The sequence below is a fragment of the Hordeum vulgare genome, chromosome 5H (assembly GCF_904849725.1).
Source record: "Hordeum vulgare subsp. vulgare chromosome 5H, MorexV3_pseudomolecules_assembly, whole genome shotgun sequence".
Taxonomy (NCBI): Eukaryota; Viridiplantae; Streptophyta; class Magnoliopsida; order Poales; family Poaceae; genus Hordeum; species Hordeum vulgare.
Window position 1 is genome coordinate 429159508 of NC_058522.1, and position 71670 is coordinate 429231177.

The following is a 71670-nucleotide window of genomic DNA, read 5'->3' on the forward strand; positions in this document are numbered from 1 at the left end:
ACTTATTTTGATCAGTTGTCCTCGACTCTATTGAAAACTATGTTATTTTTATGGTAGAGCAGATGCACGTTGCATGGTATTTCATCTTTCAAGTGAACAACAGTGACAAAATAGACGATCCACCTGTCTCCAGTTTGACTTCTAATTTCAGGGAGTGGGTCGCTCAGTGCCAAAAACCATCATTTTCATAAAAGTTTGCTGAAAACACCGATTTTGAGTAATTGTTTGCTCAAGGCACTAAATGCTCGACTGAGAGCCGTTTGATGCGAAATATGACAGGCGGGACCCACTTTCAGGGCTGATGTGGCACCAAGAGTTAACGACGTTTGGAGAAACGTCAAGTCGACAAGAGTGCATTTCATCGAGCACCTTATTTGCAGCGACCGGCCACAGCTCGCCCCACCATCACGCCGCGGCAGCACCGTCCGACAACGACCACCGGCGAGCCGGGCGAAACCAGCCCCCGCCTCTAGAGCATCTCTCCCTCCCCCCACCCCCTCCGAAAAAGGGTCCCCCCCCCCCCCCCCCCCCCCGCTTTGTATTACAAAGCAACCAACCGAACCATTCAGGGATAGGTGTTGGGGCGGAAGCAGCACAATCACGCCCAAAAGAAACGACAGAGAAAGAGCAAAAGAAATAAATGCCGACAACGGCGGAGCAACAAAAACGAAGAAGCCTCGCGACCGCTGCGCCCACCGGGGATCCTCCACTAGGATCCAAGACTCCGAAGCGCCGGCACCAATCAACACCTCCAAGAAGGATGACGACGCTGCTGCCAAGGGTTTCCCCCGGTACACGACGAGGCGAGAGGAAGGGTAGCCCTCGATGCCCTCCCGGAAGGTCAGGTGGCACCCACAGGCGCCACCGCGCCAGTGTCGGCCATGCCGACAGGGGTTTCCCCCGATCCCAACCCGCACCTCGGGCAGTCCGGAGCCTGCCACCAAACCAACCACCACCATGCACCAACGCGGTCTTGAGGCCCCCACCCCCTTCCCCCGCCCTGAGCTCCACCATCGTCGCGCCCGACGCACGCCATGGCCGGGAAGCCGTCATGGTCTCCGGCCAAGACATCCCTGCCAGCCGCCGGCGCTGGTGGTGGTGGTTTGGAGAGGCAGAGCATGGCGTCGGGCTAGGAGGCTCCCGCGGCAGAGGACACGCCGAAGTTGACGCGTGGCGGTGCACCATGGGTGGGACCTTGGGAGGGCGCTAGGGGGAGCAGGCGTGAGTAGACATGGTCGGGATCTTGTCCAATGGGTGTGGGGCGTCGTGGAGGAGGTCGATGGTGTAGTGGCGTCTCGGCCGTTTCCTTGCTCTGCTCATGCCCTGGCTCGCCGACCGGCGGGGTTCCGGCTGGTGTGGCTGCCGACCCTCCCGTGCGTGGCGGCGGATCGAGGCGCCGGCCTGAGATAAGAGAGCATTTTTTATTTTATTCTTTCTTCCTATGACAGGTGGACCCCCCATGGCAGCAACATTGACCGTCTCACCCAAACGTTATCCCATGCCACGTGGCTATGACCGATGGGCCCCGCTGTCAGTTTTTGTGTCAAAACATGGTCAAACGTCGTTTTTAGTGCTTTCTGCAAACAATTACTCAAAATCGGTGTTTTCAGCAAACTTTTATGAAAACGGTGGTTTTCGTCACTGAGTGACGCAATTGTGGTGGTTTTTGGCAATTTACTCTATTTCATCTTTCAAGTGAACAACAGTGACAAAATAGACGATCCACCTGTCTCCAGTTTGACTTCTAATTTCAGGGAGTGGGTGTCATCCAGCTAGTAGTGATTGACGAAAAATTGCATAGGATTCAGCTGATCATTGAGTCTCGCGATGAAGCTATTTGGATGCTGCTTATATTTATCTTTTGTGTTCTGTTAACCCCTCATTTTGTCCTAAATATTTTGTAATAAGTTTCATCTCCTGTTCTATTTATATTGTGCTTATTATCTTACAGTGTGTTTGTTGCATCGTCTTATATGAAAAGTTTGTTAGATTCACATGTTACAATGTTTCCATTTATAGGGATTCCAGTATCAACTCGGTGATTTTTGCTTGAGGATTGGAAAATGTGTTCCTAACAATACTGAAACACTGAGAGGAATCATGATGGAGGTATTGCTATTATTTTCTTCTTTTTTCCATTCTCTGTTCATACCCTGTTGGACTTAATCGTATGGACTCATTAATTATCTATATTTCTTAGTTTTTTTTTAGGGAATCGATATTTCTTAGTTAAAAAAAGAGACTCAGACCAAATGCATTGGATCACTTTTGTAGTTTAGTTTGAGTAAGTACGAAGTACTGTTAATTAATAATGGGGTTTTGCTGCTTAGATTCTCAGCCTAATTCTCTATTGATAAGTACAAATCCACAGCCTACTTCCTTTTTTTATGCTTTATTGTTAGTTAGATAAATCTACCCATGTCGAGCTTGATGAACTTAGCAGATGCAGATGATGATCTGTGGCACCTACATGATTTTGTTTTTGAAGTACACCTTATGAGCTTTAAATTTGTAAGGCTCTTGATATCCTTTCTATCAAAAGTTCATAAGACCATCCATTATTTGGACATATTCATTAACCTGTAAACATATGTTATAATCTACACCTTTGTCTGTGTAATTAGCTCAATTTTTCCATTGGAAGAAGGGGAAAACTAGATGAGTTCTAGTAGATTTTGTTATATGGACCTGTCTGTAACTCTTCTATTTGGGAAGCATCAGTGCCTTTCCCTTTTCACGGTTGCTCGAGTTAGCAGGGAAACAAATCTCGTTAACAAAATTTTCTGGCCCCTACCAGTATTTTTTGTAACAAGAAATTTCGAAACTAGCGCTCGAAGTTGTTGAATCTAATATGTTGACCAGGGACAAAAATCTCACCTTAGGCCCAAACCTGCAAAACCTCCCACCAAAGCAGATGAACATTTCTGTGGCATGGATATGGAGGATACTTTAAATATTACACTTACGGTTCTATTTTAAAAATAAGTTCCACTGGTTCACACAAATTTTAGAACCCCCCAAGAAATCCAGTTTTTTTTGTCAGAGATAATTTCCGCGTTTAAGGCTGACATGAAGGTTTATGTTGCTTTCGTGCAGGTAGAGTATTACCCCCTATCTTCCATCGAAAAGTCCAGGGCCATTATGGTAGACTTCTTTGACATATGGCAGGAAACGCTTGCAAAGAAGTCGCTGCCTGGTCGATTCATCCATGTGGAATCTAATTTCTCAGAGTATGGTCTTTCGGATCACTACTCTTTCCAGCACACCGCAGTTCAGTACGCTACGTGCTTGCAGCAACTCATGGCAGCTGTGAGGGCCTAAGATCCGCGGATGGAACTTTGAGAATATCATGATGTTTAACTTGTTCCCAAGATCCTGATAACATCGACATAGGGCAGGACATGCATCTTATCTGCTGAAATGTAATCAGTTTGTATGTTGTTCGCGGCTAAGTATCCCTTCCTCTACCATGTTTCAGATGTTAACCTGATTTATTTGCAAGGAAAATCAAGTTGTAATGGTCATCTGAGCAACCGAGTAGCTGTTGTTTGTGTTCTCATTAGCTCCCAGTAGATAATGCTGGGTAATGTCGCTGTACAATTTTTTTGAACATGAACATCTGATGCTGTCGTAACTATCATGGATGGGATATATTGGCTATATCTTACATTTTTTGACAGAGTTTTGCTCTTTTTGTTGTCAGAGACTATATTTTACATGCGATTCCTTAGGGGATATTTTACATGTGGATGAGAACTTTTTGGTTGAGATCAGCATGTTTTTTTAGTTTTTTGAAATCAACATTTTTTTAAGGAAATTTTGTGATCAACATGCTTTTGTTTTAGAAGAGTCAACATACTTTTATTTGGGAGTGGAGTATTTGAGCCCAAGCTCAAATGCACCCGCATGAACAGTAAAATCGAAAAAAATTCAAAAACATTTCAAAAAATTCTGATTTTTTTTTTTGTGATGAACATTGACAAAAGTTCTAAGTGCTTGCAAAGTTTCAACATTAGATCACATTCGAGTAAGGCGTGACAAAAAAAACAAAATGATGCTCTGAAAATGATTGAATTTTTTTCGATTTTACTGTTCATGCGGGTGCATTTGAGCTCGGGTTCAGAAAGGCACTTCCCCTTTTATTTTAGATAACATGTGTGTGAGAACTGCATAGAATAAAATGACCCCGTTCCTAAATGGGCCGGAGGGGCAACAAAGCGTTCATAGTGGGCTGACGGCCACTCGGGACTTACGCTTGCCAAAAAAAAAAACTTACGCGACGGCGGCGCCACAGCCCTACTGCCCGCAATGTACTAGATTTAGCTTCATTTTTTGTTGCGATTCAATGAGCTTTATTGATCAATCATCTGAACTGCAATCTTGCCGAAGAGTATCAGCATGGAAAGGAGGGATGTAATTGAGCCATAAGCACCTACGCCTTTTTACACAAAGATGGGCTGCAACATCTGCATCCCTCTCAATAAAACTCAAACGGAAACGAGAGAAATTCTGCACTAAATCCTGATTTTCCTGCAGAATACTTCCTACTTCCCGTGATATCTTTGCGGTGTGCTTCCGCCTTTGACGAAGTCTTGTCTCTTTTGTCTGCCTCGTCGGCGATTGGTTGATCTGTTTCCTTATGAAATGGACCAAATGCTGGAATGAAGGAAATGTTGATTCAAACTATAGCAATGGGTTGTCAACACATTTGATTTGGATAATCGTTGGTACAGACTAATGGGTGACCAACTTTTAATCTGAATCGTTAGATCTTTCCAGCTAAACACCACGCAATAGCTGGTGTGTTTGACGGAGTTTCTTTCAATGTAAACAGCTGAGATTTTTTCCATCTTAATGGGCTGTTTATTTTCTTCTGCGTTAAGACGAACCATGTGTGTAGAGTGCAGACTCGAGATGTTTTGTTTCCTCCACGTGATTGTGCGTGATAAGCAAAACATAGATGTAACTGAGTTGCCCCCTTCTCTCTACTTTGACCAAATTTGTTGATAAAAGGAAAGCATTGCTGTTATGAGAACACTTGATGCCGTTATGTAAGAACATAGTAGTCCATCATACTCCCTCCTTGAACTAAAACTACGACACTTATTTTAAAATGGAGGAAGTACTGTTTATTTGTTGCATTTGAAACACAAAAAATTGCTACACTTTACAATAGCTTCTTGCAAATGCACACAACAATTTTTTGTATCTTATCTACTTATGCATATTGGCTTGTAACATCAACAAAGTTGACACACACAGGGCGTATAGCCCAAATCTTTGCATCAGCTGCATATCAATATGAATAGGCAGGATGGTCGTCTTCATCATCATATGACATAAGAGACTTCAGAACTTCATCCATTGTCGGCCTCTTGCTTCTGTCTCCAAGGCATGAAACAGCTATTCTCACCATTGCACTAGCCTGCTCTAGATCGAATTGCCCCTTCAATCTTGCATCCACAAGATCATTGATATTCTCGGTAGCCAGAATCTGTTTGGCCTCCTGGATGAAGTCTGGAAACTCCATTTGTCTTTCATTGGCAATTATGCCACTCGAAACCGTAGTTCCAATCACAATTTCCAGAAGCACAACTTCATAGCTGTAAACATGGACCTTCGCATTGATCGGCATATATGTTTAGTGCCCATTCTGGTGCCATGTGTGCGAGTTGCGGAAAACATCTTGCCTCGATGTGAGGGACGTGTTGCATGTTATATAGCAGGGGCACCGAAACCTGAATAGTCCATACATGTTTAAAGTACATCTTGAAGATCAAGGAATAGAGATAGAGTCTAATCTAGTTACAACCGAAAGTAGATAGAGAGGTTAAGGGTTTAAACTAGATTCTATCTTATCTCTACTAGACTCCTTGATGAACAAGTCATGTAGCCTGAACCGAAATCCTATTATGTTCGACACCCTCCCTTAATCACAACTACATCGAGTTGAGATTATGTTTGGAGGCTTCGAAGCTTCTGGTAGGCAAAGCTTTTGTGAACCCATCTGCTACTTGATCACTTGAATGGATGAACCGAACGTCCACCATTTTATTAGCCACTCTTTCTCTGACAAAATGAAAATTTTCAATATGTTTTGTCCTGGCATGAAAAACTGGATTACCAGACAAGTAAGTTGCACCAAGATTGTCACACCATAAGCAGGGAGCTTTAGAGCTCTTTATACCCAACTCCTTTAACATAGGTTGCACCCATATAATTTCAGTTGTTGCATTGGCCAATGCCTTATATTCTGCCTGAGTACTTGATCTAGAGAGAGTCGCTTGTTTTCTGGCACACCAAGATATAAGGTTAGGACCAAAAAAGACTGCAAAACCACCTGTTGAGCGTCTGTCATCTAGATATCCTGCCCAATCTGAGTCTAAGAAGGCACTGATAAGAGTGGAAGGTGACTTGCTGAAATTCAAACCAATGCTCAAAGTATGTTTCACATATCCGATTATACGCTTTGCAGCAGTTAGGTGAACTGTGGTAGGAACATGCAGAAATTGACAGACTTTGTTGACAACAAAGGAAATATCAGGTCTTGTAAGTGACAAATACTAAAGAGCACCTACTAGACTTCTATATTTTGTACTATCATCTGCACTGAGAAGTTCTCCTTCCATAAGTGACAATTTCTCTATACTAGACAATGGAGTGGGTGTAGGTTTACAACCTTGTAGTCCCGCCTTTCTTACCAAATCTGTAGCATATTTTTCCTGGGAAAGATAAAGTCCACCATTGTGTTTCTTCACTTCAATTCCTAGGAAATAATGGAGTTCACCTAGATCCTTAAGAGCAAACTCAACACTTAGATCTTTTAGTAATCCTGAAATTGCCTCATCAGAAGAGCTTGTGAAATGATATCATCAACATAGATGAGGACAAATATGGAGGTACTGAACTTTGTATAGATGAACAAAGAGGTGTCTGATTTTGATGGAACAAAATCAAGTGTTTGCATCTTTTTACTAAGTCTAGAATACCATGCTCTTGGAGCTTGCTTCAGCCCGTATAGTGCCTTATCAAGCTTGCATACCAGATGAGGTGAATTTTTATTTTCAAACCCAGGAGGTTGCTTCATATATACTTCCTCTTCTAGAACACCATGGAGAAACACATTCTGTACATCTAGTTGTTGAAGGCTCCATCCTCTGGAAACAGCAATGAACAAAACCAAACGAATGGTAGCAGCTTTAACAACTGGACTAAAAGTATCCTCATAATCTATTCCATACCGTTGTTTGAAGCCCTTTGCCACAAGCCTTGCTTTATAGCGATCAATGGTTCCATCAAATTTTCTCTTAATTCTGAAGACCCATTTACAATCAATAAGATTTTTACCTTGACGTGGAGGGACCAGGTGCCATGTTTTATTTCTTTGCAGGGCCTGGTATTCTTCACACATTGCCTTTTTCCATTTTTCATCAACAAGTGCTTCTTCAAGTGTAGCAGGCTCCTTTGATTCACCTGTAGAGCAAACTAGGCCATGTTTGGTCATGTGTTTATAATTAATAGGCTGTATTACCCCTTTTTGCAACCGTGTACGGCGAGGAGTAGAATCAGAGTCATGTACGTGCACGGAAGATCCACCAGCTCCTGCAGCAGCCGATCCCGAGGCGGATCCTGTCGCCGCAAACGGTTGATCGCGGCTCGGATCCTGTGTGGCAGATCTCCGAGGTGGTGGTGAAGCAGCGACCGCAGAAGATCCGTGGTGGTTGAGCGGCTCGTTATTAGCCAATGATGGCGTGGGTCCGCCCGCCCACGTGTCTGTGTCCACACGCGCCGAGCGGCTGGAGGAGCGCCACTTGTAACACCGCGGTTGGCCCGAGAGGCGCCCGGTCGGAGGCTGGCGTGGGTCTGGCACTCCTATCGAGGGCCCTGTCGCCTGAAGCGGATCCCGAGATGCCGTTGTCTCCTGGAACCGGCCCCGAGGCCGATTCGCTGCACTGCTGCATGGCGAATCCTGAGGGGGATATCCTCCCTGGACCGCGGCACATGCGATATAGCTCGTTTGAGCTTGTATATTTCTCCTTTTCGTTTGCAAACTGTATCAATTTTGTGTGGTTTATGGTGTGCTGAACCTTTGAACATTTATGATCTCTTTTTTATTTATATACAAATAATATATGTCCCTTCGTTTGCACTGCTCCTTGATTCTAGAGATGCATCCAGGTTCAGTCCTGATATTATCCTCGCTCTCTCTTTGTCCAATTTTTCAGAGTGCTAAGATGCCGAAGATAATTCTGTCACTAGTAGAAAAAGGGCATTCAGCTCCGGTTCGTTTGGGCTATTAGTCCCGGTTCAAAAAACGGGACTAATTATCCGGGACTAATGCTAGCCCCGGTTCGGCCCCAAACCGGGGCTAATGGCCCTCCACGTGGCGGGGCTGAGAGCGAGGGGGGGAGGACCTTTAGTCCCGGGACTAACGGATCCGTCTATTTATTTTATTTGTTTGATCCGAAAACGTAGTTTTTTTAACTTTTATTTTTAAATATTTTTTGATTTGTTTTTATGTTTTATTCCAATTTTCAAATCTTTGAATTATTTGACAATTTAATCTCTAATCATCCATCTTCACTGCTCTAGCGTGGATCACTCATTCCAAATTGTCTAACTTCTTGGCCGATCACCCATACTCTCACTGCTTCAGCCCGAGCACGCTTAACTTTTTGGTTCTATCGTCCCTAGTTGCCAAGTGTGCACTTGTTGTTTTCCTGACAATAGTAAGCTATCAATCCTAAACAACCTGGTGTCTTGATGTCATGTCACATGATTTAATTTTTTGAATTCAAACAATTATTAAAATAAACTATCTAAGTAATAATAATAGTGAATTTCAATGAAAACAACCTAATATTTTTAAATAAAATTATTTTTTCTTATTTTCCTCGAAAAAACTTCTTTTTGAAATAATTTTTTTTACATTTGGAATTTTAAGCATCTGAGAAAACTTCACCGGGCAAGCCCGGGTGAAATCGAGTCCCAATTTTTCTCTAGTTTTTTTTTATATATTAAACTTTTTTTTCGACGTCGTATGCAAAAGTTATGGCTGTTTTTTTTCTTTTTTGGAAAAACGGTCAAAATTCATATATCAAAATTTGTATACCAACTAGGCACTAAAACCTAACTACATCTCAAATAATTTTGTTTTTTGAAGATTTTATCATTCGAGAGTCACAGCTAAAGTTAACCAAGCGAGAGTTAACCCTTTCTAAATTTATTTGCTATGTTGACGCAAAAGACCCTGAAATTGAAAAGCCCAACAAATGAACTCTGAAAAGGTTGAAACTTGGCATGATATCATCATTTCACCCACATAGCATATGCTAAAAAGTTGAGAGGGTTACGATAAAAATAGGATGCACTTCGTGTATAAAATGGACAATCTCTTTCGGAGTATCAAAGTTTCGAAAGGGATTTTATTTTTTTGATATAATTTGAACTCCATGCTTTTTGTGTGTTCAAAATACACCATTTAAAGCCACATCATAAATTTTCAATATTTTCTGACTTCATTTGATATTTTTCATGCATTTACTTATTTTTTTGAGCTAATTGACCCTGAAATTGAAAAGCACTACAAATGAACTATGAAAAGGTTGAAACTTGGCATAGTATCATCATTTTACCCACATGACATGTGCTAAAAAGTTGAGAGGGTTACGGCAAAAAGTGGATGCACTTCGTGTACAAACTGGATCATCCTTCGAAGTATCAAGGTTTCAGACGAAAACTCATCTCCTACAAAGGCATTTTATTAAAATTATTTTAACTCCGGACTTTTTATGCATTTAATATGCACCATACTATAACATGTTAAAATCTACAGAAAAAACTAACTAAAAATTAAAAAAAACATCAATTAAATGACTAAAACAACTATATAAGCAAAACAATATTGTTTTAATTAAAATCCTAATTTAAATTATTCTAAAATAACCAAATAAATCTTATTGTAAGAACAATCTAACAGATGACTAGGAAAAAAGAATTAAATTAAAAACTATTTGTAAACTCAAGTTATTCACAATTTGGGTTTGAAGCAAATTTGAAAAAATTCAAATTTAAACCATTCAAATTCGAAAACTAATTGCACAAACAGAAACTAGACAAAATTTTGAATCTAATGCAAAAAAGAATCACTCCAAAACATTAAATATCCTAAAAGATATAACCATTTAAAACAAAAACTACAAACAGAAAATAAATTTAAAAACAAAATAAATAAATTCACAACCCCTTTAGTCCCGGTTCGTGTCTCGAACCGGGACTAAGGGTGTGTTTGGTTGCTGTCATGTGCTGGAATGTCACGGGTCGGACCCGTTCCTAGTCCTGTTCGTGCGTTTGGTTTACCAAATGGAACAGAACCCACTCATTCCACTTTAGGGAATATTCCACTCAGATCCGGAACGTGCTAGTACCACGAAATTGACGGAATCACACGGAATGGCTCGTCTCGCGCAACTCGTCTCCTCCTTCCCCAGCTGTGCCGCCGGTCCCCTCCCTCTCTGCTGCCGCGCTGCGCCGCTGTCGGCCCTCTCCCTCTCTCCTGTCGCGCTGCGCCGCCGTCGGCCCTCTCCCTCTGTGCTGCCGCGCTGCGCCGCCGCCGGCCCTCTCCCTCTCTACCGCCCCTCCGCGCCGCCGGCCCTCTCCCTCTCTGCTGCCCCTCCGCGCCGCCGGCCCTCTCCCTCTCTGCTGCCGCGCTGCGCCGCCACCGACCCTCTCCCTCTCGGTCGCCCCTCCGCGCCGCCGGCCCTCTCCCTCTCTGCTGCCGCGCTGCGCCGCCACCGACCCTCTCCCTCTCTGCCGCCCCTCCGCGCCGTCGGCCCTCTCCCTCTCTGTCGCCCCTCCGCCGCTGCCGGCCCCCTCCCTCTCTGCTGCCACGCTGCGCCACCGCCGGCCCTCTCCCTCTCTGCCGCCCCTCCGCGCCGCCGGCCCCCTCCCTCTCTGCCGCCCCTCCGCGCCGCCGGCCCTCTGCCTTCCTCTCTGCTGCGTCGCCGCCGGCCCTCTCCCTTCCATTTTTCATTCTATGCCTCCCAACCAAACACTCGATCGGAACCATCCCGTTCCACTTTTTTGCTCGTACCAAACACAGGAACGGAACCGACCCGTTCCTCTGGAATGGAACCATTCCATTCCATGACAGTTGGTTCTCCAACCAAACACACCCTAAAGGTAGCCTCCAAAACCCTTTAGTCCCGCTTCGAGACACGAACCGGGACTAAAGGTCCCATTTGAACTGGGACTAATGACCGACCGGCACCCTTGCCGCTCGAACCGGGACTAATGTTAACATTAGTCCTGGTTCATGTTGGAACCGGGACTAATGTGTAAATTGAGCTGGGACGGAAGCCCCTTTTTCTACTAGTGTGTGCACCTTTCACAACTTGAAGAGTTTGAAGTTGTGTATGCACTTTTGTGAGCAACCCCCTATTATGTTAGCGTTTTGTTTACTAAAGAGTGCCCCAAATCTTGAAAAGCTTAAAATAGAGGTAATCCTGATTTATGAAGGTTCCCATTCATATTTTCATATTAACATTGTTTGAAGGTCATTTTGACGCTTCAGGTTAATTCTCCTTTTTACTTTTATATGTGAAGATCTATGATAAGGAGGAGCAGAAATTTGAGGGAAATGGAGAGTTTCAAAATGCATTATGGACTGATGGCATGTGTCCCAACCTTTAGGTTGTGCAGATGACCGGTATTAATTGGCGTCAAAATGAAATGACTTTTATAGAGCTTTTTTTTGAGAATCACGGGGGGGGGGGGGGGGGGTTTCCCCCACCTGAATATATTACTCAAAGGTAATGCAGCCATAGCTGATTACGAGTTTCAGAATTACATGGGGACGCATGCGCGTGAGGATAGGAGTAGCCGCCACGAGAAAGCGGCTTCCTTTTCAGAGTTCTTACATAGTCTATGTGACCAGAGGTCTAGGTCATCGATCATTAGTCTAATAGAAGTAGCAGAGTGACGGTCGATAGCGCGGAATGTCTTGGCATTTCTGGCATCCCAGATCTTCCAGAGAATAAGAAGCAGGATGAATGGCCAGATAGGCCTCATGGGGGATACTGGGTCTCGAATGTCCCATAGCTCATGGACGTTGCCTGGCGGGGTGATTCCAAGGCGCTGCCATAGTCTGTTGGCCAGAGGGCACTCGATGAAGATATGCTCGGTGTCCTCGTGATCATGGTTGCAGCGCGGGCAAAGGGAGTTGGGGGGAATGTATTTGCGATGTAGGTTGGCCTTGCAATTTAGTCGTGATCGGAAGAGTAGCCAAGCAAACACTTTGACTTTGGATGGAACCCCAGATGACCATATTGACGAAGCGTGGGGGTCTTCATGCGGCTCCATGGAGAGTAGCTTGTATGTCGTTTTGGTAGTAAATGGTAGGCCACCATGTAGGAGTCGCTCATCGTCCTCCGTGGATGGAGTGTAGTCCTGCAGCAACAACAACAGAGAACCCATTTCTTGCGAGGCCGCCACTGATAGGCGATTCCGCAGGTTAGAAACTAAACCGTCACGAAGAATAGATGCCACCCGGGCGTATTGCTGCGTAGAGTGAGTGAATAAGTTGGGGAAGGCGGTGGCTAGGGGGCATTGAGCAAGCCAAGTGTCAAGCCAAAAATAGGTTTGGCATCCATTTTTAGTACGTACAAACGAAATATGTTGTAGGGTTGGTAGGTGTGTGGTTATAGTCTTGCAGAGGAAGGAGGTGTGGGTGGTGGGTTTTAGGAAAACGTTTGGGTGGTGAATTGTGACCCAGTCGGACCAAGGGGAGTATTTGTTTGATAGAGCCCTGGCAGCGAACTTCATGAGGAGGCAAATGTTTTGTTGACGCAATTTTTTCAAGCCTAGACCACCAAATTTTTTCGGTTTGCAAACGTTTTTCCAAGCAACTAGACATTGAGAACCGGTACAAGTTTCCTCAGCAGCCCAGAAGAATGCCCTGCGAAACGCATCTAGGGATTTTAGAACTTTCTTAGGGATAAGGAAGACTATCATGAAATAGGTAGCTAGCGAGTCTAGGACAGCAGACAGCAGAATTACCCGGTCCCCCTTATTAAGCAGTTTTGCCTTCCAGCCCGGGAGGTGCCGTTTACAGTTTTGGAGTATGGGAAGGAACGCATTGTGAGGTAGTCTAGTGGGGGAGAGCGGTAGGCCAAGGTATATCTACGGGAAGGAGGATGTGTCACATTGTAGTATTGCAGCGATAGCGTTGGCTTGATCCGAAGGAACATGAAGGGGGACGAAAGTTGTTTTAGAGAAGTTTATTGAAAGCCCCGTCGCAAGGGCAAAGTCATGGAGGATTGATTTGAGTGCATAGGCGGCTTGGGTGGAGGCTTCAGCGATGATTAACGTGTCGTTGGCGTACTGAAGAGTGGTAGGGGGTAGATTTGTGTAGATAGGGTGGTGAAGGTCTAGTGGGGTGTTATTTTGACGTATAAGTTGTTGAAGGAGGTCGGCAACAATGATGAACAGGTAGGGGGACATTGGGTCGCCTTGACGTAGGCCATTTTTACAGTTGATCCAATCCACGGGAACTCCGTTTAGCACGATTGCAGATTTGCTGGTGGCAAGAATGGTTTTAATCCAGGAGCAGCAGGGTGCAGGGAAGCCCCGTGTTAATAGGATGGCGGAAAGGGCTTCCGAGGAGATGGAGTCGAAAGCTTTGCGGAAGTCCAGTTTAATGACCATAGTTGGTTTCTTTCAAAGGTGGCACGAGCTGATGATGTCTGTTGCGTAGACGAAGTTTTCCGCAATGTTTCGACCCGAGATGAAGCCGGTTTGGTCGGAATGGACGAGCTCTGAGATGAAAGGTTTGACTCGGTTCGTGAGCACTTTGGCGACTGCCTTGATGGGGCAGTTCTGCAGGGAGATCGGCCGGTAGGAGTCAGGTGTCCCTGCCGAGTCCTTTTTCGGGAGCAGGATTATGTGAGCTTGGTTTAGCCTTGCAGGCTGCGCTTGGTTGTGGAAGAAGTCCGAGAAAAAGTTTAGGATGGCTGGTTTAATTAGGGGCCAGAATTTTCTGTAGAAGGTTGGGCCGAAGCCGTCGGGTCCCGGACTAGCTAGGGGGTTCATTTGAAAGAAGGCTAGCTTGATCTCATCTTCGGAGAAGGGGGCGTATATTGAAGTTAGTTGGGGGACATGATTAGGGTATAGACGGGCGATGTCAAAGTTCCAAGCAGTAATAGGGACGCGACCTAAGATCTGAGTGAAGTAAGATTTTAGCAATGAGGCTTTTTGGTTGTGCGAGTAGAAGGTTTGACCATCATGAGTTAGGGAGACGATAGAATTTTTGCGGAGTCGCTGGGATGCAGACACGTGAAAGAACTTCGTATTTTCACCGCCGTTGATGGTGGCTCTAATTTTGGCGCGAAGATGCCAGTAGGCAGCAATTTCCCGAATGGTCCGTTGGAGGACAACGATAGACACTGAGCGTAGAGCACGCTCGGCTTTGGATAGAGGACGCAGCTCCTCCTTGAGGTCCAGCAGTGGATGATCTTTTTGCAGTTGCCTTCACGCACATGCGGTGGGTCTCTTGATTTAGCCCAAAGCTTGAGCCGTTGTCTAGTGGCTTTCAAAGCTCTAATTAGATTACTGGAGGCGTTTGAGGAGGCCCCTGGGTTAACAGCAGCCGGCAGGGTCCAGCATTGTTGGACGATCCTATGGCACTCCGAGGACATCGTCCAACCAGATTCGAAGCGAAAGTGTCTGTACCGAGGAAGGGCGATGTTAATATGAACGAGTAGAGGGACGTGGTCGGAGACGAAACGGGTGAGGGAGGACAGGGTTGTGTTGGGAAATGTATCGCTCCAGGCTAAGTTAATAAACGCCCGGTCGAGACGTTCAAGAGTTGGTTCATTCCGCCCGCTAGACCAGGTGAAACGTCTATTGAGAAGGGGGAGCTCGATGAGGGAGAGGGAATCAATAGCTGCGTTGAAGGCATTTGCATCGTGCCGGTGGAAGGAGGCTTTGTTTTTTTCCTCTGAGAAGCGGATGAGGTTGAAGTCGCCGAGAATAAGCCATGGCGTATCGGATGGCAGTTGGATAGACACTAGTTCATCGAGGAAGGCCTGTTTCTAGGCGCGGACAGATGGGGCGTAGACATTGGTAACGATCAGCGGAATTGGGAGGGCAGGGGATGTGATCGTGGCGGAAGAGGTGTATGCTATGTTTTGGTGGGAGGTGATTGAGAGCAATCTAGAGTTAGCGGCGGATAGCATTCCTCCGGTGGTTCCAGCAGCAGGTAGGGTTGTCAGATGATCGAGGGAACGGGGTAGGAAGGATCGAATTTTGAGATCGTCGGGATTCTGTAGCTTAGTTTCTTGGAGTAATGCAAGGTGTGGGTTGATGGAGACAAGTTCCGATAGAACATTAGCGCATTTGGCGGCGTCACCGAGCCCTCGAACAATCTAGGAGCAGACGGAAATTTGTGTGTGACTCATGAGGTAACATGAACACACCATAGTATTTGGCAGCACAAACGCTGAGGAGATGTGGTACAAGCGGCATTACAGTGGTTGCTATGGAAGCTAGGGGAGTGCGGGCGAAGAGGCTTTCTAACGCGAACTGGGGAACGTAAATAGGGGCAGCACAAATGCTTGTAGTAGCTGCATGCGGAGCCATGCAGTGCACGGGGTGGCAGAGTGCATGGGCAGCATGCAAGCAGCGAATAAGGACTAGTACTATCTACGGCTAAGGAGCTCGGGAGGATCCCGACCGCCCGCCGATTAGGAGGCCGCTTGGGCGTGCAGATCATGGGGTATCTTCATCACCGCCATCCTCAACGTCCTCTCCATCACGGACGTCGATGCGGACATGATCATCGCCAGCTTCTGCGTTGCGGACGGACTCGACCTGCTCCAAGTCAGCACCACATAGTTTAGCAAGAAGGGCAAGAGCAGCCGGCGTAGCCGGGGGCGCAGCAGGGTCATCTAGGGCAGTGTCATGGAGAGCATCGAGGAATTATTTAGCAGGGCCCCCGTCTCCCAGACGTGCCGCCTTGGCCTTGGAAGCGCGGTCGGCGATCGAGGTGTAGACGCGAGGCTCCTTGCGGGCAAGGCGGTCACTCCGGCGTAGGAGATCCGTCGAGCGTTTTCCCTTGTCCGAGGAGCGGCGCGCCCTTTTGGCAGCGACACTAGCCTTATTGATGTGGAGCACATGCAAGTCGAGGTCGTTGATAGGCAGTGGCGGTGCACGAGAAGAGGAAGCTCCAAAGGTGAAGGCAGTGGTCTTGGACGCTGGAGGCCTGGTAGCGGAGGTGGGCGCGAACGGCGCGAATGGCACGAACGCGGAGCCACCAGAGGGGTGAGCCACGTTGTCCATGGTCGTCGCGGCATAGACAGCCGAAGCTTGGTTGTCTGCCATGGCGCCAGAGGGAACAGCAGCACTGGGAGGAAGCGGCGTCAGCAGTGGTGGGAGGTGGACAGAAGTTTCATGCCTAGTAGGAGTCGGAGCGAAGATGGTCGTAGGGGCTGAGACATCGGCGCTTGTGTCGGCAGGAGGAGGCGAAGTGGTGTCGACGGGGCCAACGGCGGCCGAGGTCGGGGGAGGAGAAGGTGGCGAGGGCGATGGCGGCGGCACGGGCGGATATATGGATTCGGGCCCAGCCCAGCCGACGGCGGGGTAGCTTCCTGAGCTGGAGCTCGCGGTGCTGATGCTGTCCTCAGAGCTGCCAGCGAAAGGGTTGGCGTTGACGCCATGTGTCCACCGTTGCATGACCTTGAGGGCAACGGATTTGACATCATGGGAGACTGGTAGGCAGATGATCATTGACTCGGGCGTTGGCAGTCCAGCAGCCACCATGACCAGCGCCCGAACGAAAGTGTAGTCCCCTTGCATGCAGTACTGGTCGACGAAGCAGACGTCGCCGAAGTGGTTTAGCACAAACTTGACGCCAGCATCATGCCACAGCTCATGTGGGATGCCGACGGCTTCCAGCTCGATGAGCTCGTCGAAGACGGCAATGCAGCGCTCCGCATCTTCCACGGGCTCGATGGAGAGGATGTTGCCCTCATAGTTTAGCAGGCCGCGCGAGAGCACTCGCTCGCGCTCAAGGTGGCTGGAGAAGGTTAGACAGGCTTCCCCATGCCAGGAGCCGCCGATTGCGAACGCAGGATTCCCCCAACAGCCTGCAGCGCTTGGCGGATGATGCCAGAGGGGTTGTGGACGGCGTCGCGTAGGTGGGCGAAGGCGAAGCGCCGCGGGCACTGGAGGAGGCATGGTGGGGGAAAGATGACAGGGGTTGTAGGTGGAGGCGGAGGGGCGAGCGGGGATGCAGTAGCATTAGGAGGCACCGCGTCGTGGTCGGAGTTGTCGCGAGGGTTGTTGAAGCGAACGTCTTGGAGGCGACGACGTAGGTCATCGTCGTCGAAGGTTGGATGCACCGTAGCCGCAACGCTGGGAGGCGCAGAAGCACCAAGGCTGGCGAGAGGTTCAGGGACGCCCAGCAGCGGAACGTCGGAGCCTCCAGGGGTGTAGACGACGATGGGGACGCCTGGGAGGATGACAGCCGGCGCATTACGCTCGGGTAGCTGTGTAGCGGTGCGGTCCATGTCGCCGCTGGGGGAGAAGGATGGGTTTAGGTGTGGCTTGGCGGGAAGAGGCGGGAAGTAAGAGTGAATGCGAACCGCCGGACAGAACGGACTGCCATGTCCTGATCGCCAACAGCGAGCACACCGGACAGGGTCGCGGCAAGTGTCTACAAGATGGTCCGTTGCAAGGCAGCGGAAGCAGCGGTTCTTGCGGTGGCGGTCTAGCCGAGAGAGGAAAGCGAGGTGGTGATGGTCTGCAGTAGGAGAGGTGGGGTGGTTTATAAAGTCCACAGCAGCGCTATCGGGTGGGGTAGAAGCAAGCAGCGCCTCCTTGTAGGTTCTGGGAGCATGCGGTAAGGCTGCGTCGTTGGGCGATTGCACGGGCGGCATGGGCGTGGCGTGTGATGGACTGGCGGGGCACTGTGTAGCTGCAGGAGGTCTTGTATGAGCATGGGAGGGAGCGATCATGACAGCCGACTGGGTGCAAACAACAACGATGCAAAAAGGGCTGGTGTGGTCCATTCGAGGTAGCTGACAAGCATGCAGTGAGATTCGGTAGGGCAGGAGGCTGGGTTGACATGCACCCGTCGTGGGTGTCTGGGTTGGTGGCGCTGATTGTAGGGTGGATGGGATGGCGTGGTGTACTTGGCTGATTAAAAGAATATGGCATCTTAGAAAGGTCGCCTGGTGACGCTGCAGCGGATTCGCAGTAGCGAATCTTGCCAGGGGCGGGAGGAGGAGGGCTTGAGGTCAAAGCAGTGTAGGAGACGTCCTTGCATGCAGCAGAGAGTCCGGTCCGACCGCGGTCTTTGTTCACAGGATGGGGGCCGACGACAATTGTTCGTGTCATATTGGCCGCTTGAGGTATAGCTGAATTTGTGGGGATAGGGAGCGAACCAAGTACGGATGATGATGTAACAGGAAGGCCGTTGCTTGTGGTTTGGGCGGTGGAGCCTAGATGTTGGTCAGCGTGGCGAGTACATGCGGACTGTAGGTGATCTAGTGCTAGGTTTGGGCAGTCAAACAGGTGGAGGGAGAGACATGTGAAGTCCAACACATTGGTTTTCAAAATTTCAAGGCGTACTTCCGGAGAGCTGACGGTCGTCTTGAAAAGAAATTCAGAAAGTCTAGCTGCTTGGAAGTCATTAGAGCGTGAAAAATGGTGGTTTAGCGAGCTTAAAACCAGCGTCAGACAGGGTTTCACTAGGCTAGACTGAAAGCAAATCCAAATACAGCAGGAAGGGGGGTCATCAACACGTAGTGGAGCAGCGACGGCCGAGTGAAACCTAGTCTTAATGCGGTTATAGAATCTAAATCCAGGACGGAAGGGCCTAACCTTGGCAGGATCAAGGGAACGGGTTCCGCTGGTTGTGTGCAGCAGAGATCGAGGAGTCGTCGGCGGCGGCGGCATAGAGCATGAGCCGTGGTTGGGGAAGCGCCGCAGGATACCCGGCCGGATGAAGTCGCCGAAGTTGGCGATGAGGGCCGCAATCGCCGGCGAGGCGACAGTGAAGGAGAAGCGGCGCTCGGCATCGAAGGTGACGTTGAGCCTGGTGTGGTCACCGCCGAATAGCCTGGACAGGATGAGGCCCAGGGTTTTGGCGTCCAGCTTGAAAGGGAATTGAATGAGCCAAGCATGCATGCGGCAGCCATGATCATTGGGCGTCGATGTGGTGACCGGAGAGCCCAGGTGAAGCAAGGCGATCGATTCAAACTGCAGCGATAAGTCGAAGGGAATGCGCAAAAAGTCATCCAGACTAGAGCAGCCTATTGAGGCAGAGGGGGAGGACGGCGGTAGCGGGAGGTAGGGGAGGAAGACGAATGAGCACGAGCTGATGCAGCTGGGTTTCTCCTGAAGAAGAAGATCACGCACGGCGCGCGAGCTCACAAGGAAACGGAAGGTGCGAGAGTCGCATTTGGTGACGAAGAAGTCGCCGGCGCAGCCACCGATGACTCCTTGAAGGAGAGCAGCGAGTAGGGTTTCATCTAGGGCTATAGTGGAGCGGGGGAAATGAACTAGAATGGGAAGGGAGCTGTGGAGGAACGGAGGGGAGGTGGTAGAGCCTGCTGAGGCAAGCAAACGTCGTTGGAAGGCGACTCCACGCTCGTCGCCGGTTCCGAGAATCGAGCGGAGAGCTACTTGGCCGGAGCGGACGTAGGGGTGGGAGGTATCGGCTGGGGAAGGTGGAGGTGAGGCAGCGAGGCTAGAGAGGGTGCCGTGGTTGGCCGGAGCATGGACGTGGGGCGGAGGCGGTAAGCAGGGCGTAGCCGGAGCGGAGACGTGGGGCGGAGGCGGAGGCATGGCTCAGCAACCCACTTTTATAGAGCTCATTCTCTCTAAAGCAAGGCTTCTTCCTGCATTATCTATTAGCCATGGTGAGAAAGTTGTGATGTCTTGTGAGGATGCTATAAGCGAATTACTAAGATACAAAAGAGCTTCGGCTGAAGCTTAGGTCTTATTTAAAGGTAGGGAAACTTCATTTCACACAATAAACTTGATCATATGTATTCTTGCTGTCTATTTGAAACTCTGAATGAAATTAATGAAATTATCAATTTATAAAATTATTGTCTTATTGGTGCATTGCCCAATTCCATTAAAGTTTACGTACAAAGACCAACTCAGTAAAACTGAAAAACGAACATCAGTATTTTTGGTATTTAGCTGTTTGGAAATTTGGTGTTGGTGCTAATTCATGCTTTTTGTTAGTTTTGGTCAGTGCCTCAACAGGGGTCCAAGTGGAATGCATCATTTTCATGCATGCTTCGACATAGCAATCCTGTTTTGTTTTCCTAACAAGGGTAGAATCTCTTGTTTTCTGCTGCATTTCATTAATAGAGATAAGATGATACAAACATCAACCAGAAATGGGTGAGACTCCTCAGCAACTAAAAACTGAAAAGCCATACTAACACTCCAAGAAGCTTAAACCGTTGGATTCTGAATTTTGCTTAAGCGAAATCTATGTGATTGACTTAGATGCACGGTCTTTCGTGTAAATGCATCTGATATTTTCCTCCGGTCCATGCATGTGTCTGCTAAAATTTTAAGCTGATTTGGTCCAAGTGGGGATCAGTTCCTGTATATGCAGAAGTGAAATACATTTTGGTTGCATTTCCTTTATTTTGATAAGCTGCATAAAAAGTGTTTCCGTTATCATTCAGGTAAAGCCACTACAACACGTACGTTAATAGCAGGCACTTTAAAATGCCTCAGAAAGCCCATATAATGCCAGCTTAGATAAAAGAAGGCATTTCGAAAATATGCTAGAGATGGTCACGAAGGAAAAGGTCTTTTATGGCATTTTTCTAGAATGCCTTCAAAGATCACACAGAGGCATGTTTAAAACGCCAGCAAGCTCAATTTAAGGTATTTTTTAGAACGCCTCAAAAGATCAACACACATGCACTTTTTTAGAACGCCAACAAGTTCAATTAAAGACATTTTTTCAGAATGCCTCCAAATACTATTTGTAGCATTTCTCATACTCCTCTACAAATTATGCATGGCATCTCTCATACTGCCTTCAAAACATTTTTGTGGCATTTCTAAATAATGCCTCTAAACCATTATGTGGCATCTTCTATATTGCCTCTAAAATGTTTCTGTGGCATAATAAAAATATGATAAAACACTATTACAGCAAGCTCAAAAATTTGCATCTGGATCTGTTTAAACACACATACAACAGTAAAACAAGATTCAGAGGCTTGCATCATATAGAAGTATCACCGTGCACGCGAATAATGTAAAGCATGACCATCAGAACATCTTCACAAATTCTGAAACAATATCAAAGTATCAATCACAAACAGAAATGTACACTGCCTACTGTTGTGACAACAATATGAAGAAGTGTTCCAGCTTGATGCAATCAATCATAGACGGACACAGACAAGCGCAAGCCAATCAGCGGTGTGTCACCTTCAACTTCAACCTTGAGGAGTGTACCGGCATTTCTAGGCATCTACAAGAGCAAAGAATGTTCTCAGCAATGTAACAAGGTTACACAAACATGCATGCAAGAATGTATAGTTATACATAAGTATGTTGTTTCCGGTTGTAGGAGAGATTGCTTGAGTACCTTTTTTCATTTTTGTTGTCTCAAAAACTTTCTTTCTCTTCAGGGTATTCCTCACTGCACCTTCTAAAGTACTGCAATCAGTCTGATGCTTGGTCACCTGAGTTCCAGTAGTTATTTTGTTGGGATCCACATTCTCGCTATTGTTGACTGACATCTGACTACAAACACTAGAAACCTGCAATTAGGTAAAAATAAAAATCATGTATAGTTATACATAATATGAGCACAAAACAACAACTATGAGCTATGATAGTACCTTAGAGTGCAGCAGGGTAGTATCATCTGTTTGCATAATCTGCATAAAAAAGAGTTCAGAATAGTTGCATATACAAGAACAGGGCAAATGAGTTAGCAAAGTGTCATGTATCATACATTTTTGCGTGGCCATGGAATACACCTAGCTTGGGCATTTCCTAGCTTGTTTATTTTTCCTTGTGCACGAGGCAGCTCAGTTGTTTCTTTGAGCACGATGTAAATAACAACTATACCATTATTCCCATGCATAACAAGCACATGTAAATTCTTTTATACCCTCAGAACTAACCATGAGTTTGTTGATGTTCTTGTCTAACTTCCTCTTCTTGTTCATGTTCATCTTCTTCTCCATCTTCTGATTCAGTTTCATCACCGTGTTCAACGTCATCTTCTCCATCTTCTGATTCAGTTTCATCACCACTTCCCTCATGGCTCCTTAAGTCATCATGTTCTTCGGCTCTAGAATTCTTCAAAATCAATATAAAAAAACAAGATGAGTAAAAAAAAAGTGTTCACAAGTATCCATGTTGAGCTCCTCAAGACCATCAAAAGTAATAAAAACAAGAAGTCACCAAGCATTTAAAGAGCTTACCATAGTGAAGTGTTTTAATTTATCCCTATTTGAAGCTTTTGTTTTAATTTGTTTGATAATATTGATGCATTCCATTTGTGGTAGATTAACTTCTCTGACTCTATAATTCAGCTCATTCAATCTTCGTTCATGGTTAGATACATGGGACTCATTGAATGCATCAGATCTTGACCCCGAAGTCATCATATTTCCTGACATGTACAATTCGAAACTTAGTTAGAAAATACAGTATCAAAACTAAGATAGCAACTTCTCATTCGACATTTAGTTCAAAAACAAAAAATAACTCTCACCTGGTCCTAGCCTAATATTCATCATTCCCATCACTTCTAGCATCCATATCAAAGAAGTCTCTTGTAGGTGGATGAACCACGGCGTACCAATCCTTCTCTATAGAATCTTGTACATAATAGACTTGGGTGGCTTGAGTTGCGAGGATAAATGGATCGTCAAATATATCACTACCACTGCTTACCAAGTGGTTAAAATTCACTTCAGTTATTCCATATGGGTCCTTTCGAACTCCAGCGTCAGGGCGAACACTGTCACTAGTAGAAAACGGGCCTTTGGCCGGGACCCTTTAGTCCCGGCCTGCCTCTGGGCCGGGAATAAAGGCCCGGCCACGTCGCCCCAATTCTCATATCCTCCCTCGAGGCTTTAATCCCGGCTCGTAAGGAGCCTTTAGTCCCGGTTCATGTCCCAAACCGGGACTAAAGGGCTACGCGGTGGGCAGCCCGCATGTGCGCCACCTTTAGTCCCGGTTTGTGTCTCAAACCGGGACTAAAGTCCTCTGCCTATATATAGCACAGCCCCCCTCTCCCCTCTTCGTTGCATTTTTCTTGGATGGAGGATTGTGGGTGGGTGCTTGCTCTCCACTTTTTTGATGCACTAGAGGTGTTTGTTGAAATGTGTGTTAGAGCGATGCCGCTTCAGTTCACCGAACACAACTACGATATGAGATGCCCGAGCCACGCTTAAACCTCTTCCTCTTTATTTCTACTTATTCTAAAAGGTTAGCAACTATATTTCCTCGTTTAGACCGTGCGGTACTAATTTTTAGGATCGTGATTGTATTTGATATACTGTCGTATAACGCAGATGAGCCATCCATGGATGTACGGTGATCGACGCACAGCCGCTTACAGAGAAGGCGTGCATTCTTTTCGAGATGCAGCCGATGCGAACAAGCATGGTGGTGGCTATATGTTTTGTCCATGTGTTGAATGTCGGAATGAGAAGGATTACACTTCCTCAAGAGTCATTCAGAGCCACCTGCTTCGGTCCGGTTTTATGTCAGGCTATAATGTTTGGACCAAGCACGGAGAAAGAGGGGTTATGATGGAAGACGACGATGAAGAAGAAGAGAATGATGATGACAACTAACGATCTATGTTCCCTGAGTATGCTGATACCGCAATGGAAGACAATGAAGAAGAAGATCAGGATGAAGAACGGGAACCAGATGAGCCCGCTGATGATCTTGGCCGGGTCATTTCTGATGCACGGCGAGGTTGCGACACAGAAAAGGAGAGGTTGCAGTTCGAGCAGATGTTACAGGACCACAACAAATTGTTGTACCCAACTTGTGAAGATGGCCAGAAGAATCTGGGTAGCACACTGGAATTGCTGAAGTGGAAGGCAGAGACCAGTGTGACTGACTCGTCATTCGAAAAGTTGCTGGTACTGATGAAGAAGATGCTTCCAAGAAAGAACGAATTGCCCGCCAGCACGTACGAAGCAAAGAAGCTTGTCTGCCCTCTAGGATTAGACGTGCAGAAGATACATGCATGCCCTAATGACTGCATCCTCTACCGCGGTGAGAAGTACGAGAATATGGATAAATGCCCGGTATGCACTGCATTGCGGTATAAGATCAGAAAAGATGACCCTGGTGATATTGAGGGCGAGCCACCTAGGAAGAGGGTTCCTACCAAGGTGATGTGGTATGCTCCTATAATACCACGGTTGAAACGTCTGTTCATAAATAAAGATCATGCGAAGTTGTTGCGATGGCACATGGAAGATCGTATGAAAGACGATAAGTTGAGGCACACCGCTGATGGTCGGCAGTGGAGAAAAATCGAGAGAGAGTTCCCGAGATTTGCAACTGACGCAAGGAACTTATGGTTAGGTCTGAGTACATATGGCATGAATCCTTTTGGGGAGCAGAGTTGCAGTCACAGCACCTGGCCCGTTACTCTATGTATCTACAACCTTTCTCCTTGGTTGTGCATGAAGCGGAAGTTCATTATGATGCCAGTGCTTATACAAGGTCCAAAGCAACCCGGCAACGATATTGATGTGTACCTAAGGCCATTAGTTGATGAACTTTTACAGCTGTGGGCCGAACCAGGTGTACGTGTGTGGGACGAGCACAAACAAGAGGAATTTGACCTTCGAGCATTGCTTTTCGTAACCATCAATGATTGACCTGCTCTTAGTAACATTTCAGGACAGTCAAACAAGGGATACAATGCATGCACGCACTGTTTGGATCAGACAAAAAGTATATATCTCGACAACTGTAGGAAGAATGTGTATCCGTACAATCGTCGTTTTCTTCCGCCCAAGCATCCCTTAAAGAAAAAAGGCAAGCATTTCAATGGCAAGGCAGAACCCCGGGGGAAGCCTGTCATCCGTACTGGTGTTGAAGTATTTGATATGGTCAAAGATTTAAAAGTAATCTTTGGAAAGGGTCCTGGCAGCCAACCTGTTCCTAACGACCCTGATAAGCGCGTACCCATGTGGAAGAAGAAATCTATATTTTGGGAGCTACCCTACTGGGAAGTCCATGAGGTCCGCTCGGCAATCGACGTGATGCACCTGACGAAGAATCTCTGCGTGAATATTCTAGGCTTCCTGGGCTTGTATGGGAAGTCAAAAGATACACCGGAAGCACGTGAGGACCAGGAACGTCATAAAGGGAGAAATGGCATGCATCCAGGGCAGTTTCAAGGGCGTGCCAGCTACGCTCTTACTAAGGAAGAGAAGGAAATCTTCTTTGAAGTCCTGTTCAGTATCAAGGTCCCGACCGGCTTCTCGTCGAATATAAAGGGAATCGTAAATATGAAAGACAAAAAATTCCAAAACCTAAAGTCTCATGACTGCCACGTGCTTATGACGCAATTGCTTCCGGTTGCATTGAGGGGAATTCTACCGGAAAATGTTCGCCTGGCAATTGTGAAGGTATGTGCATTCCTCAATGCAATTTCTCAGAAGGTAATCGATCGAGAAAGTCTATCAGGGTTACAGATTGATGTGGTCCAATGTCTGGTCAGCTTTGAGCTGTTGTTCCCGCCATCCTTCTTCAATATAATGACACACCTCCTAGTTCACCTAGTCGAAGAGATTAGAATTCTCGGTCCTGTGTTTCTACACAATATGTTCCCCTTCGAGAGGTTCATGGGAGTCTTATAGAAATATGTTCGTAACCGTGCTAGGCCAGAAGGAAGCATCTCCAAGGGCTATGGAACAGAGGAGGTCATTGAGTTTTGTGTGGACTTTCTTCCTGACCTTAAGCCGATTGGTGTTCCTGAATCTCGGTATGAGGGTAGGCTGACAGGAAAAGGCACACTAGGAAGGAAAGCAAAAGTATGTATGGACGGGCATTCTTTCTCTCAAGCACACTACACAGTTCTACATAATTCCACCGTGGTGGCTCCGTATATCGTGAGACACAAGAATATTCTACGCTCTGAAAACCCGGGGAAGGCTGACTCTTGGATTAAAGGGGAACACGAGAAGACTTTTGGCAGTTGGTTGCAGACACATCTCATGAATGACGACACCGTTGAAGATGAGCTGTACTGTTTGGCCAGGCCACCATCTTCGACTATATGTACTTTCCAAGGGTATGAGATAAATGGGAATATATTTTACACGGTTGCCCAAGATAAAAAGAGCACCAACCAAAATAGTGGTGTCCGCTTTAATGCAACAGACGGGAATGGGCACTGTTTGGAAACATATTACGGGTACATAGAGGAGATATGGGAACTTGACTATGGACCTACTTTTAAGATCCCTTTATTTCGGTGCAAATGGGTGAAGCTGACAGGAGACGGGGTAGTTGTAGACCAAAAGTACGGCATGACAACAGTGGATCTCAACAATCTTGCGTACATGGACGAACCATTTGTCCTAGCCAATGATGTCGCTCAGGTTTTCTATGTGAAGGACATGTCTACATTAACGAGAAAAAGAAATCAACAAAAGAAGATATCGTCCGATGAGCCAAAACGCCACATAGTTCTTTCAGGAAAAAGAAACATCATGGGAGTAGATGACAAGACAGACATGTCAGAAGATTATAATAAGTTTCATGAAATTCCGCCCTTCAAAGTGAAAACTGACCCAAGCATCCTACTGAATGATGAAGATTCTCCATGGCTACGACCCAGAAGAAAACAGAAATAATAGATAGGAATATTGGTGCAATAATGTAATATTGTATTAAACCTTTTATGTAATGCATGTATGGAATGTACTAAATTTCAAACACTTTTCATTTTCATAGTATCCATGTAAGAGATGAGTTCTCGTTCGGAACCCTGATACTTCGAGAGAGATTGTCCGTTTTATACACGAAGTGCATCCAGTTTTTGTCGTAGCCCTCTAAACTTTTTAACACATGCTATGTGGGTGAAATGATGATAGCATGCCAACTTTCAATATTTTCAGAGTTCATTTGTAGTGCTTTTCAATTTCAGGGTCAACTAGCTCAAAAAAAATAAGTAAATGCACGAAATATATCAAATGAAGTCAGAAATTATTGAAATTTTGTGGTGTGCCTTTGAATGGTGCATTTTGAACACACAAAAAGTATGGAGTTCAAATAAGTTCAAAAAAATGAAATCCCTTTGTAAGAGATGAGTTCTCGTTCGAAACCCTAATACTTCGAGAGAGATTGTCCATTTTGTACACGAAGTGCATCCAGTTTTTGTCGTAGCCCTCTCAACTTTTTAACACATGCTATGTGGGTGAAATGATGATAGCATGCCAACTTTCAACATTTTCAGAGTTCATTTGTAGTGCTTTTCAATTTCAGGGTCAACTAGCTCAAAAAAAAAGTAAATGCACGAAATATACCAAATGAAGTCAGAAATTGTTGAAATTTTGTGGTGTGCCTTTTAATGGTGCATTTTGAACACACAAAAAGTATGGAGTTCAAATAAGTTCAAAAAAATGAAATCCCTTTGTAAGAGATGAGTTCTCGTTCGAAACCCCGATACTTCTATAGAGATTGTCCGTTTTGTACACGAAGTGCATCCAGTTTTTGTCGTAGCCCTCTCAACTTTTTAACACATGCTATGTGGGTGAAATGATGATAGCATGCCAACTTTCAACATTTTCAGAGTTCATTTGTAGTGCTTTTCAATTTCTGGGTCAACTAGCTAAAAAAAAAGTAAATGCACGAAATATATCAAATGAAGTCAGAAATTGTTGAAATTTTGTGGTGTGCCTTTGAATGGTGCATTTTTGGCACACAAAAAGTATGGAGTTCAAATAAGTTCAAAAAATGAAATCCCTTTGTAAGAGATGAGTTCTCGTTCGAAACCCTAATACTTCGACAGAGATTGTCCGTTTTGTACACAAAGTGCATTCAGTTTTTGTCGTAGCCCTCTCAACTTTTTAACACATTCTATGTGGGTGAAATGATGATAGCATGCCAACTTTCAACATTTTCAGAGTTCATTTGTAGTGCTTTTCAATTTCAGGGTCAACTAGCTCAAAACAAAAAAGTAAATCCACGAAATATATCAAATGAAGTCAGAAATTGTTGAAATTTTGTGGTGTGCCTTTGAATGGTGCATTTTGAACACACAAAAAGTATGGAGTTCAAATAAGTTCAAAAAAATGAAATCCCTTTGTAAGAGATGAGTTCTCGTTCGAAACCGTGATACTTCGAGAGAGATTGTCCGTTTTATACACGAAGTGCATCCAGCTTTTGTCGTAGCCCTCTCAACTTTTTAACACATGCTATGTGGGTGAAATGATGATAGTATGCCAACTTTTAACATTTTCAGAGTTCATTTGTAGTGCTTTTCAATTTCAGGGTCAACTAGCTCAAAAAAAATAAGTAAATGCACGAAATATACCAAATGAAGTTAGAAATTGTTGAAATTTTGTGGTGTGCCTTTGAATGGTTCATTTTGAACACACAAAAAGTATGGAGTTCAAATAAGTTCAAAAAAATGAAATCCCTTTGTAAGAGATGAGTTCTCGTTCGAAACCCTAATACTTCGAGAGAGATTGTCCGTTTTGTACACGAAGTGCATCCAGTTTTTGTCGTAGCCCTCTCAACTTTTTAACACATGCTATGTGGGTGAAATGATGATAGCATGCCAACTTTCAACATTTTCAGAGTTCATTTGTAGTGCTTTTCAATTTCAGGGTCAACTAGCTCAAAAAAATAAGTAAATGCACGAAATATATCAAATGAAGTCAGAAATTGTTGAAATTTTGTGGCGTGCCTTTGAATGGTGCATTTTGAACACACAAAAAGTATGGAGTTCAAATAAGTTCAAAAAAATGAAATCCCTTTTTAAGAGATGAGTTCTCGTTCGATACCCTAATACTTCGAGAGAGATTGTCCGTTTTGTACACGAAGTGCATTCAGTTTTTGTCGTAGCCCTCTCAACTTTTTAACACATGTTATGTGGGTGAAATGATGATAGCATGCCAACTTTTAACATTTTCAGAGTTCATTTGTAGTGCTTTTCAATTTCAGGGTCAACTAGCTCAAAAAAATAAGTAAATCCACGAAATATACCAAATGAAGTCAGAAATTGTTGAAATTTTGTGGCGTGCCTTTGAATGGTGCATTTTGAACACACAAAAAGTATGGAGTTCAAATAATTTCAAAAAAATGAAATCCCTTTGTAAGAGATGAGTTCTCGTTCGAAACCCCGATACTTCTATAGAGATTGTCCGTTTTGTACACGAAGTGCATCCAGTTTTTGTCGTAGCCCTCTCAACTTTTTAACACATGCTATGTGGGTGAAATGATGATATCATGCCAACTTTCAACATTTTCAGAGTTCATTTGTAGTGCTTTTCAATTTCTGGGTCAACTAGCTAAAAAAAAAGTAAATGCACGAAATATATCAAATGAAGTCAGAAATTGTTGAAATTTTGTGGTGTGCCTTTGAATGGTGCATTTTTGACACACAAAAAGTATGGAGTTCAAATAAGTTCAAAAAATGAAATCCCTTTGTAAGAGATGAGTTCTCGTTCGAAACCCTAATACTTCGACAGAGATTGTCCGTTTTGTACACAAAGTGCATTCAGTTTTTGTCGTAGCCCTCTCAACTTTTTAACACATTCTATTTGGGTGAAATGATGATAGCATGCCAACTTTCAACATTTTCAGAGTTCATTTGTAGTGCTTTTCAATTTCAGGGTCAACTAGCTCAAAACAAAAAAGTAAATCCACGAAATATATCAAATGAAGTCAGAAATTGTTGAAATTTTGTGGTGTGCCTTTGAATGGTGCATTTTGAACACACAAAAAGTATGGAGTTCAAATAAGTTCAAAAAAATGAAATCCCTTTGTAAGAGATGAGTTCTCGTTCGAAACCGTGATACTTCGAGAGAGATTGTCCGTTTTGTACACGAAGTGCATCCAGCTTTTGTCGTAGCCCTCCCAACTTTTTAACACATGCTATGTGGGTGAAATGATGATAGTATGCCAACTTTCAACATTTTCAGAGTTCATTTGTAGTGCTTTTCAATTTCAGGGTCAACTAGCTCAAAAAAAATAAGTAAATGCACGAAATATACCAAATGAAGTTAGAAATTGTTGAAATTTTGTGGTGTGCCTTTGAATGGTTCATTTTGAACACACAAAAAGTATGGAGTTCAAATAAGTTCAAAAAAATGAAATCCCTTTGTAAGAGATGAGTTCTCGTTCGAAACCCTAATACTTCGAGAGAGATTGTCCGTTTTGTACACGAAGTGCATCCAGTTTTTGTCGTAGCCCTCTCAACTTTTTAACACATGCTATGTGGGTGAAATGATGATAGCATGCCAACTTTCAACATTTTCAGAGTTCATTTGTAGTGCTTTTCAATTTCAGGGTCAACTAGCTCAAAAAAAAAAAGTAAATGCACGAAATATATCAAATGAAGTCAGAAATTGTTGAAATTTTGTGGCGTGCCTTTGAATGGTGCATTTTAAACACACAAAATGTATGGAGTTCAAATAAGTTCAAAAAAATGAAATCCCTTTTTAAGAGATGAGTTCTCGTTCGAAACCCTGATACTTCGAGAGAGATTGTCCGTTTTGTACACGAAGTGCATTCAGTTTTTGTCGTAGCCCTCTCAACTTTTGAACACATGTTATGTGGGTGAAATGATGATAGCATGCCAACTTTTAACATTTTCAGAGTTCATTTGTAGTGCTTTTCAATTTCAGGGTCAACTAGCTCAAAAAAATAAGTAAATCCACGAAATATACCAAATGAAGTCAGAAATTGTTGAAATTTTGTGATGTGCCTTTGAATGGTGCATTTTGAACACACAAAAAGTATGGAGTTCAAATAAGTTCAAAAAATCATTGCAGAACATATGACCAAATTAATACAAGTTCATCATCACATTAAAGCCAAAGAACAGTAGTGATCAAATGTTATTATTGCAAAAAATAAATACATAAAGTTCTCTCATAAAACAACATACAACTATGTAAAACATTTAAATGCAACAACAAACGCGATCAAAATCGCAACTAAGATAACAATTGACCCAACAGCATAATGATACCAAGCCTCTTTATCAATGGCATATTTTCTAATATTCCTAATCTTCAAGCGCATTTCATCCATCTTCAAGCGCATTGCATCCATCTTCAACCGCATCGCATCGATCTTCATCTTGCGATCATCGATGACATCGGCGACATGCAGCTCCAGTTCCATATTCTTATCCTCAATTATTTTCAATTTTTTCTTCAAATATTTGTTTTCTTTTTCAACCAAATTTAACTTCTCGACAAGAATTTTTATGTGGGTTGGAATTTCCGGTTCACATACCTCCTAGATTAAAAAAATATATGTCACATTGGTTGTCATAGTTGTCATAAACACTAAATAAAACAAATAGTTATAAAAGATAATATATACCACATCCGAATCATAGACAGGACGAGGGCCGACGGAGGCGGATACCAAAACCATCGCACTATATAATAACAAAAAATATTGAAAGTGAGTAATTTATACAAGTATGTATCTAAATCATACAAGTAAGATTTTTTTGATTTTAAAAAGAAGATAAGAACAAGAGGCTCACCACGTGGTGCTCGCAGTTGGTGTGCACGGCCAAACCTAGACAAATATTAAGGAAAATGAAGCTTGGAGGTTGAGTTTGAAGAGGAGAAAGCTTAAGTAGAGTGGCTCGGGCATTTCATCGAACACGTCATGTGCATGAACTAGGGTGGCAAGAGCATGGCGTGGTCACACTTCAACAACTAAAAAACAGGGGATATGGCGGGCAGGGGCGAGGGTTTATATAGGCAAAACCTTAGTCCCGGTTCTTGCCACGCCCCGGGACTAAAGGCCCCTGCTTCCCGCCTTCTTGTCCGCCGAAAAAGGGCCTTTAGTCCCGGGTCGTGGCTCCAGCCGGGACTAAAGACCCCCTTTAGTCCCGGTTGGAGCCACGCCCCGGGACTAAAGGCCCCTGTTTCCCGCCTTCTAGTCTGCCCGAAAAAGGGTCTTCAGTCCCGGGTCGTGGCACCACCCGGGACTAAAGGGGTCTTTAGTCCCGGATTGAGCCCCGAACCGGGACTAAAGATCCACCTGTATAAGCGGGAGTTAGAAAATTTCGAACCCAAATCGTCCATTTTCTCTTCTCTTCCTCTTGTTCTCCTGCCCGGCGCGGCAAGCGACGAACTCGACGACGCCGTCAGGCTGCCCGCCGTCCTGCTCGCCGCCGCCTGCCGTCCTCCTCGCCGTCCCCGTCGTCCTGCTCGCCGCCGCCGTCCTCCTCGCCGCGCGCCGCCGTCCTCCTCGCCGTGCGCCGTCGACACCCCCGGCCGGTAAGCCCCACGCCCCCTCCTCCCCAACACTCTGGCCAGCACAAGCAAAGAAGAAAAAGGAGAAGAAAGGAAGAAAAAGGAGAAGAAAGGAAGAAAAAGGAGAAGAAAGGAAGAAAAAGGAGAAGAAAAGAAGAAAAAGGAGAGGAAAGGAAGAAAAAGAGAAGAAAAGAAGAAAAAGGAGAAGAAAGGAAGAAAAAGGAGAAGAAAGGAAGAAAAAGGAGAATAAGAAAAGCAGGAGAAGGAAAGAAGAAAAAGGAGAATAAGAAGAGGAGGAGAGGAGAAGAAGAGGAAAAATAGAAGAAGAGGAGAGGAGACGAAGTAGTAGAAGAATAGGAGAAGTAGAAGTAGAAGAATAATAGGAGAAGGAGAAGTAGAAATATAATTTTGCTATTGTATATGCTTAAGTGTTAATAGTTTAATTTTTCTATTGTATATGCTTAAGTGCTAATAGTTTATTTTTAGCAAGAAAATTAATAGAACTAGTTTAATTTTGCTATTTTATATGCTTAAGTGTCCGGGACTGGGCTCCGCCAGGCTGGTATTTTAGAGTTTAGGTTCTTGCCAAGACCCGGGACTAAAGGTCCTCCTATATAAAACGAGCCTTCGAAGTTTCCAACCCCTCTTATATAGTTTGTTAGTTTATTAGTTAATCAAATGCCCATTTTTGCAGAACTATGGATCCACATATCAGGAACCTCGAAGAGGAAGAACTTCTCGAAGATATAATCAAAGACGGCCCCGACGTTGAACCAGCCGAATCTCCGACATCATATCTAAACGACTCCAGATATGGAATGGAGGTTGAGCGACACGAAGATGAAGCCGATGGGGCAGGAGATAGGTCCAATGACGGAGAAGGTGATGATAGCTCCACTGATGGAGAAGCCGGTGAAGAAATAATAAAGTCCGGCGAGGTATACATATGAAGTTCGACAATCACTTGTAATATGTCAAAAATATTGGAGATAGCTCTATATTGTATACATATACATTCATTTGATGAATGTTTCTCCCTCTTAGGCCTCCACATCGAGCAAATCTACGAAACAAGGCCCGACTAGAAAGTTGGATGCACGAACGCATTACACCTTTGAGGTGATAATGCCTACGGGCGAACCCAAGCTTCCTAAGAATGCTGCTGACACATTCAAGAAGCAATGCGGAGTTCTCGTTAGGGATCACGTCCCGATCAGCGTTCGGGAGTGGAACAAGCGCAAAGGGGCAGCCGATAGTGACTATGTCACCGACAGGTACAAAGATAATCTTTGGAATGATCTCATGTCACATTTCAACCTGCCAGAATGTGAGAATGAAGACGGCGCAGACAAACTGAGGGCCAAATTCAAGCAGTGGACTCTAAAGAAGATGGCCGAACTGTTCCGTAGCTGGAAGAAGAAGCTATGGAAAAACTATCTGGAGACCAAGAAAGTGCGAGTATTCGAGGGGTATCTAGCCAAGCAGGCGAATCACTGGAAGGAATTTCAAGAGTACAAGGAGTCAGAAGATGCCCAGGCATTATCATAAAAGAACAAGATAAATGCAGATAAGAAGAAATATCACCACAAGCTGGGGCCAGGGGGCTATGAGACTGCCATCCCAAAGTGGGAAAAGGAAGAGCAATATCTGATAGATAAAGGCATCGTACCTGAACCACACCGTGATGAGTGGGAATTGAGAGCAAGAAATTGGTTCCTTGCGCATGGTGGGTCGTACGACGAAAAAACAGGGGACCTCATCTGCAATGACAATCTTAGGATACCCAGGGAGAATTGGAAAAGGATAGTGAAAGAAATTAAGGAGGGACAAAGAAAGTTCACTGCAGATAGAGATAAAGATTTGCTCACATTGGTCCTCGGCAATGACGAACATGGAGGACGAACGCGAGGCTTCGGTCCATCTTACCCGTGGTGGCTTGGGTTTGCCAGAGACCAAGACACTTACAGAAGCCGAGAGAGAGCAAATAAGCGGCAGCAGGATGAGGAGAATGACAAGTTCAACCAGTTGCTTGCCAGGATTAACGAGCAACAGAAGCAGATTGATGAGCTTAGAGGAGTACCGCGCCCGGAAGATCCTGCACTTGATATTACCGGCGCCCCATCTAAGCGGAAAAGCAGCGTGGCTGAATCTGAGGCCCCGCCCGGCGATGAACGAAGAATAATACAGGGCGGTCCCGGCTACCCCGTGGATGGAATCAAGGAGTCAACATCATGTGAACTCCATCAGAAATTCAAGAACATATCCATGAAGGTGGCTGTTGGACAAGCTTTACCTTCTGGCCCTGATGCACGCTGGCATGGCCGTGAGATTCCAGCTGGCTTTGCTAAAGTCGGGGTGGATGAAATCATGACGGGGTTTAGTGATATGCAGCTCGACATAGCTGGACCCGAAGATGAGAGGACACTCGGAGAAGTACTGGGTGGAGTCATCCTATGGGACAAGAACTACATCAAGCTTCCAGGCTCGGCCCCAAGGACAACACCGCCTCCGAGTCGTCGCAGGTCAACTATACCTCCATTACCTCCAAGCCCTCCACATGACGTCGGCCAGCACAACACGAGTCCATCTCTATCTCCGCCGCCGCCCGCTCCGGATACAAAGCCTGAGCCTGCCACGGATACAAACGGGAGCGTGCCACCAAGAACGCTCCGCCGTCGCCCGCTCCGGATACAAAGCCTGAGCCTGCCACGGATACAAAGCGGGAGCGTGCCACCAAGAACGCTCCGCCGCCGCCCGCTCCGGATACAAAGCCTGAGCTTGCCACGGATACAAAGCGGGAGCGTGCCACCAAGAACGCTCCGCCGCCGCCCGCTCCGGATACGCAGCCTGAGCCTGCCACGGATACAAAGCGGGAGCGTGCCACCAAGAACGCTCCGCCGCCGCCCGCTCCGGATACGCAGCCTGAGCCTGCCACGGATACAAAGCGGGAGCGTGCCACCAAGAACGCTCCGCCGGCGCCCGCTCCGGATACAAAGCCTGAGCCTGCCACAGATACAAAGCGGGAGTGTGCCACCAAGAACGCTCCGCCAACGATTCCTAAGCCACAGAGCACCCAGAGCGCAAACGGTCGCCCCTACCAAAGGTACGTCATGCTAATCTTCCTATCGGACCTTATGATCGTACCCCCTTCCATCACAGTATGACTTACACCATAAGCCTGATGACTATACACGCACATTGCCAGCACAACACGAGTCCATCTCGATCACCGCCGCCGGACTTGGGTCGTCCGTCTCTGCCGCCGCCCGCTCCGGATACTAAGCGGGAGCGTGCCACCAAGAACGCTCCGCCGACGATTCCTAAGCCACAGAGCACCCCAAAGCGCAAATTGTCGCCCCTCCCAAAGGTACGTCATGCTAATCTTCCTATCAGACCTTATGACTTACACCATAAGCCTGATGACTATACACGCACATTGCAGAAGGAAGTGAAAAAGAGGTGCAAGTGGGAGCAAATCAAGTTCAACTACAAGCAAGAAAAAATCAGACGTTCCTCAGCTTGGACAACAGGCCAAACAGTCGATCCCACCCCTCAAGGTGTTAACCGAGAATGTTCCCCTTCGATGCAGGATCTAGCTTTAGAAAGTGCAAAGAAGTTGGCGGCTGCATGTGGTGTCTCGGTTGAAGAATTGCTGTCTTCCCAAGACGACAAGATACCCAAGGCTGTGGTAGCCCCTAAGCCACAGTTTGTCTTGGATGAGCCTTTGGTCAGCAAAGATGATCTCCCAACAAATATGCGTTACTTGCATCAATGGTACTTAAGTGAATCAAAGAATGGGAGAACGATGATCGTGCTGAGTGTCCCCAAGGAGTACTACGGCCGCCCTGAACAAATCCATATCGACTTTGATGAACTCTTCCAGATGTACAATGGCGACGCCCTCGACAAATCGCTTATGAGTTGCTATTGTCTGTAAGTTTTTCAATTTGTTGTCTACATATATATAACTTGTTTAGTTATTTCAATTCATTGTCTATATATAACTTGTACTCTATTATGCAGAATGAAGATTCTGTATTGTAAAAGTAAGTGCATCCTAAATATTGGGTTTATTGACCCAGATAAAATAGATATAGCGACGCTAACTAATTATCCCAAGGAGACGGAGGAAAACCTTCTAAGGTTTCTAATAGATCAAAATTTCTGTGACCACATACTGTTTCCATACAACTTCAGGTGAGGATCTTTACTCTGTTGTGTCCATTCAGTTATAAGTGTAATTGATAAGTTACTGACACTTATATATATATATATACATGTGCAGCTTCCATTGGATTCTGTTGGACATTCAAATTGATAAGGGAAGAGTTGATGCCTTCGACCCATTATCGAGACCCTTGAAACAGTTCCAAAGCCTGCAGGACATGCTCCAAGGGTAATTTTAATCATTTTTGCGCTCTATCGGTCTCTTCCGATGATTTTCTGATATATCAATTAATGAAAAACTGAGCAAATCATTATCCTTGTCGGGCAGGGTTTAGAAGCGGTTCAAGTGCGTGACTCCCGGTAACTTTCATGAGAAGTTGACCTTTAAAGCGGCTCAGGTAAGTAGTAGTATGATATACTTCTATTAATTTTCAATACATTTATGATGCTAGATTATTATTTTGATTATATATATTCTATTCTCATAAAGTTCGACCAGCAGCCACGGGGAACACATCTATGCGGATACTATGTTTGCGAGACCATTCGCATGTTTACCTCTGAGCACAAGGATCACAGATTCGACGTAAGCAATGAACATTCACACCTCTATTTTACCCGTCATTCTTTGTTATCATGATTGATATTCATATTCATCTCCTCTTCTTATATAGCACACGGCCATGACGACGAAGGTCCTACCAGAGCAACGCGCCATTGCTGTTGCAGAGGAGCTTGTGACCTTTCTGAGGAGAAGCTATAGATGACAAAGGACGATTTAGTGTAGCTAGGGGCCATTACTGATGTCCGTCCATGTAATCGAATAGACGGGCTCTAGTCCCGATAATTCAGATCTCCATATAATTGTATATATATGCTCGCTTGTAAGATAAGTTAATTATATATATATATGCATAATTATTTCTATTTTAAATTATATTGAAACTAATTCCCGAACACCAAACGAGGCATCACGTCAATCTCCCGAACACCTAAACCCTAAAACCCTAAAACCCAAAAATAATTTCATTCAAAAAAAAGCCAAAAACCAGCAAAATCTGAAAATCTTTAGTCCCGGTCCGTGTAACGAGCCGGGACTAAAGGGCCTGCCCCTGGGGCGCTACGAGGCGCCCACGTGGAGCACCTTTAGTCCCGACGTGTAAGAGGATCGGAACGAAAAGGTTAGGCCTTTAGTCCCGCCCCTTTAGTCCTGGTTGGTGAACCGGGACTAAAGCCCCTTACGGGCCGGGGCTATAGGCCCTGTCGCCACTAGTGTATCGACCCAATCGCACTTGAATAAAACCACGTTGCCTTTGTTAGAATAATTTAGCTCAACTATTTCAGTGATTTGTCCATAATAAGAAACATCTCCTAAAGCTGGATTTTTATCTTTAGCACTTGAGAAATTAGATATCTTTGCAATCATAGATACTCCATCGCACTGTGTTTCTTTGCCATCACCATATCCCCTTGTGTGGAAAGTGCATCCATTTATAGAGTAAGCATTATACTTCTTCACCATCCGATATGGCTTTTGTGCTAAGACTTTAACTTCTTCAGGGATCTTAACATTATTGGAAATCAATGATTGAACCTAAATACATAACATAGTCAGTGCAATATCTCCAGATGAAGTGCTTTAAGAATTTTAGCGTGTGATCACAGAACTTACATGGTTAGCAAACCAAGTGTGGAAACTATTGTGATGGGCACGTTCTACATCACGTATTCTTGTGCGTTGACCCACTAATAGAATATCATGATGTTGTCTACAGGAACATGAGAGAGGGTTATTACTAGTTCAGAGAGCATGGAGAGTATGGAACAGGTGTTGAGAAACTTACTGGACATAGGGAGCAATGTGGGGGTAATTGACCAAATCCTTCCAGTAGCATCTCATCCATCTCATCACTATCAACATATTCTTCAAACTGTGAACTAGGACCTGAAGTTGTTTCGGAGGGCCGCATACTTTCTCCATGATGAATCCATGTGGTATATCCAACCATGAATCCATCATAAATCAAATGATCATAGACTTCAAGTTCACCTAACCAGCGAGAGTTTGCACATATCTTGCAAGGGCAGAGAATCCTGCTGTTTTTTGCTGACGTACGAAAAGCAAATTTTATGAAGTTGCTAGTTCCTTCAGAATACTCGACGGAAGACCTTGCTGCTCGCATCCAACTCTTATCCATTCTCAACTGAACAGAATCAAGTTGTACACTCCTTCTAGGAGTACATCTAGCTTATTGTGCAAGTGCCAGTAATTAGGGTATCTATATATCACCAATCTACATGTATAAATCAGTTCGGTGCTTCTCCAACATAGTCAAACTGCACATTGTCAAACCAAAATGATTGTTCAGGAGAATTATCTCAAACGATGTAGAAAAGGAAAGTAGCCGGGAGAGTTTCATCTAGCACATACATATAGTCAATCTACATGTATTAAACGATGTAGAACATCTAGCACAAACACAAAAGGAAAGTAAAACGATGTAGAAAAGTTCAGGAGAATTATCTCAAACACCTTGTGTGCACCTGGGCGTTGGATCAACAGCAGAACGTGAGCGAACTTGATGCGTGCACAGCAACAGAACTTCAGGAGGTCGGGAAGAGGGCCACCTTCCTCCTCCTCCGTCGCCTCCTCTCCGGCCGGTGCCAGACAACGGGGCCGCGCGGGATTGTGTGCAGGCCGCGGCGAGATCCAGCACGGGATTGCGTTGCAGGCCGCGGCGCCGAGGCGGAGGCTCCGACGGCACCGGCGGCGGGCGGCGTGTTCTGTGTTGTCGGCGGGCGGCGCGTCCACCGCGATGTGCAGAGATGCGAGTTTTCTTTTTTCTTTTTTCTGTGTTGGACTCGAGCGAGAGCGTCTGTGTTGGACTCGAGCGAGAGCGTCTGCGGCAGAGGTGGGAGGGTTGTTTCGTAAATAGTCAAAAATCAAGGATCAAATTGTATAATAAAATTAGTATTAGAGGCGCTCTCGGCCGAAATGCCAGTAATAATCGGAGGCATTTTCTAAATTCGCCTTCATAGGCTGTGAGCTTCGGAGGCACTTTTTCAAACTGCCATTAGTACATGATTTTAAGGCATTTTAGGAAATCGTCGTTAATAAAATGCCTCCTAATGACGTACGTGTTGTAGTGAGAAGAAGATTATTAGGCCAGGACACCAACTCCTAGTCATCGCTGGAGACGTGTGGCTCCGACGAGACAGTTCTGTTAGAGTACAAGGAACTGCTAGCATTTTGTGTCTTGTTCTTTTTTGAAAGAAGATATTGGCGTGCCATTGGTGTTCGTCAGCGCCGACGATGAGGTTTAGTTCATTGTCTTTGTCTAGCACTCTAGTTAGTAGTATTACTGTCGTGAGAAGACGCCTTCGAACATGTGTCGCATCTATTGTGATCTTCCAGACCTTTGAAAATGAAGCGCGCTTTGCCTTTTGGTATTATACTGTATATCCTTGCAATGGCTGTAGCAAATTTAGGCTGATGGAGAGTCTGAGGGAGTTATCCTCCATTCTTAGAAAACCTGCAGTTGCTAGGCGAAACATAAAGGTTGTTCATGAAACTTAAAAAAAAAAGGTTGTTCATGAGCCCCCAGTCTTAGGTTCATATGAGGCCAGCCGCCGTTATTTATAGGTAATGGTTTGTTGCTCCATGATTTCATTGGCTGCTTGAGCCGAGGGTGGCCAAACAGCCAGGTACTAACATTTGCTGAGTTTTAAGAGAAACATTTGCTGATTGGATGCGATAGAGCTAGTAGAATGTAATAGCTTGAAACCGACGCTCCAAATGACTTTTAGTTATTTCGAATTTTGCCGTGTGATTCATTTGTTTGTCACATTCATCAATGCATCATTCGCATCATCTGTATAGCATCGGTATTCATTTTTAAAAATTTACATCCGTCCATAGTTGCCCGTTCTCTTTGTTCTTATCGTCGACCGTTTCATGACTAAACACACATGTACGTGTCTGCAACATCGCTAAAATATTATTTTGAGAAGTGTGTTTAAAATATTTTAGAAATGGGTTGAAAGTTTGCATGGAGTCTCAGTAGTGTAGATAGACCGTCTGTCAAATTATTTATCGCATTCATAGGTCGTTTAATAACCCAACCGTTAAATATATAGTTGTACTATAGTCAGTTTAATTATCAGACGTTTTCTGTTTTTAAAACATGTGACGGGGTATAATCCTTTCTCTCATCTCAGCCCAAAACACCTATACACAACCCATTAACCCAGCCAACCCTACCCTACATCTAGAGCCGTCCGATTGCGATCGAACGGCTCGAAACGGTGAAAAAACCCTCAAACCTAGCACCCACTGCTATAAATAGATGTCATCCCTTCCATTTTCTCTAACCCTAGCCTTCCCTAACCTTCCAGCCACCTCCTTCTCGAATTATGTACAACCCCAGTCGTCTCTCGCCAAGTGGCGCTGTCGCAGCCGCCCTCTCCAGCAACTCCCGCGCTGCCACGCGCCTCGACCCCCCCCCCTTCACCGCGGCCTGCGAGGACTCGTAGCCAGCCCGTCGCGACTCATCGCGGCACGAGCGCCAGCCCGCACGCGCTCCCCCGAGGTCCCCGATGTTGGGACAAACCCACCGGTGACCCAAACGCCGGACCAAGGTAGATGAAGGAGACACCATGATTTTTCCGGCGACGAACGCCGCGGCGCACCAACGCCTGTATCTTGGCTTTATTTCTCACAACGACTCGAACACATACATGAGGTACACACGCACGCACGCGGCACAACCCGGAAGAACTCTCACGTCGACCGGGCACACACCACGGTCCCGACGGAGACTACATCTTCTAGACCCCTCACACTTGGCTCGGCACACCCCGTTGCTCGGCAACACACCGGAGCACCGCCACACACACCGGCTCCTCTCCTTTGGCTGCCCTCACGGCCGCACTTCTACACAATATCAGTACATGGCTTATATAGCCGGACTTACACTTGGCCTCACGCACGCACGCACGCACGACTAGGCCTCCAGACCGGCCACTACTCCACATATCCTAGCACCAACTAACTACCTCCTGCAATATCTCCATGACCTAGCTAACAACTACTGCATGCAAGCTAGCACATGCGTCCGGCCGTGACTCTGTCCAGCTCCACTCCAACGCATGCACGTCCGCCTAAATCGGTTTCTCTCGAGGCGCCAAAGACTTAGCTGGGCATACGTCTGGCTCCACGATTCTTACATGTCAAAATTATGGCTAACACCCGAACCCTAGATGCTAGCTCGCCCCATGCCGCTGGCTGTCGTCCTTGCTCACCTGAGCTACACCGTCGGTCACTGCCGGAGTAGCCCTGTCGCTGCGCCGCCCTGACCAAGCTCAGCCCGCCGCCCTCTGCCTCGTGCCTTCGCTGGAGGTCCCTACCGACAGCACCATCGCCTTGCACCGCCGCCCCACAGGCCGACCCGTCATGGCCGCCTGCGGCCAAGCTACACCTCCGGCCACCGTGTGGCTACTCAGTGTTGACCCAACCCCCTCGGCCCACATGTCAACCTTTGTGGCTACTGCTACTCGGTACACTTTTGGGTTCTCGTAGCAAATTGCCTAATTAATATTTCGAATTAATAATAATTCCAGAAATTTAGAAAACCATTAAAACTTCGGCTTTGCTAAAAGTCAGTCGACTCAGACTTTGCGAAGTCTCAGTCGATACTATAATCCGTTGATTTTGCATTCAGATTCGTGCAGACAATTTTCTTTTTCGGTTTTTTTTCATGCATACTATACTACTTACTCAGACTTCGCTCAGTCGACTGAGACCTAAACACACCCTTAAAACTTTAAAAAATCATAAAAAATAATCCGTAACTCAGATAAAAATATTTTATATATGAAAAATGATCAGAAAAATATAACGAATCCGAATATGCCATCCACATACCTGTCACACCCCTCTAACACAATGAACATGGAAATTTTGCATCGGAGTCATCTGTCTAAAAAATACGTCTAGTCGGGAAAATATTGCCACATATTTTCCCGTTCTCTTAAAATGCTTAGGGATGCGTTAGAACATGTCACCCACACATCTTGTCGTGCCATTGCATTTGATTGCTACGTTATTTATTTGTTCACCCTCCTTTACTTCTTTTCCGGTAGACCTCAATACTGTTATATACCATGAGGCTGTTGTTGACCCCGAGTACGACTACGTCGACGACGACCTGTCCTTTCAACAGAACGACCAGGCAAGCAACCTCCCACCCCCTTGATCATTCCTATATCACCCATTCTTTCTCCCTCATGGTTGCATTAGATTTTGCTACTGTTGTAGATAGCTCATATTCTGAGGCCCACCCCCCTGATCATTCCTATATCACCCATTCTTTCTCCTTCATGGTTGCATTAGATTTTGCTACTGTTGTAGATAGCTCATATTCTGATGCATAGCCTGTTTTTGTTAAACTGTTTTGTACCCTACTGCATATTAAATGCTTAGAATATGTTGATTAGTGATCTCTAGTGACCCCACTTAGTCCCTGTTGCCCGTGCTTCATCATCTAAGACTTGACGACTTGAAGACTCGGAGACTCGATCAACTGACGGCAAGCCACGACCCGTCACCTCACCTCACACCCCCTCAGTTGCACGACTCTGCAGAGCTACTATCGAGTACCGGGGGTGATACCTTGTAATGTACTCCTGACGTTAACTTTGTAGTGTAGTTAACCGGAGGTGGATTATGGAGGGTGATTCCTCCTTCACCACTTTCGATAACGACTCTGTCGTGCAACTCCTCAAGCGTGAACCATCAAGGGTGATTCCTCCTTGGTCACCTTGACAGTTACATCGATTGGAATACGTCGAGGGTGATATCTTGGATTACTGTGACGTTATAAACACACGTCTACTTTCACTTTACTACTAGAACATGATGAGATGTGTGGTGCAGGTGGATTCTTGTGTGATTGTGACGAGGCGGCTGGGCATTCTTTGCCCTTGCCACACATCCTCGAGACGGGGCGAGAGGACCACATATTGTGGATCACCGATTGTCATCACAGTTTAATAAAGCATTAATGGATTTTATATGTGATCTGAGAAGGCATGTGACATATTTTGCACTAGCCACCACGCGGGAGTAAGTATGGGCACTCTGCGTTGTACATTCGCCCGAAAGCTTTTCAGATGTCACAGTTAGCAGCACGCACCCGGATAGCCCGCGTAAACTCCGTCTTTGTGTAAAGAGGTGCCAGGACTGACACCGGTCGTCCTCGCAACATGCAGGATTGTGAAGGGATATGGACCATGACCTCTTTGTGATTAGGATGTAGACCAGCGTGTGACCTCTCTGTTAGGCCTAGGTAGGACTACGACGTGTTGATCTGCTGAGGTCGAGCATGAGCCAGGAAAGTGTGCCTGGTCGGAGTTGATCGAGCGTGTTGGTTAAGTTTGTGCATCCCTACATTGGATTAAAAAGACCGAATGGGTACATAAAAATAAAATAAAAACCTAGTTCATCGCTAGTTCTTCGTCGCGCTGTGCTTCTTTGACGCCCTAGTCTCACTCAACGTCGTCCGTCGTAGTGTACTCCGACGATTGCCACATGTCGTCCCACCTTGGGTCGTCGTTGGCCCACTGCGCTACCGGGTTGTCCTCCTCGAGCTGCGCGTCGACGGCGGCCTTCCGTGCACGCCTCTCCGCTCGCGCCGCCACCCTCACCGCCCTCTGCCCGTCCCAGAAGGTGTGTTCCGCCGCGAGGTCCTCGGGGAACTGCTACCTCCAGCGCGCCATGTCACGCTCGTCATGCTCGGCGACGAGGAGGCGCTCCTCCTGCTCGCGGGCGCGTTGGCGCTCCTCGGCGGTGACTAGGCGCGGCTGCGGCGCGAGCTCCTGCGCCATCTCGCGCGTCCTGGAAGTTCATGGAGCGGCGGGGACAGCCGAGGCACCACGCCGCGGCGTCGTAGGCGCGCGCCTCTTTGTCTACCGTCTCGAAGGTGCCGAGCGAGAGGCGCGTCTCGCCCGAGCGGATCTCGGCGGAGAACGTCCCTGCGGGGCGCGCGCACACCGCGGTAGCCACTGTTGTTCGAGCGGCGCGACGGCATCTTCTCCGAGAAGGTTCATTGCGCGCGGGGGAAGATGAAGAGAGAAGGGAGGAGCGGAGATGAGCGGCGCGCGCTGGACTCGACGCGGCATTTAAAGCGCGCGCGCTACTGCTTATCCCCGCGCGGGCTCTGAAAAATTGCGCGCGCGATTTTGGCGCCTCTGCTGGAGAGCACGCGCACGCGTGAACGTGCCGATTTGGCTGATTTTCCCACGCCGTGCTGTTTTGCCGCATTCATTGGAGATGCTCTTAACTGAGAAATGACCGCGCCAGGTGGACCCTAAAAACAAACGATACTCCTCGAAGGGAGTATTAAAAGCATTGCAAATTTGGCCCCTCAAACTTTTACGGACGCGTCCGGGCATGTGTGCGGACACTGACCTGGTACGTCTTATTTGTTGCCTTTCACATTCGCGTCTTTCATTTCCGGACCCTCAAAACCATACAACCCATGCAACGCTAAGTAAAAGTAGATCAACACACAGTTCATCAGATCGGATTGCATGGCCGAACAAAAGGAGTATAATTCATCGGAGTTCATCGGCAAATCGTAACTACGAACTAGCTAAACACAAGTAAAATATAAACACAGACGGAGGCAGTCACCACTTCCTCGTCGACCTTTTGCCCTTCCGAACGCCGACACAGCTATAGGAGTCGGCGACTGGAGGGTAATCTGCCGAGTCGTCGTCGTCGGAGAGGATGACGAGCTCTTTTAACCGTCGGACCTCCCTCTCCTTCCCCCGTTTGAGCTTGGCAAGCTGAGCCACCTCCGCCGATGCTTCCGCCGCCTCGCGCTTGGACTGCTCAAGGGCAATCTACAGCGCCTTCGCGTTCTTCCGCCGGAGCCACCGCGCGTTCGTGTCAGCGGTCGTAAGCGATCGACGGTAGACCCATTCGAGGAGCCGTGCGTCCTTGTCGGGCTCCGCCTCCATCCTGCGGAGGCGGCGCACGGATTGCTCTGCCTCCGAGTTCTCCCTTTGCCCTTGTCGCTCGTGGCGGGCGGCGGGCGCCTCTGATTCCGCCATGCATGTCTGGGCCGGTGCGACGGGCACAAGCACCCACCGCTGCCCACGTGGGGAGCAACAGCCGACAGGGCCAGGGGACGTCACGCTTCAGATCCAGGTCATCGTCGGAGCGGCTGCCGGAGTTCGACATTTCGCTGGATTCGATCGGATTCAGTGCGGGGAGAGGAGAGGACGGAGCAAGAGAGAAGAGTGAGTTGTGAGCCTGAGCGTTTTGAGGCCCGTTTAGGGCGTCCGTCTGGATCACTTTTTAATGACCGGACACTAACTGGACAAGTTGCCCACACGTTTGAGACGGATATAAGGGGTCCGGCTGTAGATGCTCTAAGTAATCGTGTGTGTGCAATGCACGTTGATATTAGGTTGGTAGTAATCGAAGTATTGTAAGTAGTAACATGCATGTCAACTAGGCATATCTGATGAGGTGACATAAAATTAAATAAAAAAATAGAGTTGATTATCATAATATCGTATCATATTACATGTTGTGCTACTATATGTCATGACTGACAATAAATGAAATGTTTTATGATACTATGAATTACGATATTAATAATATAATACTTCCATTACAACCAACCTTACATAATACATTATACTAATTGTATATTAATATTAGATATAGGAAATATCAAATTGATACGCCGACGTGAATTTTGGATATGCTATTATCTGCGGTAGGATTGTGTTAGGTGGACCCTTCAATGCACGTTGTGAATTTTGGATATAGGAGTATATTTATGGGCATGCAATGTTATGCGCCGGCGCGTCGGCCGAAACTTTTGGCGAGCCGCACGCGGGCCGCACTGTTAGATTTTTCATGCAGCAAAAATCTTTGATGCGCCAAATTTAGGTCATGCTGCAGCAAATTTCGTTCGCGGTTGCAACAAAAATATGATTATAGCAAAAAATTATCAACGTGATCGTAGCAAAAAAAAACAATGTTGATGATGCATGGTAGCAAAACAAAATATGGGTTGTAGCAAAAACAATCTAGTGAACTCGGGTTGCAATTGTCATTAACATGTATGCAACTTTTTTATGAACGGTTGCAGCAAAAAATGATACCGGTTATACCAAAAATTAACACAACTGTAAGAAAAATCAAACGCCGGTTATAAAAAAAATTCAATGAACTGTAAGAAAAATTAACATGGATGGAATTTTTTTAATAAACAAATTGTAGCAAAATAAGATATGCTTGTAACAAAATTAGACGTGGTTGTAGCAAATCTGAACAAAATAATATTGCATAACTGGTCAGGCAGCCAGGCGGGCCGCGCACAACCGGCCGCACGATCCGGCCGGTGCTCTGGCTGCAAACGTTTTCCTATATTAATTGTACATTAATAGGAGCATAGGAGTATATAATACTATATTAATTGTATATTAATAGGAGTATTAGATATATAGGAAATATCAAATTGATACGCCGGCATGAATTTTGGATATGCTATTATCTGCGGAAGGATTGTTTTAGGTGGACACTTAAAAAAAAAAAAACTCTGTTTGGTGGTCTCAACTCTCAAGTCACTGAGTGGGTAGACAATCCGACCCGCTCGGATCGGTGTCGTGTTGGGGTTCTGCTGCGGAGGGGAGCCGAACCCGAAAGGAAAGCCCAACAGCTGGACACCATCAAAACCCAAGCGTTCCTCACATTTCCCAGCTGAGAAACCTCGGAGGGTCCGCTCACCCTCACGCCAGAGATGTCGACGCCGCCGCGGCGCCCTCCCGGGCCGCTTCGGGCGACCGAGGTCGCCGTGCCGGAGCCGGAGGCGGACGTCCTCATCTCGCTGCCGACGGGCGTCCTCGACGACATCCTCGACCGCGTCGGCCTCCTTGACGCCGTGCGCACGTCGGCGCTCTCCCGCGCCTGGCGACGCCGATGGGAGGACCTCCCGTCCATCGACCTCTACTTCCCCCGCCCCGACGAGAGCAAGCACCTGAGGTCCGTCGACAGCGTCCTCCTCCGCTGCCCCGGCCGCGTCCGGCGCCTCTGCGCCCACCTGGACGAGCCCCACGCGGGGCGCATCCACGACTGGCTCCTCGTCCTCTCCCGCCGGGGCGTCGACACCCTCAATCTCAGGCCCAGCTCCTTCCACGCCGTCCTCCCGCTCCCCTCCTCCATCTTCGCCTGCGGCCGGCTCACCAACCTTCGCCTCCACGCCTGCGCCATCCCGCCCCTCCCCGCGGGCTTCCAGGGGTTTCCGGAGCTGAGGAAACTTGCCCTGTCGTGCGTCCGGTTCCGGGAGAACGGGCAGTACCAACTGGAGGAGATCATCGCGGCGTCGCCCTTGCTTGAGAAGCTGGTATTCTGGGGTGTGGAAATCCTGGGCGACTTCAAGGAGTGGGTGATTCAGGGGACCAATATCCAGGACATACAGATCAGTTCGTCGAAAGATCTGGGCTGGGTCATTGGGGAGGTTCCGTCACTGCACTCTGCCAACATTGATATAATGGACTATTTAGGGGCCCGCGATTTCACCAAATTCCTCGCCGGCTTTTCGAACATTACCAAGCTTGTGATCTGTACTCGTCATTCTCCGGTATGTGCATGCAGATGCTCTCACTTTAGCCTGTCTTACTCTTACTAATGGATAAGTATGCTCACTTTAGAAAGAAAAAAAAAGCAAAGTTTAAAAAAGTGCTAGGCGTTAGTTGTGCGTATTGTCACCGTCTTGGGCTTTTCTGACGAACTCGCACGAAAAAAAAAGCAAAGTTTAAAAAAGTGCTAGGCGTTAGTTGTGCGTATTGTCACCGTCTTGGGCTTTTCTGACGAACTCGCACGTTTAAGTGCAATTATGCACACATTAAGCGCTAGGCGTTTCGTGTAAAGCCTAGGTGCGCTTAAGCACACGCCTAGCTGCACCTTTTTTTATTTTTGAAATTTCATTGCATATATCAATAGGGACTCAGCCATGTAAAGATTCTTTTTATTTTTGGTGTGCCTCGTCTTCCTAGTGTATCCTCTCAGTAGACTTGGTCGCTTTCATACGTTTGTTAATGCCCAATATTGCGAACTGATGTGGTTGTCGTCAAGTATTTGTCTGCTAGGGACAATCAGGAATTCAGGATCCATCCTAACTCAATGCGAGCCATCGGTACCTTGTTTGTAACGTAAACTGAGAATTGCTTGCTAGTTGTTATGTTGCTTGTGTTAGTCAAAGAGTTGTATTTATTTGATGATCTTGCCGTGATCCTAGAAATATTTGTGTTTGAAAGGTATTGCACATACCTGTTTAATATGTACTCACTCTGTTTTTATTTACTCTGCATATTAGCTTTGTGAACATTTGCAGTAACAGATTTATATGATGTGAAAATATCTGCAATGATGAATCCAGTGGTATTGATTTGGTTGTGTATATATTAATATATTTTTCTGCAAACTTGTTGAAAGCACTTAAGGTTTGACTTTAGACAAATCTAATATGTGGAGTAAATAAAAACGGAGAGAGTACTTGAGAACCTTTTAAAATTGTAACATCCCACTCTCCTACACTACTATAATTTTTTGAATCTAGATTCTTGCCTTTATAAGTTGTGGATGTGGCTCAAAGTCGTCTTATAGCTTTGCTTACGTGAGTAAAAAATGAAAAATGTTGTTCAACGGTTATAGGTTTACATGGAGTTTCAAGCTTCTGACATTATGTCTTTTACCTTTTTCAGTTAAATGGGGCTATAATACTAGAGACACTTCAATGCACATTTGTCAATTTAAAGAGCTTGACACTGTATACACACTTCTGTGAGCTTCCCTCCATTCTATCAACCTATTGCTTACTAAGGAATGCTCCAAACCTTGAAAGACTCAAAATACTGGTAATGTTGAATGCTATGTTACATATCATCTGTATTTACATTATGTGAAGGCCATCGTTAGTACTTTCAGTGAATGACTTCTACTTGTATTCATGAAGATCGATAATTCTGTGGAGCACAAATTTGAGGCACATGGAGAGTTTCATAATTCACAGTGGACCGATAGCATGTGTGCCAACCTTCAGTCCGTGCAGATGACTGGTATTCATTGGCTTCCAAATGAAATGTCTTTTATAGAGCTTATTCTCTCTAAAGCAGGGTTTCTTCGCACATTATCTATTATTCATGGTGAGGAATGCTCAATGTCGAATGAGGGTGCAATGAATAAGATACAAAATTACAGAAGAGCTTCAACTCATGTTGAGGTTCTATTTAAAGGTAAACACTCTTCAGTGTTATCATATTTTACTTTCTAAACTAATTCATTTCATATTTAAAGGTAAACACTCTTCAGTCTTATCATATTTTACTTTTTAAACTAATTCATTATATATTTAAAGGTAAACACTCTTCAGTCTTATCACATTTAAAGGCCCTGGTGCGTTTCACATAGGATTTTGTTTTTATTTTATCTATGAGTTAGTCTAACTTACGGTGACATGCTCTGATGAGGCTTTGCGTTGCCTCTGATGAAGAAACTGAGCTGTTATATAGGTTAATTAAATTTGAGTGTTCCTCTAGAAACTGGGCTGTTATATAGGTTAATTAAATTTGAGTGTTCCTCTCCCATTCCAGTCCATTATTCTTCCTTTATTGTTTTAACAATTTTGTAAAACAATGCACACGCACCTTTTGAAGTTGGTCTCGATGAAGAATCTGACACTGTTATTTTCATTGGGTTAATCTTAAGAAGTTTGACAACACGTGTACCACAATAATTTGTAATGCGGATAGACAGAACTGTGCTTAATTCAATCTTTGCAATTCTGTTTTCACTTATGAACATTACTCAAGATAAGCAAAAGTTACATTTTATTGGCTAGAGGAGAAGGAATGGTGTCAGTAGATAGAAATTGGGAGAAAGACAACTTATAACACGTGTTTATGCAACCGCACATTTGTCGATGCTTGTGCGTCATCTCCTTATATAGTTATCCTTTTGATGCTACATTTTGAGTTAATAAAACCACCCTTTATCAAGAAAATCTACTTATGTAGTCGTAACCCGATTTCTTCTAGATACGGACCCGTTTGCACTATATATGTTGCTTCAACCAATCGCTTTATACGTAGACACTAAACTGTGTATTTCTCTTGCAGGCAAAGCCACTGTCAGGTTTTCTCGCAGCTGAAGCCTGCGTATGTGTAGAGCTGTCTCACCGGAATGCATCCAGAAAATTGCTTTCGCAAAGCACTGGAATAGTTCTGTCCTGAAAGAAACTTGCTTGTGTCACTGGCACAAAATTAGTGATATACCTCAGTGCAGTAGCTTGTCTTGTCTGTTTTTTCTCTTTTCTGAACTGAGCATGTCTTGTTGGTAGTTCTGCTGTTGTGAGTTAACTCGTTTATGAGATTCAACTTGGTCTTAAAACCTGTACCGGCTTAGCAAGCGAAACGTACGTTGGGGAGCTTGGCAAATGTGAATGATTTGCATGGTAATATGTGTTGTCTGTGGATAGCAGTTTTCTTTCGAGAGGATGGCAACTGCCCGCTTCAGTTTTTGCACAATATTTGTCGTGCTTCCTGAAGGAATTTGCCGTCTTTGCGACGACATAAATTGTCAGAAAATTGTTTGTTTTGCCATGCTCTTCCGGTGAACATCAGCACAATAACATTACAGTACAACTTAGCTTGATTCCGTTTACCCTATTGCTGTATGTCCGCATAAAAATGAAGTGGCCACTGGCCAGTAAGGCCATTTCTAAAAGATCCCCTATAAATAGTGGAGTATCAAGTATCAACCCACTCCATGACAAAGAACTTTGAAATGTCGCTGAACACGGATTTAAAATTCTTTCTTGGTTTCCAAATCCAGCAATGTCAAGAAGGGATTTTTCTATATTCTTGCAAAGTTCGGCATGACAAACGCTAGTCCATGCAAGGTACCCATGCCAACCACAATTGTTCTTAACAAGGACACAAACGGTATTCCATTTGACCCATCTATTTTCGCTCTATGATTGGTTCCTTGCTTCACCTTTGTGCATCTAGACCAGACATCATGTTAAGTGTAGGCATTTGTGCATGATTTCAAGCTCCCCCTAAGGAAAGCCATCATAAGGCGGTTAAGCATATTCTTAGATATCTTGTTCACACCTCAAGGTTGGGTCTATGGTACCCCAAGGATGTCAAGTTTGATCTCATTGGATACACAGATGCTGATTGGGCAGGAGACAAAGTGGGAAGAAAATCCACCTCCGGGGCATGTAAGTTTCTTGGACGCTCATTGGTAAGTTAGTCCTTGAAAAAGCAAAACTGTGTTTCCCTCTCCACTGCTGAAGCGGAATATATTGCAACTGCAAGTTGTGCAATACAATTGTTATGGATGAGGCAAACTCTGAAGGACTGTGATATAACTTACAGACATGTGCCTCTACTATGCGACAATGAAAGTGCCATCAAGATTGCTAAAAACCCTAGTGATCACTCTCGGACCAAGCACATTGACATTCGGTATCATTTCTTAAGAGACCATGTTCAAAAGGGTGATATTGACGTAGGTTTTGTCAACTCGGACGTGAACTTGGTATCTTAGAACTTGACAACATTATGTGAAATCTTGCACTCATGCATACAGTTATGTCATGTCCAGTCTAGATGTAGGCATGTGTTTATGGGGAGACACTCAATTCATGAGTTATCTCACCCTATATGATGCATAAACAAACCAAACACTCTCAAAGTTACCGTGTCTCACTTATGTGACCCGGGCCCCACATACGCGATCGTTACTCCTAGAGGGATCTAGACTGGCCCCACATATCAATACTAGTCTTTTCTGCGCACTTTGTCCTCACTCATGCGCACCCGGGTCAACTTCCCGGCCGGTCATCCATCCTAGAACTACTTAACTTGGGAGTTCTGTTCGAATGGGCTCCCGGAAAAGAAGGAATTCCTTATTCATATGAGTAGTGTATCATCCCTAATAAGCCAGGCTATCACACTAAGCCTCTCTCATTATGAGTATAGTCACAAGCTTCTTCCATCCTCTTAAAGAAAAAATGTCTGTTGGGATTGTGGTAGTCCTGGTAGCTCTAGGCCTCACCCCTCCAGTTCTCGGGTTTTTAGTGTATCTGTAGTCTCTCTGGTTAAACCGGACCTTTCGGGTCGGCCGGAACTTCCGTCGTGGCCAGAACTTTCGGGCGTCGCGGTTACGGGCTATTTGATGCGGGCAGGGGTTACCAAAGGGGTTATTCCCCGTTTGCCTCCCCTTTGCCCCTCTCCTCCTCTCCTCTTCCTACGGCGACCCCTCTCTCGTCGACGGCCTCCGGGCGTGCCGCCGACTACCAGAGCCTTCCTCCTTCCATCGGGCTCGGATGGCCTCCCGCCTGCTCTTCACCATCCTCATGGATCAAGGTAACCCAAGCTCCTTTCTATTCCTTCCCTCTGGATTCGATCCCAGGGATTGGATGGGTGCTTGCCCGTTGAGGATAAGCACCTCCCTCTATGTTTTTCCCGTTCTACCTCCACCATATCCATGTAGTGTACCCTTCATTCCCATCCATTGCATGATTATGACACCCTCACCTTCGATCTGGAAGGAGCTCTACGACTGACTGGTGCTCCGGAACTTCCGGGCAGGTCGGAACTTCCGGCCGTCGGACCTTCCGGCCCACCCGGAACCTCCAGGCTAGGCAGAGTTCTGGCATATTCCTCCTGCAATGCGATTTCTTTTTTTTTTCTCTTTGAAGCTTGTGCACTTACTCTATCCCCTCGCTATTTCTATCACCTCACTTCAGCAGGTGGCTCTGGCTCGGGTGCTCGACCATCCAAGGTGTATGAACGAAAATCCAGAGAAAGGGTTAAGAAGACAAAAGTTGTTGTGTTAGGTCCCGAGAACATGTTTGACTGCTATACTGAGCCTGATGCTGAGTTCGAAGGCCGTCACCCACCTTCTCCTGCACCTACTCAGTCAAAGAAAAGGAAGACTGTTTCCAAAAAGGGCCCTTCCACAAAGGGCAAGCCAAGTCATGCACATCCTCCTCCTTCTGTGCCCATCTCCATGGAAGAGTTGCCGGCACCGGAGTGGGTCGCTAAGCGCCAGATCAATCCCTTTAACGAAGAGCGTGAACATGTGGCAAGCCCCAAGTTCTGGACCTTATTTCAGCAACACACCTATGATGAAATTTTCAGTCAGTTTTTCAACAAGTTTGTCATTCGAAAGAGTATCAACGTTGCTCATTTTGACAAGACCCTGATGACGAGATGATGTATATACTTCTCGCACCTCGTTGGTTACCCCAAGTGGAAGGTTGAGATGTAGTCAGCAACAAGTTTGCCCTCACACGGGAACTATAAGGTTTATCAAACCAGTAGGACTCCTAGGACCAACAAGTAGGTGTCTCCTGTCCTGGTCAGCAGAATACGTGGACCTGCACACACAACAAATAACTTTGCTCCCAACGAGTACAGAGAGGTTGTCAATCTCTCCGGCCTTGTAGTTTCCAAATGATCAAAACACAAGCGGGGAGGTAATAGTGATTGCAATGGAAAAGTAAATGAAAACGGTAAATGATGGAGGTGTAAACAATGATGGTGATATGGACCGGAGTCACATGATGTTCACTAGTGATGTCTATCTCCCAAATGACGATAAACAACTATGCTTGGGTAAACAAATCACAGTTGGGCAATTTACAGAATTATGAACGCACCGCAATGCTAATTATGCTACTTGATAGTTAGAGGTTTAATAGTAATGGGCAGTACGCCAAGACAAGTAGGCCGTTTATTCACAAGCATCTACTTACTAATCATCCACGTTGAGATATCTATCCAGAACATCTCGTCGGTATTAAGTTGCGAGCCCCACCCAAAGTGTAAACTCAAAGCAACGGACAACTGCATTAACGAACTATGCGTAAGGTAAACAATCCTTGCAACCATGGTCACAAGTACCGTTGTTTTCTCCCTGGTGGAAACAGCACATTCCCTAGTCTCATGTTTCTATCACTCAAGCTAGACATCGAGGGGCATGAACCCATAATCATGCATAACGCTCCCTCTTGGAGTTACAATCTACTACTCGGTCAAAGCAATAAATAGCAACGGAGAACATGCATGAATCACTAAGGAACATAATATAAAAGGATAATCAAATATATAACTCATAACAATATGAACATAATCTCATAATCCATCGGATACCAACAAACCGAGCATAGCAATAGCTAGAGAGTTATATAGATGCCTTGATCATGTAGGGCAGCTCACAAGAACTAACCATTGAAGCACAAGATTGGAGAGAAGACATCACATAGCTACTGGTCATGGACTCATGGTCCAAGGAGGACTACTCATGGCACGTCCAGAAAGCGTCCAAGGCGGTGGAGAAGCTCTCGGAGGTCAATCCTCCCTCCGACAGGGTGCCGGGAAGAGGTCTCCTGACGCTCCCGATCTCGGAAGCGCTGCGGCGGCGGAACGATGGAGAAATTTGCGATTCTGGAAGTTATGAAAGGGTTTCCTATGGGAACTCTAAATATAGGCCAAAGGAGGGCACCGGAGGAGGTGGGGCCCACCCAAGTGGCCTCCTAGCGCAACCTAGGGCCTGGCCGCGCCAGCAGGTCGCCTGGGCAGCCCTGGCCCCCCTCTGGCCCATCTTCGGTGATTCGAGAACTTTTGTTTCGCTGATTTTTTATATATCTTTCCTGGAATTTTTCAGGCTTCGGAAAATTAGGTAAAATCCCCTGCAAAATAGACATCAGCAGACAGAAACTGGCACTGGGTGCAGTGAGTTAGTAGGTTATGTTGGGGAACGTCGCATCGGAAACAAAAAATTTCCCACGCACACGAAGACCTACCATGGTGATGATCATCTACGAGAGGGAGATCGGATCCACATACCCTTGTAGATCGCTAAGCGGAAGCGTTAATAAACGCGGTTGATGTAGTGGTACGTCTTCACGATCCATCACATGAACCGTCCCACGATCCGTCCCACGAACCGTCTCACGATCCGTCCCGGTCAAGTGCCGAACGGACGGCACCTCCGCGTTCCGCACACGTACACCTCGATGACGATCTCCGCCTTCTTGATCCAGCAAGAGATACGAGGATGTAGATGAATTCCCCGGCAGCTTGACAGCGCTCCAGTGGTGGTGGTGATCTATTCCCGCAGGGCTCCGCCCGAGCTCCGGAAAAAATCGATCTAGAGGAAGAACTATGATCTAGAGCAGAGGGCATCACGTGGCAAAGTTGTATCTCACAAAAGCCCTAAACCTCTAGTATATAAAGGAGGAGGGAGGGGGTAGGCCTTGCGCCACAAGGGAGGATCCCTTGGGTCGGCCGAAGTGGAGGAGGGAGGAGTCCTCCTCCAACTCCACTTGGATTAGGACTCCTTCCTTAATTTCCCACATCTTTTGGATTTTCCACTTTTTCCTCATGGGCTTTCCTTGGATGACTTTGTCATCCCATTATGCCTTATTGCACATCCAATAAACCCATGTGGACCCCTTGGGGCGTGGTGGGCCCACCCAGTGGACCCCCGGAACCCATTCGTCACTCCCGGTAAACTGCCGGCAATGCCCGAAAACCTTCCGGAATCCAAATACCAACTTCCTATATATCAATCTTCGTTTCTGGAACTCCTCGTGACGTCCGAGATCTCATCCGGGACTCCGAACAAAACTTCGGTCACCAACGCATATAACTCAACTATACCGAAACGTCACCGAACCTTAAGTGTGCAGACCCTGCGGGTTCGAGAACTATGCAGACATGACCTAAGACACTCTCCGGTAAATAACCAACAGCGGGACCTGGATGCCCATATTAGCTCCTACATATTCTGTGAAGATCTCTATCGGTTGAACCTCTACGTCAAGTGAAAGGATCGATATGGTTGGCTAGAGGGGGGGTGAATAGACAACGACCACTTTTTAATTAATCTTAGCAAGTTAAGGTAAACACTATGCGGGTTCACAAATAATATGACAATGAAGTGAACCCTATAGAATCTAACAACGAGAGCTATTAAGACAACTAAGATATAGTCACAAGCAAGAGCAAATACAAAGTAAAGGATAGAGATAACCACAAGTGGAACCGATGGAGACGAGGATGTGTTACCGAAGTCCCTTCCCTTTGACAGGAAGTACGTCTCCGTTGGAGCGGTGTGGAGGCACAATGCTCCCCAAAAAGCCACTAAGGCCACCGTATTCTCCTCACGCCCTCGCACGATGCAAGGTACCGTGATTCCACTATAGGTGCCCTTGAAGGCGGCGACCGAACCTTTACAAACAAGGTTGGGGCAACTCCACACAAAGCTCGGAGGCTCCCAACTAAACCACGAAGCTTCACCATAATGGAATATGGCTTCGAGGTGACCTCAACCGTCTAGGATGCTCAAACACCCAAGAGTAACAAGATCCGCAAGGGATTGGTGGGGGAATCAACTTTTCTCTTGGTGGAAGTGTGGATCTAGGCCTTCTCAACCGATCCCTAAAGAATCAACAAGTTTGATTGGCTAGGGAGAGAGATCGGGCACTTTTGAGCTTGTGGAGCAACAATGGAGCTTAGAGAGGTAAGAGATAGGGTTCCTCAGCTAGAAGAACCCTTTATATAGTGGGGGGGGGGGAAATTCAGACCGTTTTCCCACTTTCTGCCCGAGATCCAGTGGTACTACCGCTGAGCAGGAGCGGTACTACCGCTGGCTGCAGCGGTACTACCGCTGGCACTCCAGCGGTACTACCGCTGGCCCCTTGGTAGTGCACAAGCACTACTACCGCCGGGAAAGTCTTCGCAAAAGGGTCCGTCCACGAACTACCACTAGGTAGGTGGAACAAAGCACCTGGAGCGGTACTACCGCTGACCAGGGGCGGTACTACCGCTGGCTGCAGCGGTACTACCGCTGGCTGCAGCGGTACTACCGCTAGCAGTCCAGCGGTACTACGGCTGGAGACAATTTGCAGAGATGTCAAGACGAATAGGTGAGGGCCGCTCCAAAAGATAAGGAAAGGGAGAATGTGAAGTGTGCGTGTGTAAAGATAGATTCCACCCAAACCTTTCCACTACGGATCCCCTCTTAATAGTACGGCTTTCCTATGACTCAAATAAAGAGAATCGTAGAGAGCTTCGTGCTCCCGTTCCAGGAGAGAGGAGACGTGACGTCTTGTGCCGTTGACGTGTGTTACCTGAAACCTTGACACACACGGTTAGTCCTGTACGGTACTGTCATCAATCACCAAAATTACTTAGGCATAAACTATGCCCCAACAATCTCCCCCTTTTTGGTGGATTGATGACAATACCGGATTTGCACAGAGAATAATATGAGAACAAAAGGATAGAGATATATGACAATACGGGGCATATGACTCACATCATATGATGGAAATAAATCTCACATAAGATCATGTCTCACAAAAGATACCAAACGAGAATCAAACCAAGTTCGAAGCAAACCATACAAAATAAAGCAAAGCAATGCAAAGTTCGAAAATGAAAGCAAATCCTAGACTCTCTCCCCCTTTGGCACAAGACACCAAAAAGGGGCACACCTAATGCCACAGGTAACTACTCCTCGTCTTCAGGATCACCAGACTCGTCTGTCCCCTCTTGGTCTGTCTGCTCCTCCTCTTCCGCCTCATCGCCAGACCACTGGTACCCCTGAGTCTGCATCCAAGTGGCCTCAGGAGTGATGTCGTCCTCTGAGCCGCTGGAGATGTCCACATCCAAGGTCCTGAGAACACGCTTATGCCTTTGGCGGCTCTGCTTCTGAGCCACGTGTGTCTGGTACTGACCCTTGGCCTGCATACAGAAAAGTGTCTTCATCTTGTCCTGCAGTTTGATAGCCCAAGATGGCATGGCAGACGAGCGGGACTGAGAGGCAGTTCCTCTGTCAGCAGCGGTCTCTGTATCAGTATCCATGTGCTAAGAGGATGTAGATGGGTTGGCCCACTTGTCCTTGACGCGAAGCCTGATCGGGTCATGCACAATGTAATCAGACTGTGCGTAGAGCAGCTCATCCGGAAAAGCCTCTTGCCACTTATGGCTAATGTATGCGAACAGGTAAGGCCCGTAGATAGGAACCTTACGCATGATGATGCAGTTGCAGAGCTCTGTGAACATCACATCAGAAATATCCAGCTGAGCAGACTCCTGAGACATAGCCTCCTCACAAAGTAACAGCATCTCAGCCAAGGAGCCATGGACCTCATCGAAGTTACCACAAGATCCGATGCATGATGTACAGGTGCTTGGGAAGCACCCCCTTCCTTAGATACATGGCCTGCAGTCTGTCCTTTGCGGGGGCCCTATCGGTGGGGGCTGCAGCATGAGGACGCAGGCCAAGAGGAGTGTGAGCACCCTGAAAGGCAATGTGAAGGAACTGCATGAACTCAGTCCAGGAACCGGTCATCTTCTGTGACCCAGTCATCCACACCATGGAACGCTGTTCATCAGGAGAGAAATGGACTGTGACATAAAACTGAGCAACTGCAGTGGGATCAAAGTCCGTCTTGAAGGTGATGATGTCTTTGATGCCCAGTTTGTCAACCAGAGAGAGGGCATCACCAAAGTAGTCCATGTTCCGCTGAAGATGTGCCAGATCAATCCACTGAATAGATACATAGTTCTTCTTGAAGTGAGCAATAACATCCCGATAGGTCCTGCACTGGTCCCTTGTCCAGACATTTTCAACACCATCGATCACTTCCCTCTCCTTGAGATAGAGGTTCTTGGTGCGAAATTGCAGAAAGTCCTTGGGGGACATTGTACGGATATTGACCCTCTTGTCCTTGTGAGCGACCTTCTTGAAGGATTTCTTCTTGGGAGGCAGACCAGAGGTGGCAGACCCCTCAGGCGCCTCTGGATTGCGATACTTTTTGGACTGCGTGTCCCGTGGGGGGTTCGAACAGCGAGAAGAGCCACCTGTGACACAGACCACACAGCGAAAAAGAGGCGACAAGAAGAGTCAAGGCAATGAATCTTGAAAACGCAAAACAAGTAAACACGCATTGCTAAGCAAAAACAACCAGAAAAATACATAGTGAACGCTCATGGCGGTAGTACCGCCACCCCTGGCGGTAGTACCGCTGGGGGGTCATAGCGGTAGTACCGCTACCCCTGGCGGTAGTACCGCTGGGGTCCTAGCGGTAGTACCGCTACCCCCTGGCGGTAGTACCGCTGGGGGTTTGACTTTCAGATCTGACATATAAAACTCGTTTTCGAGGGCATGGACTGAATATGAACACTAAGACGTACACCCCAGCCCTACTGTCATGAGGAACACTTAGTAACAAGAGATACATACATGCCTAGGCAAGAGAGAGCACGTTTTAGATCTAATCCAAAAGTTCAAGTGTTCGATCTAAGACGAGTAAATCCTAGAGCATGGCAGCAAACTCAACAACAAACCATCGGACCTATACTCCCCTCAAATATTTCCTTCATGCCATCCAATAACTAGCCATAGGATCAACAATATGAATCCAATCCCCAATGCTCCTAACCCTAGAACACGAAGAACAACCAAATAGAAGAAGGGAGGAGTTTTACCGGGATTCATGGCTCTTGGAGGAGGAAGAAGAGATGAAGCAACCCTTCCACACCAACGGGGAGAAGGAGCTCCACGAAGTGAGATCCAAACAGGGGGTTTTCGGGCTAGGGGAGGGAGGAGCCGCGAGGAAGAAGAAATAGATGAGAAAATCGGGCTCCCCCTCCCTTTATATAGCCCAAGGGGTACGGGCCAGCGGTAGTACAACTGAGGACCTAGCGGTAGTACCGCTACCTGGCGGTAGTACCGCCAGATGCAGCGGTAGTACCGCTGGGGTCCTGACGGTAGTACCGCCCCCCTTGAAACCCTAGAAATTTTCTAGCCGGTCGTGTTAGATTTTGAATCCTCGCGGTAGTACCGCCATACCTGGCGGTAGTACCGCTGGGGTCCTGGCGGTAGTACCGCTACCCTAGCGGTAGTACCGCTGTACATGTTTCAACACGGCTAAGGAAAAGGGGGAACTTGAGCACATGACAAGTGAGTGAAAAAGAGATGGCATCCAAGAAAATGTACTGACTTGTCATTGTATATCCTCTCCTTTATGCGCAAGAGAGGATGGAGGGGCGGTGGCCGAGGCCACCTGTGTTTGAGACAATGGTATGACACCGCGAAGAATTATCCTTGGGTTCATGACCAATGCTCGTCTTTGAAGCACAAGTGCCATTTGACAATGGCTAAAGTGAAAGACTAGATTGATTTACGCATAATGGGGGGAGGGAGAGTTCATTGAGAGAACAACACTCCCCCTATGTACATGCCTACATCTAGACCAAGATGGGATGTAAAGTGAGGTGCAATATGCCTAGTTTCAATCCACATTACTTGAAACAATGATATTTAGCTCATGCCTTAACTCCCGGAACCTTGCTTCATCTAGAGGCTTAGTGAAAATATCTGCAAGTTGCTCTTCAGTGTGGATGAAGTGAACCTCAATATCACCTAGCTTGATATGTTCACGGATGAAGTGATGACGAATATCAATATGTTTGGTTTTTCTATGTTGCACTGGGTTGAGGGAAATCTTGATGGCGCTTTGCTTGTCACATAGAAGAGGCACTTTGTCACAAGTGACACCATAATCCTTTAAAGTTTGCCTCATCCATAGCAATTGTGCACAACAACTTGCAGCTGCCACATACTCAGCTTCGGTGGATGATAAGGAGACACAATTCTGCTTCTTTGAAGACCAACTTACCAAAGAGCGACCAAGGAATTGGCATCCTCCAGATGTTGACTTCCTCTCCACACAATCTCCAGCCCAATCTGAGTCAGAATAGCCAACTAGATTGAAGTTTGCTCCTTTGGGATACCAGAGGCCAAAGTTTGGGGTATGAGCCAAATATCGAAAGATTCGTTTGACAGCCATGTAATGACTTTCTTTTGGTGCGGATTGAAACCGTGCACATATCCCTACACTCAACATAATATCCGGTCTAGATGCACAGAGGTAAAGGAGGGATCCAATCATGGAGCGGTATACCTTTTGATCCACTGCTTTACCATTGGGATCACTGTCAAGCTTGCATCTGGTTGGCATGGGGAACTTGACCGGTTTGACATCTTTGAGCTCGAACCATTTGAGCATGTCTTGAGTGTACTTGGCTTGTTTGATGAATATACCTTCTAGACCTTGTTTAATCTCGAACCCGAGGAAAAACTTCAACTCTCCCATCATGGACATCTCAAACTTCTCAGTCATTAGTGCAACAAATTCTTCATTGAATGAAATGTTAGGAGAGCCAAAGATAATATCATCAACATATAGTTGGCATATGAACAAATCCCCTTTAACCCTCTTAGTAAAAAGAGTGGGATCAATCCTCCCAATTTCAAACCCACGATCTTGTAACAACTCAGTAAGGTACTCATACCACGCGCGTGGGGCTTGTTTAAGGCCATAGAGTGCCTTATTGAGTTTGTACACATGATTGGGGAGCTTGGGATGTTCGAATCCCGGGGGTTGTTTGACATATACCAACTCATTCAAAGGACCATTAAGAAATGCACTTTTCACATCCATTTGCTGTAATTTGAAGTTATGATGAGAAGCAAATGCAAGTAACATGCGAATAGATTCTAGACGAGCAACAGGGGCAAAGGTTTCACCGTAGTCGATACCCTCGACTTGGGAGTAGCCTTGAGCCACCAATATTGCCTTGTTTCGAATCACAATTCCATTTGCATCTTGCTTGTTCTTAAATATCCATTTGGTCCCAATGACATTATGTTCCTTCGTTGGTCGAGGCACTAGATCCCAGACTTGGTTGTGCTCGAAGTTGTTAAGTTCTTCGTGCATGGCCATAAGCCAATCCTCATCATCGAGCGCTTCCTGTACCTGTTGAGGTTCACAATACGAGACAAACGCGTGATGCTCACAATAATTCCAAAGCTGTTGACGGGTAGATACTCCCCTTTTTAAACTGCCAAGAACATTCTTCATAAGATGTGACTTGGCTCTCAGCTTGTTCGCATTCTTGGCTGCTCGACGCTCCAAGAGTTCTTCATTAGATAACAGAGGAGCATCGACTTGTTTCTTTTGTTTGCCCTTGCGTCTTGAGCCGGTTGTTGGAGCTCGAGACGGGAATTGTGAGACTGTCTCCTGATCATCTTGTCCTTCGACTTGAGCAGGTTCACTAGTTTGATCTTGTATTAGTGGTTGCTCTTGATCTTGATCTTGTGCTGGTTCAGGGTCTTGGAGTAGAGCTTGAACATCATGAGGCATATCACCATTGTAAGGCAATTGATCTTGACCGTGGGCTTGATCAACTTGTTGAGAGTCTTCTCTTTGTTCATCGGAAGCGTGTGGGGCTTGTGGGGGTGATGGCTCCACTTGAGTAGAGCATTGTCCTTCTCCTTCGGCCACAAGGGGTTCCTCAATGGGGAGTATCTGACCAATCCCCATTCTTCTTATGGCTTCGGGAGGAATTTCATCACCTATATCACAAAGACCACTTTGCTCCACTTGGGAGCCATTATTTTTGTCAAACTCTACGTTACACGTCTCCTCAATTAGTCCGGTGGACTTTTTCAGGACACGGTAAGCATGAGAGTTTGTAGCATAACCAACAAACATACCCTCATGTGCTCTAGAATCAAATTTAGCTAACCGAGCTCCCTTTTTAAGAATGAAACACTTACAACCGAATACCCGGAAGTACTTGAGATTGGGTTTGTTTCCAGTTAGAATCTCATACGGAGTCTTGTTCAAGCCTTTGCGGATGTAGAGCCGATTGGACGCATGACATGCTGTGTTGATGGCCTCTGCCCAGAAGTTGTATGGAGATTTGAATTCTGCCATCATTGTTCTTGCAGCGTCTATCAAGGTCCGGTTCTTCCTTTCTGCCACGCCGTTTTGCTGAGGGGTATATGGTGCAGAATATTGGTGCTTTATTCCCTCATCACCTAGAAACTCATCTAGGGTGTAGTTCTTGAACTCAGTGCCGTTGTCACTCCTAATCATCAAGATCTTTGCTTCATGTTGACGTTGCGCTTCATTAGCAAAGTTGATGACCGTTTGTTGAGTTTCACTCTTCCTTTTGAAGAAATATACCCAGGTATATCTTGAGTAGTCATCAACAATCACTAAGCAATATTTTCTGCCTCCAAGACTATCAAATGTTGGAGGGCCAAACAGATCCATATGGAGAAGTTCCAATGGCCTCTTAGTGTAGATAAGAGTCATTGGACGATGAGCAGTTTCATGAATCTTTCCTTCAATGCAAGCACTGCAAACACGATCTTTAGCAAAGCTCACATTTGTTAGTCCACGAACATGGTCCCCTGTCAGAAGACTTTGCAAAGATATCATATTGACATGAGCTAAATGGCGATGCCAAAGCCAGCCCACGTCAACTTTAGCCATTAAACATGTCGCAGTCTTAGTGGGTCGCTTTGAGAAGTTCACCACATAGAGACCATTTTCGACATGTCCAACATAGGCTACTTTAAGAGTCTTGCTCCTTAGGAGGACCACAGTGTCAATATTAAAGAATGTGGAAAAACCCATGATTGCAAGTTGACGAACCGAAAGTAAATTGTAGGCAAGTGACTCAACAAGCATGACCTTCTCAATAGATAAATCTTGAGAGACGACCACCTTACCAAATCCCAATACCTTTGACGAGGATGCATCGGCGAATTGGACATGGGTGGGCATAGATGGAGAAGGATGCACATCCACCACTAAGTCCTTGCTTCCGGTCATATGATTTGTTGCTCCACTATCGAGCAACCATGACACCCCACCGGAAGCAAACTCCTGGAAAAGATCAAGGCTTGGTTTTAGGTACCCATTTTTTAATGGGTCCTTTCATGTTAGAGACAAGGGTCTTAGGAACCCAGATAGCCCATTCAATATCTTCATCGTAAGAACCAACAAGTCTGGCATAAACATGCCCATCACTAGCACAACATAACACATAAGAGGAATTGAATTTGCCGGCTGTGTTAGTAGGAGCGGTTTTGCCCTTCTTGGGGTTCCCATAGTCCACCTTGTTCCTGTTCACCTTCTGAGTCCCCTCACCCTCTTTGACAAAGATGTCCATGAGGGTGAGAGATCGTTTTTCCTTGTTCTTCCTTTTACCTTTTGACTTGGAGGTAAGTCCAAGTCCTTCCTTTCCTACAACACCCTTTTGAGTGCTCAAGAGATCGTTCAGACTCTTCTCGCCTTGTCTGCATGCCACAAGGCCCTTCTCAAGTTTCTCCTTTAACTTGGCATTTTCCTCCACAAAATGAACATGCTCACAACAGGGGTTAGTTGCACAAGTATTATCAATTAACACAAAGGGAGGACAAGTAGAGATCTCCTTGGTAAGCTTTGCTTGTAGTTGATCATGAGACTCTTTCAGAGAGAAATGAACACCTTTCAAGGCTTTGTGGGCCTTGTCAAGTATGTCAAACTCTTCTTTGAGTCTGTCACGGCCAACCTCAACAGCATACTTTTCAGATTTAAGCATGCGAGTAAGAACAACATCATGATCTAGTTTCTTTTGCATTTTAGCGCAGTCATCGTTATATGACTCCTCAAGAGCCAAACGAAGAGTGCGCTCTTCTTCTAGAGCACTAGATAATTCGGCAATTTCATCGGCATAGTCACGGCTATGTCCCTGAAGCTCGGAGATGGTATCCTCATGAGACTCAATGAGGTCAGTGGCCTCACCCAGTTGTTCCAAGAGAGCAACAAAGTGCTTCTTGGGTTCTCCCTTAATAGTGCATAGAAACTTATCAAGATCATGCTCATTAAGTTCTCCAACATCACTATCTTCTACACAATTTAACAATGAAGGAGCAGAAGAAATGTTGGTCTTAATGATGGGGGTTACCTGATTGGTACCTTTTGCCATGAGGCACTTGGTGATGTGGTTCTCGTTGGGGGCGTTGAAGAGAGACACCTTCTGGGAAGAGGTAGTGGCAATAGCAACAGTTGCCGTTGCCACTGTATCATCATCATCACCATCATCATCAGAAGGATACTCCTCCAGGGCCACCATCCCTTTTGGGTGAGGTTTCTTCACAAAGTTGTTCTTGATTGGAAATGATTTGATTTTGTCTATGCGAATGAGCTTGCCTCCGTTGTCTTCCCTCTTCTCATAGGGACATTCTGCCACGAAGTGACTCACGTTGCCACAGTTATAACATGTCCTTACTCGTTGTTTGGGTTTGAATCCACTCGAGTTGTTCTTGTTGAAGGTGGGTCTTGAGTTCCTTTCATTTCCCCAGAATTGCCTTGATGCAAGAGCCATGTGCTCATGATAGGCATACTTTGTGTCTTCTGGGCAGCTCTCCTCTTCCTCATCTTCTTCTTCTTCTTCAAGCGTTGCTCTTGCTTTCAACGCAAGGTTGGGTGAAGTGGTTTTTGATCGGTCACGAGCAAGTGCATTGTCGGCTGTTTCGTTCATGATTGACATTGCAATGAACTCATCCAACACTTCACTGGAAGACAAGGAGTGGAAGTCTGGCCGCTGACGAATGACAGATGACATGGCTTTATTGAAAGGCATGATGGCTTTGAGAAACTTGCGCTTGACCCATGTATCATCCACATCCTTACTCCCATGATCCTTTAGTGCCACAGCAATAGCAGTCACCCTCCGATAGAGATCACGAGGGTCCTCATCTTCCTTCATCACAAACTCATCGGCCTTATCAAGTATCACTTCATAGTTGGATCGTTGAATACTTGAGCTTCCCTTGTACAGCACCATAATGTGCTCCCAGCAATCCTTGGCCAATGTGAAGGGACGTAAGTGGGGAAGGTCTTCAGGTGGCACAGCAGACTGGAGAATAAACAACGCAGAGTGATTATATCGATTGTCTGCATCTTATCTTGGAGTGAGGTTGCTTGGGTCATGGGGATAATATCCTTGCTCGATAATTCTCCACAAATTTGTTGAGCTATGATTCAAATGAGACTTAATAGAAAATACCCAGTTAGCAAAGTCACCTTTCACAAGTTTAGGAGGAGGACTAACAGGATTAAGACGAGGTGCGAGGACGGGTCCCCCATAGGCCATGGGGGGTGGAACTGAGGCATATGTTCCAGTCCCATCCTTTTCGTGAGGTGAAGCCGGTTGCATACCTTTAGCCGCTTCCTTAGAGGAGTTGGCCTCCGAATCGGAAATGGTGGGTTTAACCACTAAAGCCGGTTCGGGTGAACTTTTAAGACCCTCAATTAATTCTTTAAGCATGGTTTTGACTTCGCTCGTCAAGGACGTCTTGAGGGCTGCCATAGCCGTATTCAAGTCGTCCCTTGTGACCGAAGTCAAGTCCATGTCCTCGGGTTGCCCATGGTTAACTTCCTCTCCGCCTTCCATACTCTTCGGGTGGTTAAACCCTTAATAAAGAGACGTGGCTCTGATAGCAATTGAAAGGATCGATATGGTTGGCTAGAGGGGGGGGGTGAATAGACAACAACCACTTTTTAATTAATCTTAGCAAGTTAAGGTAAACACTATGCGGGTTCACAAATAATATGACAATGAGGTGAACCCTATAGAATCTAACAACGAGAGCTATTAAGACAACTAAGATATAGTCACAAGCAAGAGCAAATACAAAGTAAAGGATAGAGATAACCACAAGTGGAACCGATGGAGACGAGGATGTGTTACCGAAGTTCCTTCCCTTTGACAGGAAGTGTGGATCTAGGCCTTCTCAACCAATCCCTAAAGAATCAACAAGTTTGATTGGCTAGGGAGAGAGATCGGGCACTTTTGAGCTTGTGGAGAAACAATGGAGCTTAGAGAGGTAAGAGATAGGGTTCCTCAGCTAGAAGAACCCTTTATATAGTGGGGGAAAAATTCAGACCGTTTTCCCACTCTCTGCCCGAGATCCAGCGCTACTACCGCTGAGCAGGAGCGGTACTACCGTTGGCTGCAGGGGTACTACCGCTGGCACTCCAGCGGTACTACCGCTGACACCAGCGGTACTACCGCTGGCCCCTTGGTAGTGCACAAGCACTACTACCGCCGGGAAAGTCTTCGCAAAAGGGTCCGTCCACGAACTACCGCTAGGTAGGTGGAACAAAGCACCTGGAGCGGTACTACCGCTGACCAGGGGCGGTACTACCGCTGGCTGCAGCGGTACTACCGCTCGCAGTCCAGCGGTACTACCGCTGGAGACCAATTTGCAGAGATGTCAAGACAAATAGGCGAGGGCCACTCCAAAAGATAAGGAAAGGGAGAATGTGAAGTGTGCGTGTGTAAAGATAGATTCCACCCAAACCTTTCCACTACGGATCCCCTCTTAATAGTACGGCTTTCCTATGACTCAAATAAAGAGAATCGTAGAGAGCGTCGTGCTTCCGTTCCAGGAGAGAGGAGACGTGACGTCTTGTGCCGTTGACGTGTGTTACCTGAAACCTTGACACACACGGTTAGTCCTGTACGGTACTGTCATCAATCACCAAAATTACTTAGGCATAAACTATGCCCCAACATCAAGGATTCATATAATCCTGTATACTATTACCTTTGCCTTCGGTATGTTACTTGCCCAAGATTCGATCGTCGGTACCTCCATACCTAGTTCAATCTCGTTACCGGCAAGTCTCTTTACTGGTTCAGTAATACAAGATCCCGTAACTAACTCCTTAGTCACATTGCTAGCAAGGCTTATTGTGATGTTGTATTACCGAGTGGGCCCCGAGATACCTCTCCGTCACACGGATTGACAAATCCTAGTCTTGATCCATGCCAACCCAATAGACACCTTCGGAGATACCTGTAGAGCACCTTTATAGTCATCCAGTTACGTTGCGACGTTTTGTACACACAAGGTATTCCTCCGGTGTCCGGGAGTTGCATGATCTCATGGTCATAGGAACAAATACATTGACATGCAGAAAACAGTAGCAATAAAATGACACGATCATATGCTACGTTCATAGTTTGGGTCTTGTCCATCACATCATTCTCCTAATGATGTGATCCCGTCATCAAGTGACAACACTTGACTATGGCCAGGAAACCTTGACCATCTTTGATCAACGAGCTAGTCAACTAGAGGCTCACTAGGGACAGTGTGTTGTCTATGTACCCACACATGTATTTGAGTTTCCAATCAATACAATTCTAGCATGGAAAATAAACGATTATCATAAACAAGGAAATATAATAATAACCAATTTATTATTGCCTCTAGGGCATATTTCCAAGAGTCTCCCACTTGCACTAGAGTCAATAATATAGTTCACATCACTATGTGATTGTAATGAACCTAACACCCATACAATTATGGGGTTTGATCATATCTTGCTTGGGAGAGAGGTTTTTAGTCAATGCGTCCGAACCTTTCAGATCCGGGTGTGCTTTACAAATCTCTATTTTATCCTATAGATGCTGCTACCACGCACCATTTGGAACTATTCCAAATGACTGCTCCACTATACGAATCTGGTTTACTATTCATAGTTATTCAGATTAGTGTCAAAGCTTGCATTGACGTAACCCTTTATGATGAACACTTTGACTGTTGTCCTTAGTCCACTAGTTACTAAGGATAACTTTGACTGTTGTCCAATAATCCATTCTGGATCACTTTTGTACCCCTTGACAGACTCATGGCAAGGCACACATCAGGTGCAGTACACAACATGGCATACTTTAGAGCCTATGGCTAAGGCATAGGATACGACCTTCGTCCTTTCTCTTTCTTCTCCCGTGGTCGGGCTTTGAGTCTTACTCAAATTTACACCTTACAACACAGCCAAGAACTCCTTCCTTGCTGATCTACTTTGAACTCCTTCAAACACTTGTCAAGGCATGCATTTCATTGAAAGTTTTATCAAGCATCTTGATCTATCTCTATAGATCTTGATGCTCAATATTCAAGTAACTCAATCCAGGTTTTTCTTTGAAAAACTCCTTTCAAACAATCCTTTATGCTTTACATAAATTCTACATTACTTCCAATCAACAATATGTCAACCACATATACTTATCAGAAATTCTATAGTGCTCCCACTCACTTCTTTGGAAATACAAGTTTCTCACAAACCTTGTATAAACCAAAAGGCTTTTATCATTAAAGCGTATATCCAACTCCGAGATGCTTGCACCAGTCCATAGAAGGATCGCTAGAGCTTGCATACTTGTTAGCACCCTTAGGATCGACAAAATCTTCTGGTTGTATCACATACAACCTTTCCTCAAGGAAACCGTCGAGGAAACAATGTTTTGACATCCTATGTGCAATATTTCATAAATAATGCAGCAACTGCTAACATAATTCCAACAGACTTTTAGCATCGCTATGAGTGAGAAAGTCTCATCATAGTCAACTCTTTGAACTTGTCAGAAACATCTTTGCGACAAGTCGAGCTTTTCTTAATGGTGGCTTTCACCATCATTGTCTGCCTTCTTTTAGAAGATCCATCTGTACTTAGCAGTCTTACGACCATCAAGTAGTTCTTCCAAAGTCTACACTTTGTTTTCATACATGGATCCTCTCTCGGATTTCATGGCCTCCAGTCATTTGTTGGAATCCGGGCCCACCATCGTTTCTCCATAGCTCGTAGGTTCATTGTTTTTCAACAACATGACCTCCAAGACAGGGTTACCATACCACTCTGTAGCAGTACGCGACCTTGTCGACCTACGAGGTTAGTAGTAACTTGATCCGAAGCTTAATGATCACTATCATCAGTTTCCAATTCAATTGGCGTAAGCGCCATAGGAACAACTTCCTGCGCCCTGCTGCACATTGGTTGAAGTGACGGTTCAATAACCTCATCAAGTTCCACAACCTCCCACTCAATTCTTTCGAGAGAAACCTTTCCTCGAGAAAGGACCCGTTTCTAGAAACAAACACTTTTCTTCCGGATCTAAGATAGGAGGTATACCCAACTATTTTGGGTGTCCTATGAAGATGCATTTATCCGCTTTTGGGTTTGAGCTTATCATGCTGAAGCTTTCCACATAAGCATCGCATCCCCAAACTTCTAAGAAACGATAGCTTAGGTTTCTCCAAACTATAGTTCATACTGTGTCATCTCAACGGAAATACATGGTGCCCTATTTAAAGTGAACGCGGTTGTCTCTAATGCATAACCCATAAATGATAATGGTAATTCAATAGAGACATCATATTATGAACCATATCAAATATGGCGCGGCTATGACGTTCGGACACACCATCACACTATGGTGTTCTAGGTGGCATGAGATGTGAAACAATTTTCACATTTGTCTTAAGTGTGTACCAAACTCGCAACTCAGATATTCATCTCTATGATCATATCGTAGACATGTTGCCCTCTTGTCACGACGATCTTCAACTTCACTCTAAAACTACTTGAACCTTTCAATAATTCAGACGTGTGTTTCATCAAGTATCTTACTCAAATCATCTGTGAAGTAAGAACATAACGATATCCACTGCGTGCCTCAGCACTCATTGGACTGCATTCATCCAAATGTATTACTTCCAATAAGTTACTTTCTAGTTCCATCTCACTGGAAAACGAGGTCTTCAGTCATCTTTCCCATGCGGTATTATTTGCATGTCTCAAGTGATTCAAAATCAAGTGATTCCAAACGATCCATCTGCATGGAGTTTCTTCATGCGTTTATACCAATAGGCATGGTTTGCATGTCTCAAACATTTCAAAAATGAGTGAGTACCAAGATCCATCCGCATGGAGCTTCTTCATGCATTTTATACCAACATGACTCAAGCGACAGTGCCACAAATAAGTGGTACTATCATTACTACTTTGTATCTTTTGGCATCAATATTATGAACATGTGTATCACTACGATCGAGATTCAATAAACCATTGAAGGTAATTATTCAAGCAAATGGAATAACCATTATTCTCTTTAAATGAATAATCGTATTGCAAGATACACAATCAAATGATGTTCATGCTCAAGGCAAACACCAGATAACAATTATTTAGGTTTAACACCAATCCCGATGGGAGAGGGAGTG

General features: G+C 45.7%; 3 protein-coding genes and 1 long non-coding RNA gene across 5 annotated transcripts in view; 2 read left to right on the plus strand and 2 right to left on the minus strand.

Annotated features, from left to right (window-relative positions):
* Nucleotides 1-3677, plus strand: part of LOC123397543 (mediator of RNA polymerase II transcription subunit 20a-like) — a 4692-nt gene extending 1015 nt beyond the window's left edge. Inside the window, exons 3-4 of the mRNA XM_045092071.1 lie at nt 2020-2109; nt 3097-3677. Of these exons, the coding sequence (XP_044948006.1) occupies nt 2020-2109; nt 3097-3321 (315 nt within the window). The 3' untranslated portion in view covers nt 3322-3677. The remainder of the gene's footprint in view (nt 1-2019; nt 2110-3096) is intronic.
* A 17922-nt stretch (nt 3678-21599) lies between these two features.
* Nucleotides 21600-22095, minus strand: LOC123399970. Its single transcript, XR_006610460.1, has 3 exons — nt 22001-22095; nt 21885-21923; nt 21600-21803 (listed from the first exon to the last, which is right to left on the minus strand). It is a non-coding gene; the product is annotated as an uncharacterized LOC123399970 (long non-coding RNA).
* A 33-nt stretch (nt 22096-22128) lies between these two features.
* LOC123398609 (histone acetyltransferase GCN5-like) lies at nt 22129-39312 on the minus strand. Of its 2 annotated transcripts, none has more exons than XM_045093064.1 (3): nt 22769-22941; nt 22476-22666; nt 22129-22350 (listed from the first exon to the last, which is right to left on the minus strand). In XM_045093064.1, exons 1-3 carry the CDS (start codon nt 22809-22811, stop codon nt 22168-22170), a joined length of 417 nt encoding a protein of 138 aa, XP_044948999.1. In that variant the 5' UTR covers nt 22812-22941; the 3' UTR covers nt 22129-22167. The 2 variants fall into 2 exon arrangements, 1 of the variants encoding a protein (XP_044948999.1); XR_006610218.1 differs by lacking the exon at nt 22769-22941 and adding an exon at nt 39187-39312 and having other exon boundaries at nt 22266-22350.
* Nucleotides 39313-47413: 8101 nt separating this feature from the next.
* LOC123397547 (F-box/FBD/LRR-repeat protein At1g13570-like) lies at nt 47414-51185 on the plus strand. Its single transcript, XM_045092075.1, has 4 exons — nt 47414-48310; nt 49434-49586; nt 49685-49964; nt 50847-51185. Exons 1-4 carry the CDS (start codon nt 47471-47473, stop codon nt 50876-50878), a joined length of 1305 nt encoding a protein of 434 aa, XP_044948010.1. The 5' UTR covers nt 47414-47470; the 3' UTR covers nt 50879-51185.
* Nucleotides 51186-71670: the final 20485 nt, after the last annotated feature.

Coding starts and splice junctions, on each gene's coding strand:
- LOC123398609 (XM_045093064.1), bottom strand. CDS start 22,811: ATGCTAGAAGTGATGGGAATGATGAATATTAGGCTAGGACCAG. Junction 22,667..22,768: donor GAATATTAGGCTAGGACCAG/GTGAGAGTTATT, acceptor TGTACATGTCAG/GAAATATGATGACTTCGGGG. Junction 22,351..22,475: donor AATTAAAACACTTCACTATG/GTAAGCTCTTTA, acceptor TTGATTTTGAAG/AATTCTAGAGCCGAAGAACA.
- LOC123397547 (XM_045092075.1), top strand. CDS start 47,471: ATGTCGACGCCGCCGCGGCGCCCTCCCGGGCCGCTTCGGGCGACCGAG. Junction 48,311..49,433: donor TCTGTACTCGTCATTCTCCG/GTATGTGCATGC, acceptor TACCTTTTTCAG/TTAAATGGGGCTATAATACT. Junction 49,965..50,846: donor TGTTGAGGTTCTATTTAAAG/GTAAACACTCTT, acceptor TTTCTCTTGCAG/GCAAAGCCACTGTCAGGTTT.